At 38.7% G+C, this 72,089-nt stretch overlaps 3 protein-coding genes across 3 annotated transcripts in view; all 3 read right to left on the bottom strand.

Moving 5' to 3' along the window:
• Window positions 1–1,166, bottom strand: part of LOC145490564 (uncharacterized) — a 72,946-nt gene extending 71,780 nt beyond the window's left edge. Inside the window, exons 1-2 of the mRNA XM_081469665.1 lie at window positions 1,138–1,166; window positions 716–1,013 (exon numbers count right to left, since the gene is read on the bottom strand). Coding sequence (XP_081325791.1) covers window positions 716–1,013; window positions 1,138–1,166 — 327 coding nt within the window. The remainder of the gene's footprint in view (window positions 1–715; window positions 1,014–1,137) is intronic.
• An 8,440-nt stretch (window positions 1,167–9,606) lies between these two features.
• Window positions 9,607–42,998, bottom strand: LOC145490565 (uncharacterized). Its single transcript, XM_081469666.1, has 11 exons — window positions 42,840–42,998; window positions 39,440–39,708; window positions 38,539–38,653; window positions 38,102–38,227; window positions 12,474–12,596; window positions 12,117–12,239; window positions 11,467–11,589; window positions 11,172–11,194; window positions 10,389–11,016; window positions 10,296–10,300; window positions 9,607–10,169 (listed from the first exon to the last, which is right to left on the bottom strand). Exons 1-11 carry the CDS (start codon window positions 42,901–42,903, stop codon window positions 9,681–9,683), a joined length of 2,088 nt encoding a protein of 695 aa, XP_081325792.1. The 5' UTR covers window positions 42,904–42,998; the 3' UTR covers window positions 9,607–9,680.
• Window positions 42,999–50,844: 7,846 nt separating this feature from the next.
• Window positions 50,845–72,089, bottom strand: part of LOC145490566 (uncharacterized) — a 23,814-nt gene continuing 2,569 nt past the window's right edge. Inside the window, exons 2-10 of the mRNA XM_081469668.1 lie at window positions 70,208–70,464; window positions 69,724–69,838; window positions 68,934–69,056; window positions 67,953–68,075; window positions 65,364–65,486; window positions 56,158–56,280; window positions 55,731–55,853; window positions 52,135–52,709; window positions 50,845–51,961 (exon numbers count right to left, since the gene is read on the bottom strand). Of these exons, the coding sequence (XP_081325794.1) occupies window positions 51,491–51,961; window positions 52,135–52,709; window positions 55,731–55,853; window positions 56,158–56,280; window positions 65,364–65,486; window positions 67,953–68,075; window positions 68,934–69,056; window positions 69,724–69,838; window positions 70,208–70,464 (2,033 nt within the window). The 3' untranslated portion in view covers window positions 50,845–51,490. The remainder of the gene's footprint in view (window positions 51,962–52,134; window positions 52,710–55,730; window positions 55,854–56,157; window positions 56,281–65,363; window positions 65,487–67,952; window positions 68,076–68,933; window positions 69,057–69,723; window positions 69,839–70,207; window positions 70,465–72,089) is intronic.

Genomic DNA, 72,089 nt, shown 5'->3' on the forward strand with positions numbered 1-72,089 from the left:
GAGATTTATACTAAAACAATTAGATTATGATTTCTATGCATAATAGTTGAGGCCGTCTACGAAATGGCGACGTTTTTGAGTTTCTCCAAAGCTTTAGAGGAACACTTTGATGCGTGAGAAGTCTAAAAGAAGGAGATTTTCGGTTTCTTGACTTAAATTATATTAAATTAAATTATTGAAAAAAAAAATGATGCACGCGAACACAATTGCAATTTCAATTCAATCCGAGTCATCTTTCCAAGGCGCGAAGACGGCGAAGTTTAACAATACGTCGAGAATAATTGCAAATCGTTATTTGTAGTGAATTTCAGTTAGAATTCTACTACAACAAATTAGATTATTCGCTCTCGATTTCTATGAGGTGACAGTTGATTCGGTCATGGGCCTCGTCAACTATCACCTCATAGAAATCTCGAGTTTATAATCTAAGTTATTAAATAGTGGCACGTAAATCCCACTGGGGCAAGAAATGTTTCCCTTAGCAACCTATGTACCTCTGCCCAAGAGCCCTATCCAGGCCTGTTATGTATTTGGTCCCAGTTCTCAAAAAACCTTAGATGCTAAGCTCTAACCCCACCCCCGGCCTCCCCTTTTCAATACAGGATTTTGAACTCTTTTCGAGGTCGTGTCAAAAAATCCTTAAAAAAAAAATCCGTTCAGCATTTTAGATTTCAAACTGAAGTTGTTACCTTCAACTTTTGAATTTCATGCTTACCTCGGCTCCGCGATACACATAATTTTCGTTCTTCGCGAGGTCGCCTGAGTGTTCGTTGTCGTGTTCATAAGTAGCGCTATTCAGATCACACTTGTGTTTTCCATTTCCCTCTTCCTTCTTGTTAAAATTATAACTGACACAGTTTGGCTCCATGTAGCATTGCAACTCGCAGAAATCTTCATCCATGACGCCAATGGTACGAATCACGTGATTATTCAGCCGGTAGCCATGGATTGGAGCACTTGTGAATCTCAAATTGCGACAATGACCTGAAAAAGGTAAATTTGGACATGCCACTCTTACGCTCAAAAGTTACTTTAAGTAAATAGAATAATAAAACAAATTTCAAAAGATGGAGGTGGACGCCCTGACTCGAATTCATGTGCGGCCTCTTAACCATCTGATTCTTGAGCCAGTATTACCGAGCGGGTACATTGTTCAGGAGGTCCATTTAGACTTTTGCTACACACTCATGGACTGTTGGTGAATATAAACTCTAACGAAAGAAGGGAGGCGATCAAGTAACTCTTTAACTCTGTCGGCGTCGTTTTTAGTCCGAACTCCGAAGGACGGAGTACTGTTATGGTTAGAATATTGGAAATGGTATTTTAAGCAAGCGAAATGCCAGTTCCTGATCAAAAACAAGCGCCTCAGATGTCAATTTTTTTGTCAGTTGGACATAATATGACGACATCTGTTAACTTTTTTTGCTAGAGTGTAAACTCCCTCGCAGGGTAGGTGAGGCAAGTCTTTGATAATACAAAGAAACTGCCTCTTTCCCACTCCCTCGGAGGCTTTTGTGGTAATTATTGATCAAAGATCTACCAGAATCGCCGACCTGAACACATGTGAAACAAAACTACGGAACACTGCGCAAAGTTTAAAATTGACTTTCTCGTCCACGGTATAGAACTATCACTAGTTCAACCGAATGTATCGCTTATTAGATTAGCATTCTCTTCTAGAGGAATTGTTTTGGTGTTATAAACTTTTGCTTTCTTAACAGATGGACAACAGCACGCATTTGGATGACACAAATACACTTTTAAGAACGCTTATATCCAAGTCACTATTTTCAGAAACAGCATTACGCAGCGTTATAGATAGATCAACCTTATTGCTGCCGTTAGGTGAAGCGTGATAACTTCGCACTTTCCGTTTGGAAGCGCTCGTTTAACACGTATTAAATAAAACTCTACCACAATACTTGAATTACCTTTCTTTGTCAATTTGACCGCGCCGACAGCGTGATGACTAACTACTTATTAACCGAGAGTGAGGTCTTTATGGAAAAATCTAAGACCGAGACCTTGCCGTATTGACCGAGCGATAGCGAGATTAATACGGCAAAGCTGAGGTTTGAGATTTTCCCATGAAAACAGAACGTTCGAGGTTATCAAGTTGTTTATTATATGGCTTTTTACTTTGTTTTGGGCAGCGGTCAACTAAAAAAAACACCTGACCTCAATGACCTTAAAACTTGAGCCCGCGATATAGTCACGTGATACTGGTCGGTGGATAGCTTGTTTTAACATGTGCCAATTGACCATAACGTGCATGTCCAATATCAAAGATTTACGCTGTAAACCAAGGCTGCATGTCTCAATCAACCTATTAGCTGGAGTATGGCTGCCTTGTTGCGTGACTTTAGTCCTCGTCGTCGTGCGCACGCGCCCACAAGCAATACCGCTAGCCATGATATCCATGAGAATATCCATTTATGGGTTTCCTTTTCTTTCCTATATGAGTATGGAGCTCCGCTTGGGCGGAGTTCCGCCATAAAAGGTGAAATTTGTCTGCTGGAGTCGTTTGAGCTGAGCAAAAGTGTCAAGTCAGTTATTCAAACTTGTCGAGTGGGAGTAGTTTTGTTTGTTGTCTTTTCTGCCAACAAACAAAACCACATACACAAAATATGCCTTCTTGTTGCTAGACTGTTCGCAGCCGGTCTTAGGTTCTCAAGTTCGATGTGGGTTAATTCCCGCGAAAGTGAAACAACAAGGGCGCTGTGGACGAGAATGGGTTGGAGTTAAAAAGATTATTTTCCTCTCGTTTGTGGACCACGCTTTTCTCATCCCAATACCCTCTCGTCATAAAAACCCTCGCTCCTTACTCTATGTCTGATTCACGAATAAAAAAAACGTAAGCAGCTTACCTTGTAGTTTTCTTAGCTATGACATTAATTTCCTTTATATCATCAGTCAAACTTCAAGAAAACGCCAAATCAAATAGCACATTTTGAAAGTCGCAAGCCACGATAAAACGTATTCAGACTACCCACTTCCAAGAAGACAGGTCATTATTTATTTTGTATGCCACTCAATGTAAAAACAAACTCTTATACAAACGTTTTTTTCTCAATTTCGTCTGAATTGGGGAAACACCAAGGATAACAAAGAAAAAAATATACGATAGAATATATCAGCTCGCTTTTTCCGAGATTATAATTTTTTCGACAAATGATAAAAACGTGACGGTATTTTAAGAGATTTGCATAGGCATGACAAGACCACCTGTTCAAGCTAAGTGTAAGTCAAAACCTCCTCTTTGCGGTGTGTTAGCGTTTTAATGCAGTGACTTATTAAGAGCGAATGTGCCCCAAAATCGAACATTTTCAAAATATGGCGGCGACAGCCAAACCATCAATTCAGCTCATATTGTCAGGTTAGGTAGGCCTTAGTTTGAACAAATCACAAATTTTGGCTCAGTTTAGTTTGCCAAACTGTACGAAAAAGCAAAAAGAGCTATAGAAAAAAAAAAAAAAAAAGACTGGTAATTATTTCCCCTTAGTTTTAAATTCAAATTCCAAAGTGTTTTTGCAAATGACGGAAATCAACCCCCAAACCCGACATTTGACTGATTTGGTTACTTAACGTCCCTAAACTGTTATCATTGAGAAAACAGTAGTTTCAGATTTCGCCACCGACTACATCTGCTGCCTTTAAATAGACTTAAACAAAAAATCTCTTTAGGTTTTCGTTAAACTTACACTTCAGTTTGCTTACCATTTAAGTCCTTGTAATATCAGTATTTTTTTTTTTACTCTTTTTAGAGATGAAAAACTGAAAACATTCGCTGGTTAAAAACGATTCGAGCTTCGACTCCTCCAACGCCAGTCTTCGACAGGTGCAATGATAAAAAAATGGTGAAAAGGGATCTGGAATAGAAATGCTATGCAAGACTACAACAGAATAAAATCTGGAAATAAATCTAGGAATTTTGCTGAAAAGAGTGTTATATTGTCCTAGAGGCTAGAGTTATTGCAAAATCTGAAGGTTACCATTGTATCCCAACTTCTCCCTAATACGGTAATTGTATTTGAGTTAACGTGGGAAAAAGGCCGTACACATGCACAGGAATTCTACAGCTTTAGGCCGTTCCAGTTTCACGGTCACGACTTTTAAAATGCCTTGTTTTGGACCCAAATAAGTTGCAAATTTACTAGTAACCCGTGTTTTTGTTTTTCTTGCACGTAGAAAATTTTAAAACAAGTGAATGTTGTGAGCATTCCTAATCTGCGCAAAGCGTTGGCTGATTAATTATCATTCCGACCGCAGCAAGGCTATACATTAATAAAAGTCTCGTCTGGACGCCTTAATTAAGTGGAATTGAGTCAGTGAAGGGTGCTGAAAACTCTCGTTCATCCTTTTGCTACACGGTAATAGCAACAACTAAGATCAGATCGCCGCACATGGGCAGAGAAGTGCAAGATATACCGTTTATACCATCTTATAATATTTTTGACAAATGATAAAAGCATGACAGTATTTTAACAAATTTGAATGGACATGACAAAGCCACCTGTTCAAGTTAAGTGTAAGTTAAAACTTCCTCTCGGTGGTGTGTTGACGTTTTAACGAAGTGACTTATTAAAACAATTTTAATTTACCCCAGACAGTTGATTAACATTTTACCAACAACAAATTTTAGCTCAGTTTAGTTTTCCACACTTTACGAAAAAGCAAAAAAAAAAAATATAGGAAAAGAAAACTGGTAATTATTTCAGCTTAGTTTTAAATTCAAATTCAAAATTGTGTTCGCCAATGACGGAAATCTAACCCAAAATCCGACATTTATTTATTTAAGTTCACCTATTTACAATACTCAACTTACATACAACAAATTTTCATTAGACAGAGAGACCACTACAGCGTAGCCAATTGCCGTGGATCCCAGGGTACTGATAAGAATTAAACTTAAGCTACTCATATATAAACAAGAAGAATCAAAAGGAAACAAAACAAAAGATCAAATTGCTAGAAAAACCCCGACGGCGGGCACAGAAGAGACCTCGCTATGTTGCAACTGGGACATTTCGTTCATTTGGTTACTTAACGTCCTTAAACTGTCGTCATTGAAAAACAGTATCAGTTCAGATTTCGCTACCGACTGCATTTGCTGCCTTCAAATAAATCTTATATAGGAAATCTCTTTAGGTTTTTGTGAAACGCTTGAGTTTACTTACCATTAAATTCTTTGTAATATCAGTTGTTTTTTTTAACTCTTTTGAGAGATGAAAATCTTTGAAACCATTCGCTGGTTAAAACTGTTTAGAGCTTCGACTGCTGCAACTGCCGCCTTCGACAGGTGCAATGATAAAAAAGTGGTGAAAACGGATCTGGAATGGAAATGCTATGAAAGACTACAACAGAGTACTACTATGGATATAAATCTAAGAATTTTGTTGAAAAAGGTGTTCTATTGTCCAAGAAGTAGGCTAGAGTTATTGCAAAGTCTGAAGCTTGTCATTTTGTGCTAGGATTCCAGCTAATTTTTAATGACGGTAATAACATGAAAAAAGCTCACATACATGGTTAGCAACTCTACAGCTTTAGGCCGTTGCAGTTTCACTGTCACGATTTTTAACATGCCTGGCTTTGTACACAAATAAGTTGCAAAATTACTTATAACGTGTTACGATTTTTTAGGAGTTTCTTTTTTTACTTTCTTGCACGTAGAAAATTTTAAAACGGGTGAATGTTGTGAGCATTCATAATCTGCGCAAAGTGTTGGCTGATTAATTATCATTCCGACCGCGGCAAAGTTATACATTAATAAAAGTCTCGGCTGGACGCCTTAATTAAGTGGAATTGAGTCAGTCAAGAATGCTGAAAACTCTCCTTCATCCATTTGCTACACTGTAATAACAACAAAACAAGCTGCACTAAAACAAAAATATTCTCGAACATTGACTGAAGACAACCTTACCTTGCGTCTCTGGGATCAAGGAAGCCAACAAGACGAAAGCAAAGCAAAAAGATACAACGGGCATCTCTTAAGATAGTCTCGTGATAACTTTGTAAAACAGCTTTAAGATATCACATTCCAGCGAGAAGCTAAAACGTCTGGTTCAACTTTGAGTACTATGATGAGCTAAACTTCGACACCTCCATGAGTCAGCAGTTTTAACTCGTTAATCTGTTAAACCACCAGCTCCAGAAATAGCCACACATTAATCATTGGTGGTCACAGCAACAGAAGAGTTCCTCTGAACTGTGGTTGGTGGATGAATCTTTTTTGCATGGTAAACAATGCTATGATGTTGACGTATTCTCATGACATCGTTTGTACTCTAAATAAGAAGGCGATGATGTTGCTGAATGAACGTGATATATATTGTTCTAGCGTTTAACGTGAAAACAAGAAATTTTTTATTCAATTTTAGAAAAATAATGAGACTTGATTAGCGCGGTTACCTGCGTCCGATAAAGTATAAAAAGACCCGAGTCGTCGACACTAGCTGGGCTGTTTGTCGCAATACATCAGTATTTTCATGTCATATGCATATGTCATATGCATATGCACATATGCATATGCACATATGCATATATATTTTCATGTCATATGCATATATGAGAGCGACGCGAATCATGAACTCATTGGTCTCTTTTGTTTTGATTAGTTCGAGAATGACAGAATGACGAATTAAATTCTAATGTAGCTCAAACAAAACAGGGCCGCCTCCATTGCCTAATACGTGCAGTAAAATAATATTTGAACATCGGTATTAACAGCAATCCCGAGATCATAATAGGCCATTTCCCAGATGAGTTTTATCTCTGTGTCAAAATGAGTCTTCGTGCGAAACCATTCATACGAGAATGAGTTCCGCCTGAAGATTCACTTTCATGAAAATTCAATTCATCTTGATATGAAAGGTTTTGCACGAAGACTCGATTTAAAACAGAGGCACAAGGTAACTCGGAAATAGCGCACAGTTGTCACGTAATCTGCATATTTTTGTATGGCTTTGAATGATACTGGAAGGTTTTTAACCAATAAGAAATTGTACGACCAAGCACCACGTATCGCGCGGGAGAATTTAAGATTTCCTCGTGCGGCTTAACAATAATCTCTTCCCTTTGGAAGCGTCATTTTCTGGCCTTTGACTCTTTGTAATGAGCGAGCCGTCTCGTCACTGACCTTTTCTCGTGAACATTTCTCTATGATCTTCACAAAATAATAAAAAATATACCATGAAAACCTTCCACAAATGACAAATAATTTATTAAATACTGTTACTACTGTTAACTTAGTTTTACTGTTGTCAATGGAACAGGTTTTTCCTCACTGAAGCCAACTTTGTCAGATCATCGCACTTGCGCAAAAGAGTGCCGCACGCTGTCTGAAGAAAATTCAATCCGAACCTTTAGATCAGGAGTTCAGAATGCAATAACTAAGAACGCTATCACCCTCAAGTTTGAGCAGGCAAAAAAATACATTAAGAAAACGGTCAAAGGGGAAACAGTCAATTATTGGCGCCATTTAGTTTTCAGTACAGTAATACATATCATTTCAACTTAGAAGTAAGTTGAAAATTTATATTCTCATTGGTTTTCAAATACAGTCGAAGGTCTCCTAAGCGACCACTTCGGGTATTTGAAAAAGTGGTGGTAACTAGTGCTGGTTGCTTACGAAACACTTTAATCTAAATAGAATAAAACTTGCAAAATGTAAATAGGTATTGAAAGTCGAGGAATCACGATTACCACTTTAAATGTTACATCACTGTAAATTTGACCATGAAGTGGTTTTTTTTTTTTTTTTGTCACGGTGTTGACTTACGCGAATCGCACTCAGGCGAATCAGGAAAAGACCAGCTGGTACTTGTCAAAAGTGGTCACGGTCGCTTAGGGAAAGGACGCTTTCGAGATTTTTTCATTCAAGTGTTTGAGTGACAGTTCAAACGTGTTTGTACAACGTAGGTCGTGACCAGAGCTGGTCGCTTAGAGGAGCGGTCGTAAGGAGAGCGTCGATTGTATTGAAGCGACCGAAGTTACAAAAGTCAACCTGAAGTTTCAAAAACAAACGACTGGATAACTGTTTTTATTGACAGCTGCACACAAAGTTTCCAGTACTAGTTATGATGCTGTTACAAGTTAATATATCGTTTACACTGTTTAGCGGGAAAAAGTTTCAACAATTTATTCAAAACTAACAACAAAACTGAAAGCCTAGATCTTATGCAAAGTTAAAAACAAGCTTAGTCTACTTTGGAGCTTACAAGTAACCTTCGTGAACAGATCATTTTTAGTCCAATGACACTTAACAGCTTTTAATCTGGTTTATGTCTGGGTGTAAACGGATTCTTAGATAGATAAATGGAAATAAAGTAAAAAGTAAATCTTATTTATAGAGGTCATGTACTTAGTTATACAAGTACTGAGCTTAGCTAGTTTACAGGCATGCCACTGAAACAAAGGAAACAAATATTGCAAAGAACACAGCGGATAATTCCAAGCGGGCAAGATAGCGCAAACACAGCGAAGGATCTGTTTCATCTTGCCCTAAATCATAAAATTATGATAATGAATAATCTAACATCACACTGAAATTCTACCATCACTCCATAAAATTATGGGCCTGTTTGTTTGATTTGACCGCCGGCTTATTTTTTGTAACTTTCCACTTTTAGTTCTCTTGCTCACTTTTGTCCTTCAGTTTGTAATTTGAAAAGTCTCAAACTCGATCTACAAAACATGAGCACTGAAAGACACCAGTATACAAATTGAGTGTCTTAAGGCCACATATCAACTTCTCTCTACTACTACTGAGAAGTGCACAGGGACCAGTGTGGAGAATTTATTTATTTATATATTATGTGGCTAGGCGCTGTGATTGGCGCTATCTTGCCCGTTCGGAATTACCCACTGTGTCCCGTAAGAAAAAAGAGTTCCTTTTCCATATAATAAATTCTTTAATTACCAAGCTTGTTCGGTCAAGATGGCTGGAGATTGACCTTGTTAATTTTTGCGAGTTTATATATGGACCTCGACTCCTTCTCATTCCATAAACACGCAAAAAGGAACTTGGCCAATATCCAGTCTTGACTTGGTCAATAACCCATATATATTGCTCGACTTCACACTGCATCATTTGTAGAGTTCACTAAGAAGTATTTTCTTATTCGAAGCTGATTTTTGATCCATTTTAAGTTATTGAATATCATATAACTTAAGAAAATCTGCACTTCATTACCGTTAAAAACTGCCAAAACAAAGTCACTAACGTTACTCTAACATCAATCCCAAAACGGCCAGCATAATACCTATGCATGCTGTTTGCAAAGGAAACCTAAAAATTGCTGCTGGCTAGATTGGCACTATTCGGTTCATATTACAAGAGAGGTGTTGCTTTATGCAAAACAAATCATGTAGACTACATGTATTTATGCGTTAGCTAGAACGTGGCATCGACCGACCAGCAAGTATACACGAATTATTTTAAGTATCTCAGCTCCGAGCAGACCAAGTGAACACGGCTTATGTGGACTGGTCATGATCATGGTCATATATATTAATGTACATGTATTAAAAAAACATTGTTAACAGGGAATTTCTTTAACTATCAAATTAAGTAATTATCAATGGTCAAGACGAGTTAAAACGGGCCAGTTAAAACAATCTATAGCAAATATAATTACAGCTGCATAATATTGTTGTTGTGTACGGCTCGTTTTCTATTTTTTCTACAGTAATGTAATGGTTACCCGGCCATGACCAGCTGTATTATAACAGCAATCATTTTGCTGATCTTTTCCAACATTATAAGAACCTCCCCCTCCTCCACAAGAATCATCTACATGTTTCCCACTGCTTCCCCCGGAATACCCTCCACCACCCCCTCCACCGTAACCCCCACCACCACCCCCACCAAAACCACCAGAACCAGAACCGCTTATAGAAGGTGGCACGATAGTCTGTCCACCCACTCCTCCTTGAAGAAATCCTTTACCACCTTCTCCACCCCAAAGCATGTCAGGGAAAGCGCCCGTCTTCATTCCACTTCTTCCACTGGAGTAAAAACCGCCGCCGCCACCACCTGAAAAAATAAAATAAGCTGACTCATTCCCATTCGTGTATTTAACGATTCTGAATTTAGCAGTGCCATGCAATGGAGGTTTGCCTAAAAAGATTATCCGGGTTGTCCACGCACCATAAAGAGGAGGGTTATCAAACTATGTTTTTGTACCTTTCAATAACAAGTGAACAGTTGAGTTTGTTGTTGCTGTCAACTAAATTTTCGACAGTTTCCGACATTTGAAAAGTGTATTTCGACAGCTAAAGTTGAACTGCCGATGAACGAATGCTTTTGCCAAACATGAAGAAAGTTTTGAGATAGATATTCAAAGCCGATGAATCGACTGAGGTCCAATAAAATGTGTGTTATGGGAAACTGACTTGAACGAAGTGAATATAGTCATTCTTATTATTACTCTCACCTGACGGCCTATCACCAATCATTGCACCGAGTCCATTGCTGCCCCCTGACCATGACTTGTACCCAGGATTCCCTGACGTGCTTGTGCTGGCATCACATCCCTCGTGTCTTGATTTTACAGCGCTGAGGCCTCCACCGGCTCCAGCCACTATCAAAGGCGTATTCCTTCCTACGCTCACGACAAATGTTCCTCCACCACCTCCAGAACCCCGGGATCTACTGTGGGTTCTTATTCGTCCCTCTTGACCAACCAGAATTTGAATTATTTCTCCTTGCGAGAGGTTGAAGGTTCCAACCATTCTTGCACCTCTTCCTCTGTATTGTGAACTGTGCTGGTAGGTATCATACCCCCCTGCTGCTCCTACTGCTTCTATTCTGTATTGACCAGTGTACGGCACAGTCCACTGTTGAATACCACCCGACAGTGTAACTTGACCGTCATGATCCTGACCTGTGTAGTGACTACCGAGTGACGTTGGACCAACTTTTCCACTAGTTCCGAGACTCGTAAGGGTAGCATTGAATCCTGGGTAATTAAGAAACATCAACAGTCCGAAGTTCAGGACTGGTAACAAATTATGTACCTAAAACCTGTAGCTCTGGCGCCAAATTGCCATCTAACGATAGAAATTTGGCAAAACACAAAATTTGTTGCAAGTAAAGAAAAAAAATAACATCTTAATTGCGCACTTGCCAATAGGGCTTTTCAGGGATAGTTGGGTTATTTAAAAGGCATAACCGAGGTACCGAGACCAAGCCCAGCTTATGGAAAGGAAGTTTCAGTATAAATAAGCACAGTTATTATTAACTTCTAAAGAAAGGTCAGTGTGAATGGAGACGCTTATAGCTATAAAGCAGCTTGAAGTTGATAAAGCCGGTAAATAAACCACTGTAGACAGTTTGTGCAGCTAACGTTTATCCGAGCATTAGTCCTTCGTCAGAGCAAAGACGAGGCGTAGTACGGAGTTGCGCTATTGGTGTAAGACGGCAACAGAACTCGAACACAAGAACTAAACTGTGTTACAGATAGTTACCAGTGCAGTTTATTCCATCTCCATGAAATCCATCTTTGCAAGTGCAGTCATGGGATCCCTGGGTGTTGTTACACACAGCATTAACACTACAGTTGTGTGTCCCGCTGGTACATTCGTCTTCATCTAAAACAACAAAAAGAATTTGAACTTAAAAACATACAAATGCCATTATAAATTGTCACCGTTTTTAGCTTCTAAAGAAACTCTTCTGCTGTGTCGGTGGTCAAGTGAGACACTCGGCTATTTATCAAATGGAAGTCCTGATTAAGGTAAGGTAAGTAAGGTACCGTGCAACTGTACTCTGAAAGCACGCTGTTTCAGCCAATCAGAGTGCGTGATTTGTTTAATTACAGAGCATGTATGGAAGTTTGTTACAGAGATTACGTGGGTACGTAGACGACTTTCCACTAAATATCAGAACAAAAAGTCTCTAATATATTCGAGCAGTGTACGAATTATTTAATTATTTAATTATATTTACTGTATATTTTGTTTGTGTGATTATTATTAATTGCGAGCCAAACGCATGCAGATCAATAACCCGCTCATATTATTTGTGTCTATCACTTATAGTGGGTCGTGTGTGTTGTCCCGTTTATAAGTTTGTCATTACTCACTGTCGGAAAATTAAAACACATAGCAATAGCTACCAGTGCAGTTCAATCCATCTCCATGAAATCCATCTTTGCAAGTGCAGTTATAGGATCCCCGGGTGTTGTTACAAACAGCATTAACACTACAGTTGTGTGTTCCGTTAGTACATTCATCGATATCTAAAGCTACAAAACGAATCTAATTGCAAAACGTTTCATTGAAATGGTGTGCTTACCAAACGTTTCGCCCTGATATAGTGTGTTATCGCCGGCTCACATATACTGAGTTATTGCATAGTTATTTCCTCACATGCATATGTACGATATAACGTAACTTACCAATGTCTGATAAAATTACTCGCATTTGAATAATAGTTTCAACTAGATGCACGAGATTGTGTTACAGATAGTTACCAGTGCAGTTTATTCCATTTCCATAAAATCCATCTTTGCAAGTGCAGTTATAGGATCGCGGTGTATTGTTACAGACAGCATAAACGCCACAGCTGTGTGTTCCGTCGGTACACTCGTCAATATCTAACACAATAAAAAGATTCCTGTGGAATATCTGTATCGTAACGACAATTGCTATTTAATTATCTTGTATTATTTTTCTTATATTCTGTGTGATCTCCTAGCATGAACTGCCTAATAAAAGTTTTAAAAGCAGGATCCGACAACGGCAGCAGTAGTAACTGCAACAACAACAATAATGATAGCAGCAACAGAAAGCCAACTTTTATAGTTGCAACTCCCTGTTTTAAGTTCTCATTCTTGGTATTTAAGCCCCTCAAAATTCTTATTGCTAAGTTGAGTAAGACCACTAATAACAAAAGAATGTGTGTTGTACCGTGTTCACAGTCATGGCCAGTAAGTCCGGGAATACACAAACACTGGTAATCTCTGTCTGTAAAACCGGCTTGGCAGGTTGCGTTGTTCTTGCAAGGTTTCTTTGCACAAGCATTCTTCAAAGAAAAGAACAAAAACAGCCGTTACAACAGTGACATGGTAACGACATTTAACATTTAAAATGATAATAGTGATGATAATAATGATAATAATAATAATAATAAGAAGAAGAAGAAGAAGAAGAAATGGGGGTCACTGAGTTTGTTTTGATATTTTAGTAGTCAAACTAAAGCGTATTTTAGCAAGTCATACTGTTGCTATGGTAACTTATTTTATCATGAAAATGATTACAATGTGTTTACTAATGATTTGACAGGTTTTTTTTGTACCATGATTGTAGCAACTGATAAAGAGTGGTTATAATGACCCATCAAAATCTAAGTCTTGGAAAGTGTTGGAAACTGTTGACAGCCACCTTCTGTTATTATCTTCATGATTACCTCGGCTTCGCGATACACATAACTTTCGTTCTTCGCGAGGTCGTCTGAGTGTTCATAAGTAGCGTTATTCAGATCACATTTGTGTCGTCTATTTGCCTCTTCCTTCTTGTTAAAATTATAACTGACGCAGTTTGGCTCCAGAAGGCATTTCAGTCGGCAGGTATGCTCATTGATGACGTCGGTAGTTCGTATCACGTGATTTTCCAGCCGTTGACCATGGATTGGATCAATGGTGAATCGCAATTTACGAAAGTCACCTGAAGAATGAAAATTTTGACATACCTTTATGTTATCATTTGAAATAATTACTAGCGAAGTCAGTAACATGAAAGATAAAGACAATAACAATGAGATGAAAAGTGAGGCCATAAATCTCTTTTTCTGTTTGAGTCAATTTAGATGTTTCTATTATTTCAAATAACGAGTTATTCCTTGCAAAGAAACTTCAACTATTTTAAGCACATTTAGGGCGCGAAGCTCGACTTAGGTTTTTGGCCTCATAAAGCTATTACATGGAATGGCGCTATAAACGAGAGGCAAAAACTCGAAATAAAATATCAAGGCTCGAAGGTCGGCTCGAAGTACAGAGAAGAAGAAAGAAAGGAGGAAAAAAGAAAAAAGAAGAAAATAGAGAAAAACATTGCTCGGGTTGCTTTTAACCAATAATAGATTTTACAAGGCAAACAAGAAAAGCAAGGCTTCTGTTTTGGTGATGCGAGAGTTAAGGAGACTAGTTGGACATTTCTTGTAATTTATCGCTACCTAAATCCTAAGTGTCAAAACCATCTGTACACATCTTCCTATACGTAGTAATACTTTGATGTTAAATATAATCGCTCCCTACATGAGAAATGTTTTACCCCTCTATCGATTTTTTTGGATAAATAATCAATGGGCTTTTACAGCCCTTATTACGGATGCGCTACAGGTTTTTAAAAATACGGTTCATGCCTTAATTCAAGTTATCACTGAGTCTTTTTAAAATATTAAAATATACGCGCCAACTACCGCGGACAAAACCAGCTGGTTGAACATTTTTACATTTTTTTTGTTTTTTAGCTCGTCCAAATTGTACCAAAAAAACAAGAAAATTATCTGTAATAAAGACAATTAACTTCTATTTTTCGCCTTAGTATGTATATAGAGAGACTTTTTTGCGTGTCACGTTGTCTAATTCGTATAACCATTTCTTTGACCTACAGCAATATTATAAAACAAAACTCAAGCTTCATCTGTTTGGAAAGTTTCAATAACCATTCATTCTGTCTAGGGACAAAATATTGATTATTCTTTTGTAAATATATTTTTTTGTTATTCTTTACTCGATCTATTCATCAATCATCAATCAAAGTCTGAATATCATATTTTTTGTAGACTAGAAACTCAATCAAGGGAAAGAAAGCAGACGAGTAAGTAGTTGTTTCTTCAATTCGTATCGGCTCAATTCAGTCGATTGTCTTTGAATGTTGACTCCGTTGCAGAAAAAAAACTTTAAATGACGTCCTTCGTCTGCAGACACCGCACGGATTATTCTGTTTTAAGAATCGAAGATAATTAGGTGAGACTCATGCGGAGTTCTACCGGCGCTACGGTATAACTTCAGAGGCAAAAACTTCCAAACTTTATAGAGCTTCAGATTTAAATATTTCGACAACGCCAATATTGAGGCATCTCGAGACGGTGCAGCTAAAGACAAAATTGGAAAACAGCGAGAATGTGCTGGTTTGGACGGTTTGAGTTAAACCAGCATAAACAGGCAGCTATACGATCGAATAAGCCAAGCTTGTTATCTGAAATTATCTTCTGCGGAACGAAATAATGTCGGCCAAGCTAATAACTGAAAGTTGAGACTCGGAAACCTCGAGCAGGTGATCAATATCATACAAAAGAAAACACTTATTAAACATTCTGGTAAATGTAACTTGACTTTACATGCGAAATGTTTTTCAGTTTTGATATCTTTTATTGAGGACGAGTCTGAAGTTTTTAATTTTGTTTTGACAAGGTGAGACTAATACGAAAGTTGTTCAACAAATTTGCATGTGTATGTCAAAGCTAATTGTGTACTGAATTAAACTCAAGTTAAGTTTAAAAAAAGCTTCGTCTTAGTGGTGTATTTAATGTGACTTATTACATGTAATGTGGTCGGTCTACTTCTACACAAACCATTTAGTTTTTTGTTTTTTTGTTTTTTTTTAAAGAAAGTGTTTGGAAAAAACAACAAAGGAATCCTATGAAAATAACTAGTTGTTACTTCAACTCAGTTTCAAGCAATATCATCTGCGTACTAATTCATCAATTTTTCATTTTGGGCAAATTTGAGAGTAATTTGCAGAGTAGTTTTGGCAAATGACAGTTCAATATCTCAGGTAAAAATACCACATTTAATTTCTCTGTTCTCGTTTTATTTTTGAAAAACAGAATCGGCCATTAAACAGACCTCCAAATTGTGATTATTGAGAAACGACAATCATTTCAAGTTTCGCTTCTTCATGAGCCTTCATTCAGGTTGTTAAAAACATTATCAAAACAGTCTTGCTTTCCGTTTAGCGCGCACCATTATATTTCCCGGCACAAGATACACATTCTTTTCTCTTTTGAACAAAATCCGAATTGATGTTTAGTCAGAAGGAAACTTTTGATTTCGAAACTTTCTTTTCGTAAGAAGAGACCTTTTACGTTCTTAAGTTACCTTATCTATATCCCGATTTTTTTTCCTGAAGCCACTCATCAGTAATTTGCAGAGTATATTTTTGCAAATGACAGTTACGCTGAAAAAATGCCACATTGTCATTTCTCGGTTCGCGTTTTATTTTTGAACAACCGGATCGGCCATAGCAGCAGTCATTTCAAGTTCGCTTCTTCACGAACCTTCCTTCAGGTTGTCAAAAACATTAACAAAATAGTCTTGCCTCCCGTTTAGTGTGCACCACTATATTTCCTGGCGCAACATAACGATTATTTTCTCTTGGATTTTAAAAGATTCATGAAAAATCCGACTAAATGTTAGTTCAGATGAAAACTTTTGTTTTCGGTAGGAAAAACCTTTTATGTTTTTAGGTCATCTTAGTTATACTACACTTTTTTCCTCAAGCCACTTACATCTATGACCAGAACTTTATAACTATATAAACCCAAAACTTATTTAGCTTCAGTTTTAAATTTTTGGAAAACATCGGTATTAATATATTGAGGCAGCTCGAGTAGCCCATGAAGCTAGAAACAAAATTGGAAAAAAGAGAAACAGAAAAATTGTGCTGGTATGGACAGTTTGAGTTAACCAAACGTGTGCTGAAATTCTCTCTGAAATCGAGCATAATTGCCAACCCAGCTGAAGACATCTACACAATGCCATTGATTTAAGCAGCGATACGATCGAATAAGCCAACCTTGTTATCTGAAATTAAAATTGGAATTTTCTCAGAGCGAAATAACTTTGGCCAGGCTAATAGCTGAAAGTTGAGACACGAGAACGTTGGGTAGGTGACAAATTTATATAGAAATCAAAACACTTTATCTTTTATAGAAATCATCCTGCTTAAACTTAAATTTTTGGCTTTAAATGAGAAATGATTGTTAGTTTTATTTTTAATCTTCTTTGATTAAGGATAAGTCTGAAGCTTTTAATCTTGTTTTAACATAGTGAGAAAAGTACGAAAGTTGTCAAACAAATTTACATGTGCATGTCAAAGCCGCCTGTTTAAATTAGGTGAAAGTTAAGTTATAAAACTTCTTCTCAGCGATGTATTTAATGTGACTTATTACATGTAATGTGGTCGATCTAACTCTACGCAAACCGTTCAGCTTAATTTTCTCCATATTGCAGCCAAGTTTCCGTGACGAAACTTTAAGAAAACCAAAACAAAGAGTTATAAATTCAGAGGCCAAAACTTCGAAAAAGTATTAAACTTAGTTTTACGCTTTTGGAAAACGCCGGTATTGAGACATCTCGAGTAGGTGCATAAGGTACCTATGAAATTAGAAGCAAAATTGGAAAAACAGAAAAACAAATGTGCTGGTTTGGACAGTTTGAATTAACCAAACGTGTCCTCAATTCCTCTTTATAGTCGAGCATAATTATGTGATTTTGCTGTATTTAAATGCAGAATTAATCGAGGTTTTCGTTCATATTTTTATTAAACTCGGAGTTGGGCTGTTGTACTTTAAAACATTTCAAAACGAAATGTTTTGAAATGCGTTTACTATGCTCGAAACTTAGACAATTAGCAAAGCGTTTTGAAAACTTTATTTTTATTGCTATATCTTTAAGTTCTCAACCAAACTTCCATCGTTGTAGTTTTTCCGACCTTGGCTTGACTTGCAAGGAAAAACAGGCGCAACTGATGACCGAGCTACAGTGCAACTGAATCAAGCAGCTATACGATCGAATACGCCAAGCTTTTTCTCTTTTTCAGAACGAAATAATGTTGGCCAGGCTAATAACTGAAATTTGAGACACGGAAACCTCGGGTGGGTGATCAATTTAATTCCAAAACAAAACACTTCAGAAAAATTCTGTTTGATGTTAATGTACTGGCTTTAAATGCGAAATGCTTTTCAGTTTTATTTTCAGTCCTCGTTCGATGAGGATAAGTCACACGAAGGTTTTAATTTTGTTTTGTTATATTAAGACAAGTATGAAAGTTGTTTAAACAAGTTTTTATGTTCACGTCAAAGCCACCTGTCTAAATTAGGTGTGAGTTAAGTTATAAAACTTCCTCTCAGCGATGTATTTAATGTGACCTATTACACAAAATGTGGTCGGTCTAATTCTACGCAAGCCGTTGAGTTCGCGTTTTAAAAACCTTCTCCAAATTTGAGCGAAGTTTCCTCAAGGAACCTTAAAGAAAACAAGGAAAAAAAAAGAGTTACATAGAGTTATAACTCCAGAGGCCAAAACTTCGAAAAATTATTTAGCTTAGTTTTACATTTTTGGAAAACGCCGGTTTGGAGACATCTCGAGAGGGTGCATGTGACACAGCTGAAAATAGAAAAAAAAAATGGAAAAACAGAGAGAACGTGTCATTTGAACGGTTTGAGTTAACCAAATGTCTGCTGAAATTCACTTTGAACCCGAGCTTAATTGTGTGAATTTACTGTATAATGTGACAAAGTAATCGGGTCTTTCGTTCATACTTTTATTAAACTCGGAGTCGGTCTAGATCTGTAACTTTAAAATGTTTCAAAACAAACGTTTTTTGAAGTGTGTTAACTCGATATACCTAAAATTTATATTTCTTGTCGAAAAAAAGCCCAACAGAAGACATATATAAAGTGCCACTGAATTAAGCAGCTATACGATAGACTAAGCCACGTAACAAATTTGCATGTTCATGTCAAAGCCACCTGTTTAATTAGATGTTTGTTAGTTTAAAACTTCCTCTCAGCGTGTATTTAATGTAAGCTATTACATGTAATGTGGACGATCTGTAGTTCTACGCAACTATTGAGTTCGCCTTTTAGGAGCTTTCTCCAAATTGCAGCCATGTTTCCGTAACGAAATTTTACGAAAACAAAAGAAAAGTTATATGAAACTAAACCAGTTGTTTCTTCAACTTAGTTTAAAGAAAGATCATTCGCCCACTTCTGTAACTCGGAAATTCTAGAGTAATTTGAAGAGTTTTTTTTTTTTTGCAAATGACAGTTTTTAACAGAGTCGGCCATTAAACAAACCCGCAAACTATGATCATTTAGAAATAGCAGCCATTTCAAGTTTCGCTTCACATTTGCTATTACTAGGAAGCAGCAGTCATTTCAAGTTTCAGCTTCTTCACGAACCTTACTTCAGTTTACTAAAACATCGACAAAATATCCTGGCCTGCTTCCCGTTGAGTCCGCACCATTATATTTTCCGAAGCAATGTAAGGATTCTTTTCTCTTTTTTATATTTTTGAACAACAGGATCGGCCATTAAACAGACCCGCAAATTGTGATTATTATGAAGCAGCAGTTATCTCAAGTCTCGCTTCTTCACGAACCTTCCTTCAGGTTGTTAAAACCATTAACCAAACAGTCTTGCCTCCCGTGTACCATTTCCCGGCGCAACATGAGGATTCTTAATTCTCTTTAGTTTTAAAAGATTCATGAAAAATCGGAATAAACGTCTGTTCAGATAAAAACTTTTTATTTGGACCCTTTGTTTTCATAAAGAAAGAACTTAAAACGTTTTTAAGTTATCTAATTCATATCACATTTTTTCTGGAGCCATGCACCTCTTCAGAACTTTACAACCATACAACTTCAGAGGCCAAAACTTTGAAAAGCTGCTTAGCTTATATTAGTTTTGCATTTTTGGAAAACTCCGGTATTGAGACATCTCGAGTAGGTGCGTGGGACACTTGTGAAGTTAGAAACAAAATTGGAAAAACAGGAAGAATGTGCTGGTTTGGACGCTTTGAGTTAACCAAACGTGTCCTGAAATTCTCTTTGAACTCGAGCACAATTGCATGAACTTACTTTCAGTGTAAGGCTTTTTTGACTGAGGATAAGTCATGAAGTTTGTAACTTTGTTTTGAGAAAATGAGTCTCGTACGACAATTGCTAAACACATTTGCATTTGCATGTGAAAGCCACCTGTTTGAATTAGGTGTAAGTTAAGTTATAAAACTTCCTCTAGGCGATGTATTACATGTGACTTATTACATATAATGTGTTCGGGCTAATTCTACGCAAAACATTGAGTGTTTTTTTTCTTAAGAAATTGTTTAGGAAAACTAAACAGAGTTCTATGAAATGAACTAGTTGTTACTTCAAGTTAGTTTTCAGAAAACAAATTCGCGCACTAACTCATTAAGTTTTCATTTTTCTTAAATTCTAGAGCAATTTGCAAAGTTTTTTGAAATTGAAAGCCATCTCAAAAAAACAACTCCACGTATATTTCATTTCTCCGATCGCGATTTTCTTAGAACAACATAATTTATGATTATTAAGAAACAGCAGTCATTTCAACTGAAGTTTCGCTTCTTAACGAACTTTTTTCAGGTTGATAAAAGAAAACATTGACAAATTGTTTTTGACACCCAAACTTTACATGCATGTACATTCATTCAAGACTGTAATTTATAGTTTTTTGGGAAGTGACAATTTCTTTTTCGATCAAAAAAATGTTGTAACAAAAATACATACTGGTTATCGCAGTTACTTTTCACCAGCATACTATTAATTTTTTGATCAACCTTGAAAGCAGGCGAAGGACTCATTAGTTTAGCTGATTCACGATCATGTACCTACAGTTCAGAGATGAACGCCAAAATATAGCGACTCTTGTGAAAAGAATTATTTACGTTATTTAATTATATAAACAACGGCACTAAAAATATTGCTGATCCATCTTTCAAAAAGTGCTATACGTGGGCAGAAATCGTGATAAAAACAATAAAGGTAGAATATTTTCTAACAGTGAATGAGGAAAACTTTACCTTGTGCATCCGGGAACAGGGAAGCGAACAAGACGAAAACAAGGCCGGAAAATGCAAACAGCATTTTTACGACAAATTTTCGAAAACTTTGTAAAAATGGTTTGGCAGTGTTACATTCCAGCGAGAAGCTTTGGTCAGTGGTTCAATGATGATATGAGTCATGAGCTATGCTGCGACATCTGAAGTAAGTTTAAACTTGTCCCGTATTCAAATATGCCAGCTCCATGGAGTTACACTTATTAATTATTACTGACTGCTACAACTAAAGTGGTCCCCTGTATTGTAGTTGGAGCAGTAAATTGGTTTTTTTATTAATACGTACATGTAAAATGAATGCTAGCTATTGTCTTGACAGACTGTTAATTGTCTTTATCAACGCTAATAAAAGAAAGATGTTGCTGTGGTTACGTGGTTTTCCATAGTTATGAAAACAAATTGAGTTAAGTACGTTTTTCAGCCGCAATTACCTTTTAGGCCTTACGATAAAACAAAAGGAAAGAGTGCGTACACAAAACGCTTTAAAGAAGCCAGAAATTTGAAAGGGAGGCTTCTAATTTATTCGTCCTGTGAACCTTGGACATTACATTTGTTAAACATGAAGCCTTCTAAAATGACAACGTAACGCCATCAGTCAAATCCATTCCATCGCTGCTGTTGTTAGAAATTAAATATTTACTCGTGTATCCTGAGTCACTGCATTAGAACTTTATATGTAAAGCAACCGTGTTAAAGTGGCCAACAGCGCCTGCGCTAATCACGGTTTCCCCAGTTACGAAGAGCATTAAATGAAAGGGGTCACTGGATTTGATATACAAGGCCTTTCTACCGTTAATGTTTTGTTCTTTTTTTTTCTGAACCAAGGCTACCATGACGAATACAGTTGTTTATTATCAAAACATTTTCACGATACTAAAGATTGGTATATGCAAGCGTTTTGAAGACTTCCTAAGCGACCAGTTATGTGATGACAAAAATAAAATTGTTGCTAGACCCTTAGAATGTATTATCATAATTATTTTGCACGAAATAATTCTAGTGCAACGCTCCTTACCGTATCCACCCAAAAGAATTGTCTGGAAGTTATTCTTAGCCAATCACAGCGCGCGAGATTTTGTTTGTAGTCACGCCTCCTTGAACAGTTTTTAGCACGGTGATGGGTTTGTTGGCGGCTTATGTAATCATTTTTAATGAAACATTTCGGGAAGAATATCAAACGCAATTGAGAAAAATTAAATGGTCAGGAGAAATTTCCAACTTTTATTCCTCAACATTCATTAACAATTCCCTCTTATTATTTGTTTTTACCGCAACTGATAATAGTGTTGCAGCAGAACAAAAACAATCTGTAAAAACAACACCGAACAACTTAACGCTTACAAATTGTTATTTTACCTACTTACAGTGCGTCATATTGCTTGCTTACTTACTACATACGACATTAACTACTTACAAGACGTTGCGTATAATTACTGAATTACTTGCATTATGCTCAATTACTTGCGTACATCACTTACAATACATCACATTATTTCAATTGCAATCTATTATGTTATATTACTTACTTACAATACGTTATATTTCTTACTTAAACGAACCACTTGCACTAGGTGGTGACATAATGACAATAGCACGGTTATCATTACATTCTCTAAAGAAACACGCATGCACGCACACAGTACAGATACATGTACACGACTAAAGCAAAGCAGCCCACGTTTCTTTAAATTGATCAAATTCTTTAAGGTCTAGATAGCAGCAGACATGTACATATTTTAAGGAAAACGAACAATTTTTTAAGTTTGCAAGACATGTTTCGACAGAGCTTCTGTCATCTTCAGTTGAATGAATGATTACAAAGCAAGTTGAATAATAAGTAGGCAAAAATGCTAATTAAGACAAATAGTAACAACAGAACGTGAAAAGGTGTAAGTTAAAAGGATAATTTTAGATTTACATGGTGTAATTGCTGATTGAGGGAAGGTAGTTCTTTTTTAATATGAATAGCCTCCTTTATCTTGAGTTGAAAGCTGGTAGTGGCGTGAACTAAAATATGAAAGCAGTCTATTGAACACAATGAGCGACAACGTTCAGAATTCTGAAGATGTTTGAAGATGTGAGAGGCCCTATCAACGGCTAAGTGCTCACGTACGCGTGTGGAAAAATGTCGGGAGGTTTCGCCGACATAACAGGCATTACAGCCCGCACATGTAAACTTATAAACCACACGTGAACGAAGCCCGTCGGGGATAGGGTCTTTCACACCAAAAAGGTTACCTATCTTGAAGGAAGAAAAAACTAATTTGATGTCTAAATCATTACAATAGCGCTTGATTAAGTGTCGAATCTTCTTCTGAGTGATGACAGAAAAATGGCCTATGTATGGCAGCTTAAAGTAAAACGTGGGCGAGGTGGTAAGGGGGTAGCCCCGGGGACAATGATTGCTATCGGTCCCAGTGATGTAACGGTTAACCACTTTTTCAATTAAATGGGCAGGGAAAAGGTTCTTTTTGAGAATTTCAGTAAGCTTGGTTATATCCTCGTGTAACCCCAACCAAGTGTTGTTGATCTTGTAGGCCCTGTCAACAAGAGTCCTAATGAGGCCTACTTTGTATGAGTACGAGGTGAAGCTAAAATAATTAGTTAATAACCCAGTAAAGGTTTTCTTACGGTAAACCCTAGTTAGGAAGGAATTAGTGTCACTATTATCAATAAGAACATCTAGAAAGGGTAATTTGCGATTAAGTTCTTTTTCCATAGTAAACCTTATGTTGGGGTGCCTAGAGTTAATGTAGTCAAAAAATATAACAGCATCGTGCTCCGAGTGAAATAAACAAAAAGTGTCGTCAACATACCTACGATAAAATAAAATTTTAGAGCATTGAAAATTTTCCAACCATAGTTTTTCATGATGCCCCATAAAAAGATTGGCTAATACGGGAGCAAGGGGAGACCCCATGGCCACACCATCAATTTGGTCATAGAAAGAACCGTTAAATAAGAAATGGGTCTGGGCGGTGGCTACAGTGAAAAGGCTTCTAAGTTCAGGTTTACTTAACTTAAAGTCAGGATTGCCCTCGGAAATGTAATTGACCGCCAGGTCAATACATTCCTCAAGAGGTATGTTAGTAAAGAGACTTTCCACATCGAAGGAAACCATAAATTTACCAAACATAGATGAAGATTGAATGTCCTGTACAAAAGTAAAAGTGTCTGTAGCACAGTGTTCAGTTGGGATGTGCGGCGCCAAAAGATTGCATAGATATTTGGCCAGGTTATAATTGTAAGTTCCAATATTTGTCTTAATTAGCATTTTTGCCTACTTATTATTCAACTTGCTTTGTAATCATTCATTCAACTGAAGATGACAGAAGCTCTGTCGAAACATGTCTTGCAAACTTAAAAAATTGGTCGTTTTCCTTAAAATATTTACATGTCTGCTGCTATCTAGACCTTTTGGAAACATCATCAACGACATAGCAGAAAGGTATGATCACATCAACATTGCTGATCTACGAAAATTTGAGAAGATCTCGATCAAGTCTCGCAAAGCCGAGTTGGATTTAAACTTCCTACGCAACTGTTAGTCCTTCAATGTTTTTCCCAAGTTTCTCAGCTTCAATCTTCCTAACACCAATCGACACGACGCTATTACCATCCGAAAACAGCTTTTGAGAAGTGCCATCGCTAAACGTTCAAGGGAACATCGGAAATTGATCCACACAAGAGACCAGCTAAGTAATCGTGTTCAAAGTATCCTGAACAGTGTAGATTTCTACATTCTCAAACGCACAGTACATCACCAAGTTACGAAAGCAACCGCTCAATTTATCAAGACACACCAGAAGAAACTCAAAAATCTCACACGTAACACTTCTCTTCCTTTTAGCTCCAATGAGACTGTCACTAACATTTCCTCTCATAGTCTCACGTCAGAACAACTCGACATTCTCAAATTTGGATTAACACATTCCATCCGTCCACCAAAGATAAACGAGTCAGATGTCTTCACATGCTTTGAGCTTATCAATCACACCATGGCAAAGAACTTGAGGGACACCAAGCAAGCAGGAAAACTTGTTGCAGACCTTTCTCATTTAGCCCATTCTTATGTCTCTTCATACCGTCCAACGACTGCTGACCTCAAGAAACTCAGAGTTCTTAAGGAGCTAAAGAAGAACAAAAACATTGTCATTTTAAAACCAGACAAAGGGAATGGTGTGGTCGTCTTGGACCGAACAGATTACGACCAAGGTATTCTTAAAATCATCAATGACACTTCCAAATTCCGGCCCATCAAGGAAGATCCAACTTTACTGAGAGAAGGTAGACTGCAGCGACTTCTCCGAAAGTTGAAGAAAGATGGTCACCTTGCCAACGAAGTGTACGAAAACATCTATCCCAAAGGCTCTCAACCAGCAAGAATTTATGGCCTCCCCAAAATGCACAAGGATTTTGGGCCTAACTCAACTCCGCCATTTCGCCCCATCGTGTCTTCTATTGGAACTTACAATTATAACCTGGCCAAATATCTATGCAATCTTTTGGCGCCGCACATCCCAACTGAACACTGTGCTACAGACACTTTTACTTTTGTACAGGACATTCAATCTTCATCTATGTTTGGTAAATTTATGGTTTCCTTCGATGTGGAAAGTCTCTTTACTAACATACCTCTTGAGGAATGTATTGACCTGGCGGTCAATTACATTTCCGAGGGCAATCCTGACTTTAAGTTAAGTAAACCTGAACTTAGAAGCCTTTTCACTGTAGCCACCGCCCAGACCCATTTCTTATTTAACGGTTCTTTCTATGACCAAATTGATGGTGTGGCCATGGGGTCTCCCCTTGCTCCCGTATTAGCCAATCTTTTTATGGGGCATCATGAAAAACTATGGTTGGAAAATTTTCAATGCTCTAAAATTTTATTTTATCGTAGGTATGTTGACGACACTTTTTGTTTATTTCACTCGGAGCACGATGCTGTTATATTTTTTGACTACATTAACTCTAGGCACCCCAACATAAGGTTTACTATGGAAAAAGAACTTAATCGCAAATTACCCTTTCTAGATGTTCTTATTGATAATAGTGACACTAATTCCTTCCTAACTAGGGTTTACCGTAAGAAAACCTTTACTGGGTTATTAACTAATTATTTTAGCTTCACCTCGTACTCATACAAAGTAGGCCTCATTAGGACTCTTGTTGACAGGGCCTACAAGATCAACAACACTTGGTTGGGGTTACACGAGGATATAACCAAGCTTACTGAAATTCTCAAAAAGAACCTTTTCCCTGCCCATTTAATTGAAAAAGTGGTTAACCGTTACATCACTGGGACCGATAGCAATCATTGTCCCCGGGGCTACCCCCTTACCACCTCGCCCACGTTTTACTTTAAGCTGCCATACATAGGCCATTTTTCTGTCATCACTCAGAAGAAGATTCGACACTTAATCAAGCGCTATTGTAATGATTTAGACATCAAATTAGTTTTTTCTTCCTTCAAGATAGGTAACCTTTTTGGTGTGAAAGACCCTATCCCCGACGGGCTTCGTTCACGTGTGGTTTATAAGTTTACATGTGCGGGCTGTAATGCCTGTTATGTCGGCGAAACCTCCCGACATTTTTCCACACGCGTACGTGAGCACTTAGCCGTTGATAGGGCCTCTCACATCTTCAAACATCTTCAGAATTCTGAACGTTGTCGCTCATTGTGTTCAATAGACTGCTTTCATATTTTAGTTCACGCCACTACCAGCTTTCAACTCAAGATAAAGGAGGCTATTCATATTAAAAAAGAACTACCTTCCCTCAATCAGCAATTACACCATGTAAATCTAAAATTATCCTTTTAACTTACACCTTTTCACGTTCTGTTGTTACTATTTGTCTTAATTAGCATTTTTGCCTACTTATTATTCAACTTGCTTTGTAATCATTCATTCAACTGAAGATGACAGAAGTTCTGTCGAAACATGTCTTGCAAACTTAAAAAAATTGGTCGTTTTCCTTAAAATATCAAATTCTTTGTTTTTAACAGCCAAAGTGCGAAGGATACAGAGTACAAGGCGCACAAGAATGCTATCAACGAGAGACTACAGAAGGGAAATGTTTGTTTGCCACTTAATGAAGGTCGTCATAAAGACCTAACTGAATTCAAAAGCCACGTTATATCCTTTACAGACATAAAAACGCCGCACAGAAAAGGTTTTTGCAAGCTTTGACACAAATATTGCCTGTATATTAGAGCATGGCAAAGGTTCGTATACAAGATCTCTGCCAACTTAGCCTGTGAACAGGCTCCCGATTGTGTTATAGGGGAAGGAAAAAACAGGCGGGCAGAGATAGCCGATAGTGGTCTGGAGAGGGAAAAATCCCACCCCACCAGGCTCGCTTCGCTCGCCCTTTTTTTATTTTTTTTCGCGCCCTTCGGGAGCCTATTCACTTAGAGACGGTGAAAACTCTCCCTGCGTCATGGATACAGACTGAATCTCCCGGTCTCCAGTACAGGTCACCACTTTTATTTTCGAGTGAAAATTATTGGAATAATTAATACTACGATCAGTGGTGTCAAAAGCTTTAGCTTAGTCGAGAAAAACAATGGATGTGGCAAGACCATTATCGATGTTGGAGTACCGCTGATTGGTAGCGTCAAGCAAAGCTGTGGCGGCTGAATGTAACTATCGAAAGCCTGATTGCTATTTGTTTAGCAATTTGTTTTCCGAAAGGTATAAACAGAGTTGGTTGTAAACACGCCTTTCCATAATTTTAGAAATAGGAGATAGAATGGAAATTGAACCATTATTGTTAAGATTTGTGTTACTATTGCTCTTGTGCAGTGGAAAAACCTTCGCAATTTTTTTCAATCTCTAGGAATATAACCAATAGCGATATAATTGTTAAAAAGTAAACAAAGGGGCTCGGCAATAATATCCGCTGCGACCTTGAGTTACTTGTTTGGAATGCGATCGAGACCTGCAGATGTATAGTCTCCTTCGCAGCCGTTTTTTGGGATAGCAGATATATTAGTGACCAAGTTTTTGAGGAGATTCAACACATCACTCGGATTAATACATGTTAATTGAAAAAGCGGATGAAGCTGGGGTTATGAAAAGATTAAAAGCCTTGGAGCTGGGAAGTTTTGAGGCTAGATGAGGCCCGATATTCGTGAAGTGTTAATTTAGGAAATCAGCAATTTCGCCGTCTTGATTATTGATACAATGTGTTCCATCGACATTGATTTCGTTAATAACAGAGTCCTTTTGTGATCTACCTGTAACTGAATTTATTGTTTTCCAAATTTCTTTGGGATTACTTGAGCTTTCAGAGAATTTAGCATTGTAGAAGCCTTTTTTTGAATTTTTAATCTCTCTGTCAATTTGGTTCCTAAGCGATTTGTATTCTGACCAATGTTTGGAGTCATTACTTTTTTGAGCGTTTAATGAGGGTCGTACAGGGAGGTCTCTGGCACGGTTCACAAGCGAGGGGGTTCACCCTCTTTAATTTAGCTCTGTTTCTCTTGACAATAAGTGTCTTGATGTTACGCGTGAGCCAAGGAGAAGCCTTCTGACGAACTCGCTTTGTTTTTGGCGGAGCGTGTTGGTCTGCTACAGAAAGAAACATATTTTTCCAGGTATTCCACAAATTTTCGGGATCATCGTAATGTTTCAGAGTTTCTCAAAGGAGCTTGGATAATGGTTTCTGAAACTAGTGTGGAGAACCCCAGAGCAGGCAATTCTGTTAGGGCCGGTTAGTTAATATATATCAGGTGAATTAAGCCGGCTTGGTTCCACATGAACAGATAGCAACTGATTTAATGAGAAATGGTTGCAGAACCGGGTTATCATTATTAGCTCATTCAAGAGACTGGTCATATACCCTGGTATTCGGTAATAAAAATGTTTAACAAAACGAGCGGCTAGTCGTTGTACACCTTAGATCTGGATGTCATGAATTTCCTTTTGGGTATGCGAATCACATACCCTGGTATTCGATAATAAATTGTATACCCAAGATCTGGATTTCATGAATTTCCTTTTGGGTATGTGAATCCCACACAGATGATCTCTTACTAATGAATAACAAGAATTTTTCTTAAATGTGTTCCAGGTTCCTTCTGATAAATCCGGTAGTAAAAGTAAATAAAGTAAAACTTTATTTAGCCGCCGGGCCAGCCGTGATAATGCCAGTAATATATAACGAATATTAAACTTGATCGAGGTCCTTAAAGATTTTCACTCCTAAGTATTTAATTTGTTTACGGTGTTTATTTATGGTGCATTTCGCCTTTGCACAAGACCTCCTCCGATTTTTTCCTCTTTGGACTCATTGAAGAACGCCGTCTGATGATTGACTTCACTGGGAGCCTAGGAAGCTTAGGCCCGGTCGTCCACACTACACTGGAGGAATTTAAAAACGCAATAATCACCAGTCGTTTTATATTCTTGTTTGAGGAAATCTCGGCCAGGGACTCCTGATCCTATCGTGTTCGGAAAGGTCCGTTTTAAAATGTTTTCCGTCCACAGGAAACCTCAAAGCCGGCGTTTTCAAATTCCTCGGGTTTAAAGAGCGTTTTCGAAAAGCTCCGTTTTCGTGACGGTTACTCTGGACCGTAGGCCTGACCGTAGAAATAAAGTTGTATGTGTTTTTAAATTACTCCAGCGTAGTGTGGACGGACTCTTGAGCAAACCACGACGTCAATAAGCACCACCAAACAAAAGCTTTCCTGAGCAAAACAAAGGATGTAAAAGTGTGTTCAGTAAACCTTTGTACATTTCGTAGCCGACCTCTGCAAAACAACAACGCAAAATGACCGCGAACGCGAACGATGACCCGAACTGCTAATTTTTCGTATTTCCATTTAGAATTGAACGCTGTCATTACATATTTAGCCTGAAAGAGGTTTTAGAGCCATAGGCATCCTGGACAAATTCAATTTTACAAGGCGTTGTCCTCGGCGTCTCAGTCGTCATTATTAAGATCCCCATATTTGCATTTCGGATGCTGGAAGGTCGATCCGCTTCTTTAACGACTGGCGTCTGTCATCCTAAGTGGCTTTTTTGTGCTTTGCTCATGTTTTATCCCAAGACCAGTTGAACGCAGATGAGAGTATCGTGTAAAAACCGTAAAAAAATCATAAATTGCAGCTCTTTGACAAGGTTCCTTTTAATTCAGCGATTAAGCTGTCGAGCGTTTTGGTAGGAAGTTTTTCCCTCTTCCTGAAACAATCTCGTTTACGTTACTTCGCCCGTGCAATACCTTTTCATCTTCCTAATTACTACATGGCAATCGTTTGCATCTTCTTCTTCAGTATAGCTTAAGGCTTTGAAAACTTAAAGGCCATCGTCATCAATAACGTCCTTGAACATGGCGAGTTGATACTCGGGGCTTTCCCGCTTCAAACCAAGTAATTATTACAGTATTTCTCTTTCCGTAGCTTCCAGTTCTTCTCGCTACTTAATTGACCTCAAATCGAAATGTTGCGGAGACAATGATATCTGGTGGAATACAACACTGAAAATTGTAATGCTTTAGGCGGCGAGGCACCGGCAGCTGTTTTCGCTCGTAGGCATTCGTAGAGGATGGACGTTGTCGACGAACTTGAACTACCCTTTCGCTGCAACATGTAAAATTAGGTGGCACAGAGAACCTTAAACGAACGTCATCAATCAAGGCTTAATCTGGATACTCTAACTCGATATACACAAGATGAACGCGTATTGTTAATTTATAACTGTATGAATAGCATAAATTACAAAGCAGTTACAGAACATAGGCGTGCATATAAAGAATGTTTGGCAAATTAGCATATTATAACCTTAAATTAAGGTATGTCCGCCATTTTGAATAATCAAACCCAGCCGGTGTCAGAAACTCGTCTCTCCACTTTGGCTATGACGTCAGTGCTTCCCCATTGGCTCACAGCCAAGCTTTTTGTTCTTTTGCTTTATAAGTGCGGCCCCGCCCGGATGGTTGGGCAGCCAGTTAACTCCACCGCAATACACAAATCTCTCTTAATCTCTCTTAAAACACATACATCTACACATCCTACATCTCATTAATCCCCTACATATACCTATACAGCCTACATCTCATTAATCCCCCACATGTACCTACACATCCTACATCTCATTATTCCTAAACATATACCTACAGAGCCTATATCTCATTAATCCCCCATTTTCACCTACACATCCTACATCTCGATAACCCCCAACATATAATTACGCATCCTACATCTCTACATCTCATTTATCCCCCACATATACCTACACATCCTACATCTAATTTTTCCCCACATATACCTACACAGCTTTCATCGTATCAATTCCCAACACATACCTACACAGCAATACATCTCATTAATCCCCTACATAGACCTACACAGCCTACATCTCTTTTGTTCCCAACATATACTACCATATACCTTCACAGCTTTCATTGTATTAATTCCCAACATATATCTAGCCCACATCTCATGAATCTCTAACATTTGCCTTCACAGGTTGCATTTCATTGAATCATTTCTAGAGTCATTACTCATTATATTGAGTGGTTATCAACTCATGTAGAATTAAGTGGTCTTAAGATATCTCGGAACAAGTAAATTAACTATCGCTTTTCAAATTATCCGTTCGCTTGTAGCCTGGGAACAGGCTCCCGGTTGGGTTAATTGGTTCAGTGCGAACTAGCCAAATGTGGGTTAGGGCGAGCGGGGAGAGCCGAGAGCGGAATGTTGACGAGGGGGAGCGCAATTCGCGGAATTCTTTTTTTCGCGCTTAACGGCTCGCTTCCCTCTCTTAATTTATTTTTTCCGCCCCCGCCGGATTTTTTTACACCCTCGCTGGGAGCCTGTTCGCAGGCTAGTTCACTCGCCGTGCGCGGTTCAGCCGTTCGAACGGATACTGTAAGGAACGTTTTCGCGTGAAAGGTCACATATTTGCCGATGCGTTTTTGTGGTTCAATCGGTAAAGTTCTTCTTTTAACGACGCTTTTGGGGTCGAGAAAGTAAAATTGGCGATGTACTTACTTCTTTTTACGTGACGCGTGATTGGTGGAAAAGATTCTCCGTCGTGCGTGATTTAATAGAAAAATTCAGCGTGATGCGTGATTGGTACCCCACTTTTGCCATCCTCTATATCATTTGTAATCTATTCTTGCCCTGCATTCATTTCCTCAGTGCCAGCTAGGCATTTTTTCGTTCGCGCCGCATATTACAAAAGAGATGTTACTTTATGCCAAACAAATAATTAAGATTACATGTATTCTTGTATTAGCTATAGAACCTCTGACCAGCAGGGCGGTACATGTATTATGTCGAGATTCTCCGATCAATTCAACATGTTTTATAGTGTTTATTGTGTGGACCACGTAATAAACACTATAAACCGTGTTGACTTGGTCTACTCGAACAATCTTCCTGGTCAAAACAGAACGACCTATTTTAATTCTTGTAGAACTTTGAAATTGTCGAAAACTCTATGGCTGTTAATAATCTATATACAAATTCTATGCACAAAACGGAGAAAAGGTGTTTTACTCTCAGACTTACATATATGGGAAAAGCCGGCATTTCGCCTGTAGCGAGTAATCCTAGTACAAACGACTACTTTTGGTTAAACTAATGGCAACAAAGTGCGCCAACACAAATTAAAATATATCAAAAAAAAAAAAAAAAAAACACGGTTAAAAACGAATTTATTATCAAAATAGATAATCATCAACGGTTAGGCCGCAGGAGTTATAGCCACAGGCAAAATATCTATAGCCGATTAAACCGCAGCTGCATAATGTTGTTGTGTGTGACGCCGGGGTCTTTTTTTCTACCGTAATGTAATGGTTACCAGGCCATGACCAGCTGTATTATAACAACAATCTCTTTGCTGATCTTTCCCAACATTATAAGAACCTCCTCCTCCTCCACAAGCATCATCTACAAATTTCCCACCGCTCCCCCGGAATACCCCCCACCACGCCACCACCACCACCACCAAAACCACCAGGACCAACGTGATTAAGAAAGCCCACGAAAAAAAACTTTGGTGAGAATATGTTCGGTGTTCGTCATTTTCGGAAAGAATTTAATTTAATTCAAATACATCTGAATCAACTATGGCATAACATAGGAAACAATCTGCTCGAGTCACATTTGGTAATCGGGTACCATTGTGTGAAGGAGGAGAGACAGTCAGAAACTCTCTATGATAATTTCGTAGAGATTGGTTAGACGTGTTTACGACGCACAGCTCCGATAGACCCAGCTGTCGGCATGGGCTACCGACAGGATCCTCTAGGAACAATGACAAGGTTTCAAATTATATTACAGTTAGACTTACCAGTCGGAAATAATTAAAGTGAATTAGAATTGATAAGCTTTGGAGGATAAAAGAACCGCTATATCCTTCCACTAATGTGAGGTAAAATCTTTGAAACTTTTTCGTCGGCTAAAGCATTTTCCTGGAAGCCTGCCATGTCCGTTTTCTCCAGACGTCTTGTTAATTTTCGCTCTTCTGCAACTACTTTGGGATTGCGTTACATCAACTTCTGAGCACCCTATGGTTAGTTAATGTATTTTATTGGACAGTGGTCAGTATCATGTTCAAAAAAAGACTTAAATTAGGCTTGCATCTCAAGAGTATCTCACAAAGGTGTCCTAAAACGCACCAGATGGCGTTAGACCGTGTCTAGAATTTCAATCCTTTCCGGGGGGAAGATGCCCCAGACCTCACCCCCACCCCCTACAAGGATTGATCTCAGACCCATCAGTACATGTTACCAGCCCTTGAACCCATTCACCGGCTGGTACATTTGTTCCTACGGGACTTGTGTTAAAGGATATGCGGAACAATCGGCTGATGGAAAAGAATAGCTGAGCAAAAGCCACTTGCAGGGTTTTTTCTGCCGTCGCAGTGACCAGGGAAATACAAGACTCTACAGAAACCGAGGTTAAACCCTAGAGACTTGTTGCTGGAGGAAGAAGAAGTTGAGACAGCACTTTATAGGAGACTGAGATCACAACAGATATTTCATCGAAGTGGAATGAATTCTAGTCAGTCAGTATAAGCAGTTCGATATATTCCTATATTCGTTTCATAGATAATTGTAGCATCAAATCAAAGTTTGGCACATACCGCGAGGAAATAAATACAGGTAAAAAGAATAACAGACATCTCACCCAACGAAGCCTACATGCCCACCAACAATCCCTCCCCTGCTCCAATTGAATTGACTCGACTCGGTCCACTGACAAAGGAACTGCCTTAATTTTAATTAAAGAATTAAACTAAGTATTTCAAAGGCTAGCTTCATGATGATTACGAGGCAACTTTTTTGAAAACCCGTACTCTTCCAATAACGCTGTAAACGGCCCAACTCCAACATCAACCACAGACGATAAACTCCCCCCGCCCCCCGGGCACATCACCTAGCCAAATACCCTTGGTATCCCCGGGAGGACGATGTTAATGTTTCTGTCAAAATCAAATCAAATCAAAACTTTATTTATCGAGGGTGACACGTAATAGTTTATCAACTAATAAATTTGTGGCCCTCTTAAATGTACTAAAAGTTAAAAATCTACTATAAACAATAATTAAAGATTATCACTAAAATATGGCAATCAAAAAATTGTTATTTAAAAAAGGAGTAAAAATCTTATTCTTGAGCTGACTTGATTTAAAATGTGTGTACAAAGCGTTCTTAAGGATATTTACAGATGAAGAGGCGCGCAGCTTAAGGGGAAGGTGATTCCAACATGTAATAGTCGTTGCAGAAAACGTGCGACCTCCCTCTTTCGCTCTATTAAATCTTGTCGGTAAAATGGTAAAATTAGCGCCCCTTGTATTCCTATTGTGCTGGCTGTTATTTAGTTTTAATAAATCGTTTATGTATAACGGGCAAGCACCCATGATCCTTTTATGAGCTATTGTACATCTTTTTATATCATTCTCGATGTAATATGGTACCCATCCTAAGGTATTAAATAGATCTACAGTGCTATGGCGTTGTTGGGCGTCAAGGATGATACGAGCGCGGCGTTTTTGCAGCCTGAATATCTTACTTATGTTGTCGCGGCTGCAGCAGCTTGTCCATGTTACGCTGCAATATAATATCAATGGCTTAATTAAAGAATTATAATAAAGTATACGCTCTGCTCTTGGAAGATAAGCCTTGATTCTGTTGGGTATACCGATGCGCTTCTGTTTGATCGATAAATTAAAGAGCATTAACCCTACCCATTTCACCAAGTCACCAAGCAGTATATTAAAATAGATGGAAAGAGACGTTTATGAACTGATGTCTGGCGGGATGACAAGTATACCCCGGCATGAAATCAAGTCAAGTCAAGTCATTTTTCTTTAGGCAGGGTAGCCCCATCAGCCATTGGCTGGTATCAGAAAGGGCCCTGCGTAAAATGAAGACTACGTGATAAAAAATTCAGAGTTTAAAAATTATCACAACGTTATGTGCAAGGAATTTAAAAATTGAATAAAAAGGAAATTACATATCTATGAAGTACAATTTTTCTAGATCAATACAATAAAAGAGAACAATCAAAGTATATATCTAAGTATTATATTGATAGAAAACTAATCGCTAAAATGAAAACTAAGAGAGTTCTTAAAAATGGAGAGCGACGTGGCATCTCTTACTGATGTGGGTAAATCATTAAAAAGAACCGCGCCTGAAAATCTAAATGTGTTACACCCTAGCGTTAACTTGGGTTCGGTAGGTAAATGTCGTTCCTTTGTCTTGTCTTGTAAGCGTGAATAGTGCGATTTTTAATAAAATAATCCGATAAATATGGAGGAAGCAAGTCATTAGAAAGGGGACTTGCGTAAAATTAAGTCTACATGATAACAAATTCAGAATTTAAAAATTACCGCAAAGTTATGTGCAAGGAGTTTAAAAATTGAATAAAAAGGAAATTACATATCTATGAAGTACAATTTTTCTAGATCAATACAATAAAAGAGAACAATCAAAGTATATCTAAATATTATATTGGTAGAAAACTAATGGCTAAAATGAAAACTAAGAGAGTTCTTAAAAATGAAAAGCGATGTGGCTTCTCTTACTGATGTGGGTAAATCATTAAAAAGAACCGCGCCTGAAAATCTAAATATGTTACACCCTAGTGTTAACTTAGGGTTCGGTAGGTAAATGTCGTTCCTTTGTCTTGTCTTGTAAGTGTGAATAGTGAGATTTCTAATAACATTATCCGATAAATACGACGGAACTAAGCCATTTAGACATTTAAAAACTAAGATACATTTGTGGGCTTTCCTTTGTGTTTCCAAATCAGCCCACCCTAACATTTTGAAAGCTTCTTCGGTCGTTGCCCTCCTTTGTATTATGTGTGCTGCCCTGTTTTGTAGAGGTTGCAAGATGTTACTGCATCCGATTGACAGCCCACCCTATACCGTATCAGTGTAATCAAACATCGGCTTTATTAAATTATACACGCATTTAACAGCTTTTAGGGTGAGGAAAGGTCGTATGCGGGACGCCTGCTCACTTTGTTACAAAGTGAGCAAGCGGGACACTTGCTCACTTTGTTACAAACCAATTCTACATGCTCGTTCCATGAGAGATTCTCATCTAGTGTAACCCCTAAGTAACAAAAGCTTGATACTCTTTCAATTTCTTTTCCATGGAGTTGTAATCTATGGTCTGGACAATGTTCTAGTTTTTGCCTAGTACCAAAGAGCATCCATTGAGTCTTGTTGTTTTCTAACCATTTTTTGACATTGTTTAGATCGTTTTGTAGAACCTGCTTGATGATATCTGCGCTGGAGTCAGAATAGTACATAACCGTATCGTCAGCGTACATGCCTATTGAAGACTTTAGCAGACTTTGCGAGAGATCGTTGAGGTATACCACAAACAAAATCGGGCCCAGTATAGATCCTTGGGGGACTCCATAGCCGATAGTTAAACTGGATGACACGTCTTCGAAATGAGCAGCTAAATTCTTGAACAACCACAGCACTGTGTCAATCCTGATGTGGTCTTGGAAAAGATCCTGAGAAATCTCCCAACACGGGTATTTCTAGTAGGTCACTCACCCAAGTACTAGTCCCTCCGATCACGGCTTAACTTTGGGGATCCAAAGAGACAGGGTGCTTTACTTGCAACAACGTAGCAATGGTAATTTCATTCACTCTTGTATATTTTACAGAAGAGAAAAAGAAGAGAATAAAAAGAAAAAAGTACAATATGAGTCTGCAGACTAAAATAAACTACAAAAAAATTTAAATGTTTAGTTTTATCTCCACTATTCCAGGCATGTGTATTTGACTTGCAGATATTTGTATATTCCCCTACACGGCTTCCCAAACACTGAGTTTGTCGCAAGCAGCTGACATTGGGTTTTGCCGTTACACATGTCCTGCACGATTTGGAGAGAATTGCTGGCACGACAGTTAATGTTGCTCATGGCCGCAGGTAAACACGTATCCCGATCCAGCCTGCCATAGTTCGCGTCTAGTATGCTGATTTTTCTTCCGTTTTGGCAGGTTATTTCTCCCGTTTTCCATTGACAAATGACAAGAACCTGTGGCTTCTCTGCAGAAAATAAAAGAAAAAGTAAGAGGAGGAGAAAGAGACATATGCAAGAAAGGAAATCTTGAATTGTTGTGTCCCTCTAACTAGTCTCACGCGTCTCAAAGACTCGGTATGAGATTTCCTTCAGTACACGTACTGACGAGGTACATCACCATCTAGTAATTTGTGACTGACTTCTTGTACATACAATCACGGGAGGAGAAGATGTCTTTTTATAGAAGAAACTGCGAGAACCCAAGCACGTCAAACTCTAGCTACGGCTATGAATTGAAAGAGAATTTACGATTGATTAACTGAATCATTATCCGAAATGAGCTGAGATTTTTTTTCCATAACATCGAAGAAGTGTCACCGGAAAACTTTTTTTATTGAAAGGGTGTGGTCTCTGACATAGTGTGCCTCATTCTGAAGCCTCGTATGTAAGCTTACCTAGATTTGATGAAATGCATTAAACCAAACTGTGTTACAGATAGTTACCAGGATGATAAAATCCTTTAATCAATTTAAAAGCAAAGTTAGACACGGCATTCATGGAAAACAGGATTAGTTTAATATTTAACTTAGCATTTACTACTTCAATTTTTATCAATTAGTATTTAGCATGGAGTGTTTATTAGTAGTTTATGAGTATTAATTTTAAATATTAGTATTACCTGATGATTTTTAACCGTGTATAAAGAAATGTTAAATAAATAAATGAATAAACCAGTGCAGTTTATTCCATCTCCATAAAATCCATCTTTGCACGTGCAGTTATAGGATCCCCGGATGTTGTTACACACAGCGCCTTTGACATCACATTTGTGTGTTCCGTCGGTACACTCGTCAATATCTAACACAAAAATATTCCTGTGGAATATCTGTATCGTAACGACAATTGTTATTAAATTATCTCACCGGAGATAATTGTTATCATATTCCGTGTGATCTCCCAGCATGAACTGCCTGTTAAACTTTTAAGCAAGATTCGACAACAGCAGCAGTAATAATAGCAACCACAACAACAACAACAATGATAGCAGCGACAGAGAGCCAACTTTCATAGTTGCAACTCCCTGCTATAACTTCTCATTCTGGTATATAACCCCTAAAACCTCTCACCACCAAGTTAAGTGCACTCATTACAACAGAATGTATTAGTACCGTTTTCACAGTCATGGCCAGTAAATCCGGGAATGTACAAACACTGGTAATCTCTGTCCGTAAAACCGGCCTGACAGGTTGCGTTTTTCTGGCAAGGTTTCTTTGCACAAGCATTCTTCAAGGAAAAGAACAAAAATAGCCATAACAACAGCGATATCCATTGACGATATTTAACAGTTAATTAGTTGTTTATAACTGCATCTGACAAGCGCAAATTAGGGACATGGTCTAAGAGCGGTGTTTAATGACAATACATTAAGTTACGAGAATTTGTTAAAGAAAGCATACGTATCGACCGCATCAGAAGCATATCACCTTACAAAGGTGACTGCAAGATTTGGCAACTCTGATGTGCAGGGTGAAAAATGGAATGTCTCCAGAATATATATTTCTTCAATCTTATCCTTAGCCCACTCACTGGTAAAATATTATCTAAATTTTTAAAAACTTCCCCTATTGGAAAAAAAAAAACAGAAAGAAAATGCTTCTTATATTGACGTCATCTATGCGTCTGTCCTCTAATAGACCATAGGTGAGAACCAATCAAAATGCGCGGGTAATTTGACTTATTATATAACACCTCAAAGAAATCTGGAGCTCATAATCTAATTGTTAAATACTGGCACGTGAATCCCACTGGGGCAAGGAATGTTTCCCTTGGCAACCATCTGTAGCTATCTGTGTCCCTCTGCCCGAGAGCCTAATCCAAGCCTGCTATGTAAAAAAAAAAGTCTTAGATGCTTAGCACTAACCCCAACTCCACTCCCGAGTGCAATACATTATTTTGAATTCTTAAAAGATCCTATACAAAGTTTCGAGGTCGTGACAAAAAATCCCCCCAAAAATCTGTTCAACGTTTTAGATTTCAAACTGAAGTTACTACCTTCAATTTTATGCTTACCTCGGCTCCACGATACACATAATTTTCGTTCTTCGCGAGGTCGCCTGAGTGTTCGTTGTCGTGTTCATAAGTAGCGTTATTCAGATCACACTTGTGTTTTCCATTTGTATCTTCCTGCTCGTCAAAATTATAACTGACACAGTTTGGCTCCATGTAGCATTGCAGCTCGCAGAAATCTTCATTCATGACGCCAATGGTACGTATCACGTGATTATTCAGCCGGTAGCCATGGATTGGAGCACTTGTAAATCTCAAATTTCGACATTGACCTGAAAACCGTAAAATTGGACGGAGCACTATTAGGATTAGAATAATGGAAATGGTACCTCAAGCAGGCGAAATGCTAATTCCTGATCAAAAACATGCGCCTCAGATGTCCATTTTTTTTTTCAGTTGGACAAAATATGACGACATCTCTCAACTTTTTTTTCCTAGAGTGTGAACTCCCTTGCAGGGTAGGTGAGGCAAGTCTTTGATAATACTAAGAAACTGCCTCTTTGTCATTTTGTGGTAATTGTTGATCGAACATCTATCCGAATCGCTGGCCTGAACACATGTGAAACAAAACCACGCTATGGAACACTGCGGACAAGTTTAAAAGGGACTTTCTCGTCTACGGTATGGAAATATCACTGGTTCAACCTTATGTAACGCTTATTACATTAACATTATCTCCTTCTCAACAGATGAACAACAACACGCATTTGGATGACACAAATATACTTTTGAGAACACTTATATCCGAGTCACTATTTTACATAAACACGATCTTTATGTCGTTCACCAATTTATTATTACGCAGCTCTATAGATATATTAACCTTATTGCTGCCGTTAGGTGAAGCATGGTAACTTCGCACTTTCCATTCGGAATCGTTCGTTAAACAACGTACTTAATAAAACTCTACCATAATACTTGAATTAACGTTTTTGGTCAATCTGACAGAGTTGACAGCGTGATAACTGACTACTTATTAACCGAGAGTTAGGTCTTTACGGGAAAATCTCAGAGCGAGACCTTGCCGTATTGACCGAGCCCATAACCTATAAGCGCCGAACGTTCGAGGTTAATAAGTTGTTTATTATATGGCTTTCTGCTTTGTTTTGGGCAGCGGTCAACTTGAAAAAAAAACCTGACCTCAATTACCTCAAAACTTGAGCCCGCAGTGGTCACGTGATACTGCTGGGCGGATCCTTTGTTTTGACAGGTGTCAATGACCATAACATCCATGTTCAATACCAAAGATTTACGCTGTAAACCAAGGCTGCGTGTCTCCATCAACCTATTAGCTGGAGTATGGCCGCCTTGTTGCGTGACTTTAGTCCTCGTCGTCGTGCGCACGCGCTCATGAGCAAAACCGTTAGCTATGATATCCATGAGGATATCCATTCATGGGTTTTCTTTTCTTTCCTATATGAGTATGGAGCTCCGCTCGAGGGGAGTTCCGCAATAAAAAAATGAAATTTGTCGGCTGGGGTCGTTTGAGCTGAGCAAAAGTGTCAAGTCAGTTATTCAAACTTGTTGAGGAGTAGTAGAGTAATTGTTGTCTTTTCTGCCAACAAACAAAACCTTATACACAAAATATGCCTTCTTGTTGCTAGACTGTTCGCAGCCGGTCTTAGGTTCTCAGGTTCGATGTGGGTTAATTCCCGCGAAAGTGAAACAACAAGGGCGCTATGGACGAGAATGGGTTGGAGTTAAAAAGGTTATTTTCCTCTCGTTTGCGGACTATCCTTGTGTCATCCCAATACCCTTTCGTCTTAAAAACCCTCGCTCCTTACTCCATGTCTGATTCACGAATAAAAACACCGTAAGCAGACTACCTTGTTGTTTTCTTAGCCATGACATTAATTTCCTTTATATCATCAATCTAACTTCGAGAAAACCCCAAATTAAATAGCACATTTCGAAAGTCGCAAGCCACATAACACTTATTCAGACTAACCAGTTCCAAGAAGACAGGTCATTATTTATTTTGCATGCCACTCAATATGAAAACAAACTCTTTCACAAACGTTTTTTTCTCAATTTCGTCTGAATTGGGGAAACACCAAGGATAACAAACAAAAAAATAGACGATAGAATATGTCAGCTCGCTTTTTCCGAGATTATAATTTTTTTCCGCAAATGATAAAAACATGACGAAATTTTAAGAAATTTGCATGGGCATGACAAAACCACCTGTTCAAGCTAAGTGTAACTTAAAACCTCCTCTTTGCGGTGTGTTAACGTTTTAATGCAGTGACTTTTTAAGAACGAATGTGCCCAAAAATCGAACATTTTCAAAATATGGCGGCGAAATCAATTTGGCTCATATTCTCAGGTTAGGTAGGCCTTAGTGTGAAACAAATCACAAATTTTGGCTCAGTTTAGTTTGCCAAACTCTACGAAAAAACAAGAAGAGCTATAGAAAAAGAAAACTGGTAATTCTTTCTCCCTAGTTAAAAATTCAAATTCCAAAGTATCTTTGCAAATGACGGAAATCAAGCCCAAAACCCGACATTTGACTGATTTGGTTACTTAACGTCCCTAAACTGTTATCATTGAGAAAACAGTATTTTCAGATTTCGCCACCGACTACATCTGCTGCCTTCAAATAAACCTTAAATAAAAAATATCTTTAGGTGTTCGTTAAACGCTTGAGTTTGCCTACCATTAAAGTCTATGTAATATCAGTTTTTTTTTTTTTTACTTTTTTCAGAGATGAAAACTTTGAAAACATTCGCTGCTTAAAATTGTTTAGAGCTTCGACTCCGGCAACGCCAGTCTTCGACAGGTACAATGATAAAAAAGCGGTGAAAAGGGATCTGGAATAGAAATGCTATGCAAGACTACAACAGAATAAAATTATGGAAGTAAATCTAGGAATTTTGTTGAAAAGAGTGTTACATTGTCCTAGAGGCTAGAATTATTGCAAAATCTGAAGGTTACCATTGTATGCCATGCAACTTCTCTAATACGGTAATTGTCTTTGACCTAACGTGGGAAAAAGGCCGTACACATGCACAGGAATTCTACAGCTTTAGGCCGTTGCAGTTTCACGATCACGATTTTTAACATGCCTTGTTTTGTACCCAAATAAGTTGCAAATTTACTTGTAACGTTTTAGGTTTTTTGGGGGTGTTTTTTTTTTTCTTGCACGTAGACAATTTTAAAACAGGTGAATGTTGTAAGCATTCGTAATCTGCGCAAAGTGTTGGCTCATTAATTATAATTCCGACCGCGGCAAAGCCATATACTAATAAAAGTCTCGTCTGGACGCCTTACTAAGTGGAATTGAGTCAGTCAAGGGTGGCTGAAAACTCTCGTTCATCCTTTTTGCTACACGGTAATAGTAAAAACTTGAAACAAGCTGCACTAAAACAAAAATATTTCGAACATTGACTGAAGACAACCTTACCTTGCGTCTCCGGGATCAAGGAAGCCAAAGAGACGAAAACAAAGTAAAACGATACAACGAGCATCTCTAAGACGGTCTTGTGAAAATCTTGTAAAACGGCTTCAAAATATCACATTCCAGCGAGAAGTTTAAACGTCCGGTTCAACTCTGGGTGCTATGCTGAGCTAAACTTCGACACCGGCATGGGTCATCAGTATTAACTTGCTAATCTATTAAACCACCAGCTACAGAAGTAAGCCACACATTGGTGGTCACAGCAACAAAAGAACTCTTCTGTCCTTGAACTGTGGTTGCTGGATGAATCTTAACAATGCTATGATGTTGACGTATTGTCATGACCTCGTTAGCACTCTAAAAAGAAAGCGATGATGTTGCTGAATTAACGTGATATACTTTGTTCTAGCGTTTAACGTGAAAACACGAAATTATTTTTTCAAATATGTGAAAAGATTTAGAAAAGGAGACTTGATTAGCGCTGTTACCTGTGTCCGATGAAATATAAAAAAGCGCGCTATCTCGGAGTCGTCGACACTAGCTGGGCTGTTTGTCGTACTGCGTCAGTATTTTCATGTCATATGCAGGGTTTTGAGAGTGACGCGAATCATGAACTCATTGGTCTCTTTTGTTTTGATTGGTTGGAGAATAACAGAATGACAAATTAAATTCTAATGTAGCTCAAACAAAACATTGCCGCCTCCATTGCCTAATACGTGCAGTAAAATAATATTTGAACATCAGTATTAACAGCAATCCCGAGGTCATAATAGGCCATTTCCCAGTTGAGTTTTGCCTCTGTGTCAAAACAAGTCTTCGTGCGAAACCATTCATTCGAAAATGAGTTCCGCCTGAAGATTCACTTTCATGAAAATTCAATTCATCTTCATATGAAAGGTTTTGCACGAAGACTCGTTTTAAAACAAAGGCACAAGGTAACTCGGAAATGACGCACACTTGTCACGTAATCTGCATGTACGGCTTTGAATGACACTGGAAGGTTTTTAACCAAAAGAAATTGTACGACTCAGAACCTCGTATAGTGCGGGACAATTTGTGTTTTCTGAGTGCGGCTTTATAATAATCTTTTCTGTTTGGAAACCTCGTTGTCCTACCTTTCACTCTTTGTATGGAACGCGTCGTTTCGTACACCTTCCTCGTGGAAATTTCACTGTGATCTTTCTCAAAAAATACAAAATATGCTGGGTAAACCCTTCACAAATGGTGGTTAATTTATTAAATTATTGGATACCGTTACTACAATTAACTGTCAGTATTCTCACATCAATGGATAAATAGAACAGAATTTTCCTCACTGAAGCCAACTTTGAAAATTGAACCGTCGGTTATGATCAGATCGCCGCACATGGGCAGAGAAGTCCAAGATATACCGTTTATACCATCTTATAATATTTTTGACAAATGATAAAAGCATGACAGTATTTTAAAAAATTTGAACGGACATGACAAAGCCACCTGTTCAAGTTAAGTCTAAGTTAAAACTTCCTCTCGGTGGCGTGTTAACGTTTTAATGAAGTGACTTATTAAAACAATTTTATGTTACCGCAGACAGTTGATTAACATTTTACCAACAACAAATTTTGGCTCAGTTTAGTTTTCCACACTGTACGAAAAAGCAAAAAGAGCTATAGGAAAAAAAAACTGGTAATTATTTCAGCTTAGTTTTAAATTCAAATTCAAAATTGTTTTCGCCAATGACGGAAATCTACGCCAATATTGGACAATTATTTATTTAACATCGCCTAACTAAAATACGCCAAAATTCATTAGGCAGCGAGAACACTACAGCGTAGCCAATTACAGGATCCCAGGGTTCTGATAAGAATTAAATTTAAACTACTCATATATAAACAAGAAGAATCAAAAGGAAACAAACTAAAACATCAAATTGCAAGAAACAGCCCGACGGTGGGCACAGAAGAGACCTCGCTATGTTGCAATTGGGACATTTCGTTCATTTGGTTACTTAACCTCCCTAAACTGTTATCATTGAAAAACGGTATTTTCAGATTTCGCCACCGACTGCATTTGCCGCCCACAAATAAACCTTATATAAAAAAAATCTCTTTAGCTGTTCGTTAAACGCTTGAGTTTGCTTACCATTAAATTCTTTGTAATATCAGGCAGGTTTTTTTTACTCTTTTAAGAGATGAAAAACTTTGAAACTATTCACTGGTTAAAAATGTTTAGAGCTTCGACTCCTGCAACTGCCGCCTTCGACAGATGCAATAATAAAAAAGTGGTGAAAACGGATCTGGAATAGAAATGCTATAAAAGACTACAACAGAGTAATACTATGGATATAAATCTAAGAATTTTGTTGAAAAAAGTGTTCTATTGTCCTAGAAGTAGGCTAGAGTTATTGCAAAGTCTGAAGCTTATCATTTTGTGCTAGGATTCCAGCTATTTTCTAACGACGGTAATAACATGAAAAAAGCTCATATCCATGGTTAGCAACTCTACAGCTTTAGGCCGTTGCAGTTTCACTGTCACGATTTTAAACATGTCTTGCTTTGCACCCAAACAAGTTGCAAAATTACTTGTAACGTTTTAGGATTTTTTTTAGGTGTTTTTTCTTTCGTGCACGTAGAAAATTTTAAAACAGGTGAATGTTGTGAGCATTCATAATCTGCGCAAAGTGTTGGCTGATTAATTATCATTCCGACCGCGGCAAAGCTATATATTAATAAAAGTTTCGTCTGGACGCCTTAATTAAGTGGAATTGAGTCAGTCAAGGATGCTGAAAACTTTTGTTCATCCTGTTGCTACACGGTAATAACAACAAAACAAGCTGCACTGAAAGGAAAGTATGTTCGAGCATTGACTGCAGATAAACTTACCTTGCGCCTCTGGGATCAAGTAAGCCAACAAGACGCGGAAAACAAAGCAAAAAGATACAACGAGCATCTCTAAGACGGTCTCTTGGAAACCTTGTAAAACGGCTTCAAAATATCACATCATGTTTCAGCGAGAAGCTAAAAAGTCCGGTTCAACTTTGGGTACTATTATGAGCTAAACTTCGACACCCGCATGATTCATCAGTTTTACCTCGTTAATCTGTTAAACCACCAGCTCCAGAAATAAGCCACACATTAATCATTGGTGGTCACAGCAACAAAAGAGTTACTCTGAACTGTGGTTGGTGGATGAATCTTAACAATTCTATGATGATGACGTATTCTTATGACATCGTTTGCACTCTAAAAAAGAAAGCGATGATGTCGCTGAATTAACGTGATATATATTGTTCTATCGTTTAACGTGAAAAACGAAATTCTCTATTAAAAAATGTGAGATTTTTAGAAAAGGAGACTTGATTAGCGCTGTTATCTGTGTCCGATGAAATATAAAAAAAGCGCGCTATCCCCGAGATGTCGCACTGCATCAGTATTTTCATGTCATATGCAGGGTTTTGAGAGTGACGCGAATCATGAACTCATTGGTCTCTTTTGTTTTGATTGGTTGGAGAATTACAGATTAACGAATTCAATTCTAATGTAGCTGAAACAAAACAATGCCGCCTCCACTGCCTAATACGTGCAGTAAAATAATATTTGAACATCAGTATTAACAGCAATCCCGAGATCATAATAGTCTATTTCCCAGTTGAGTTTTGCCTCTGTGTCAAAACGAGTCTTCGCGCGAAACCATTCATACGAAAATGAGTTCCGCCTGAAGATTCACTTTCGTGAAAATTCAATTCCTCTTCATGTGACAGGTTTTGCACGAAGACTCGTCTTAAAACAAAGGCACGAGGTAACTCGGAAATGGCGCACACTTGTCACGTAATCTGCATGTACGGCTTTGAATGACACTGACCTTTTCGTCGCTGACCTTTTCTCGTGAACATTTCTGTATGATCTTCCCAAAATAATATAAAATATACTGTGAAAACCCTCCACAAATGACAACTAATTTATTGAATACCGTTACTAGAGTTAACTTTTACTGTTGTCAGTGTAACAGGATTTCTCTCACTGAAGCCAGCTTTGTCAAATCATCGCACATGCGCAGGAGAGTGCCGCACACTGTCTAAAGAAAACTGAATCCGTACCTTCAGATCAGGAGTTCAGTGCAATAACATAAGGCCGCTACCACACTCAAGTATGAACAGGCAAAAAATACAACAAGAAAACAGTCAAAGGGAAAACAGTTAACTTCAATTGTTGGAGCCTTTTAGTTTTCAGTACAGTAATAGTTCGTATAGTGTGATCGTCCGGGTGAGGGTAGTTGTGAAAAGAACTGTTGCTGGTGACTGGCTTTTCGACAACCTGAGCGGAAGTCATCTTCAGAGCCAAGTGAATAGTTTTGTCAGTCAATGATGTTATAAGTCCGGTTCGTTGAACATGATTGGTCAGTCCAGCCATGATGGCATTGGCTGAAAGACACGTGTAAAGTTTGTCATCAGTCACTGGTGGGTCTCGATCCGTCTATTGTCAGTCAAATTGGTCGGTTTTTGGTTCGTTTATTGTTAGTCAAATTAAGTCGGTCTGTTTGAAGTCCATTTGTCGGTTTCGTTTCCGTCATGGATTAGTCGTTTGTAAGGCGCCGGTAGTTGTTGACATCTGTTAAGAGGCGTTTGTTCTAGGTTAGTGTACCAACTTTCCAGAGTCAGTCGTTGAAAATAGTTTGTACTGTAGGTTAAGCACTGAGCAGAGTCCCAGTCAATGTTGTGCGTGGTTTGTCAGTTGATAATGTACAGCAATGCGATTGTTGACATCACCATTTCTCGTGGCTCGTTTGTGTTCAGTCAGGCGTTGGGTTCCTGTTCGTAGCGTCAGCTTCAGTAGTTCGGTAAATGTTTCGTCTAATAAAGTCAGCGTTATAGTTGTTTTTGTGAAAAACACGTTCAAGGTATCTGTTTTCGTCAAGTAAGCTGTCTGGTGTGTTACAAACTAGTTGCGCTCGTCTCGTCAAAGTCTTGATAGCCGTGGCTTTGTGTGAAGTCGGGTTGTAGGATGATTCGTCAAGTTAAAGTCTGTCGGTATGCGTCTACACTGTCGTTCGTAGTTCGTTGTTGTCGCGGCTTACCAAACAGTCTAGAAAAGGAAGTTTTCCATCTTCTTCGATCTCTTTAGTAAACTGGATATCGACGTTCTGTTCGTTTAGGCGGTCGTGAAAATCGTCAATTCCGTTTTTCTGAACGGCGGTAAAGCTGTCGTCGACGTAGCGTAACCAAAGCGGTATCGTTTGTCGGCAAGTTGTAAGGTCGCGTTCCTCCACGTGTTGCATCACAATTTCTGCGACAACAACAGAAACAGCCGACCCCATGGCTGTTCCATGCAACTGTTTGTAGTGTTTACTGTTATACTGAAAGTAAGTCGATGTAAGGCAAAGGTTCAGTAAGTCCATGATGTCTTCTGTCGGTAACGGTAGTTTAAACAGTAGATTGTTGTATAGTGGTCTCGGTACACTGTAATGCCAATTGAAGTGGAATACTGGTGAACAGTGATTTCACATCAAAGGACACAAGTTTGTAGTCGTCAGGTATCTGTACTGTCTTAATAGCGTCAATAAAGTTCTCCGTGGATTGTAGTTTGCGTCTTGATTTGTCAGTTAGGGGTTGCAGTATTGTCGTCAAGTACTTAGACAATTGATACGTAGGGGACCCAGGGAATGACACTGATGGGTCGCATCGGTATACCAGGTTTGTGTAGTTTCGGTAGTCCGTAAAGTTTCGGTGGTTGAGGTACTGAGCACCTCAGTCGATAGTAGCGTTGAGTGTCAATAGCGTCAGTCTTTTTAAGCGTAAGTATTTCGCTGTTAAGTTTACGTTGAAGTGCTGGCGTCGGGTCGCGTTTAAGTTCTTCGTAAGTTTGTTTGTCGTTAACAGGTGCGTCCATTTTGTCAAAGTAGTTAGTCTTGTCGGCTGGTAGTATAACCATGTTGTTGTCGTTTTTCAGTCGTTTCAGTGCTTGTTGTTCGTCTTTTGTCAAGTTTTTGTCAGGCATAGGGGCTGATTGTACCGTGGAAGCAATTCTGCTTCTGATGTTATCCTTGTTAGATTCTGATAAGTCTCGCTGACGAGACAGAACCGCCTCAACGCTAGATACACTGACAAAACCATTCACTTGACTCTGAAGATGACTTCCGCTCAGGTTGTCGAAACGTCAGTCTCCAACCGACAACAGTTCTTTTCACGACTACCCTCACCCGGACGATCACGCTAGACGAACTACTGATACTCCTGGGTTCAAACCATTTACTATAGTACGGTAATACATACCATTTCAACTTAGAAGTAAGTTGAAATTTTCTAATCCCATTGGTTTTCAAATACAGTCGATGCTCTCGTAAGCGACCACTTTGGGTATTTGAAAAAGTGGTGGTAACTAGTACTGGTCGCTTAAGAGAACTTTCATGGAATCTAAATAGGTTAAAACTTGCAAAATGTAAACAGTTATTAAAAGTCAAGGAATCTCGATTACCACTTTATATGTTACATCACTGTAAATTTGACCACGAAGTGTTTCTTTGTTGTTGTTTTTTTTTTATCACGGTATTGACTTACGCGAATAAGACTAGCAGGCGAATCAGGAAAAGAGCAGTTGGTAATTGCCAAAAGTGGTCGCGTCGCTTAGGGAAATGTCGCTTTCGAGATTTTTTCATTAAAGTGTTTGAGTGACAGTTCAAACGGGTTTTTACGACGTAGATCGTGACCACAGCTGGTCGCTCACGAGAGCGGTCCTAACGAGAGCGTCGATTGTATTGAAGTGACCAAAGTTACAAAAGTCACACTGAAATTAAAAAAAAAAAAAGACTGGATAACTGTTTTTATTGACAGCTGTACACAAAGTTTCCAGTACTAGCTATGATACTGTTACAAGTTAATATCTCGTTTACACTGTTTAGCGGAAAAAATTTCAACAATTTATTCAAAACTAACAACAAAACTGAAAGCCTAGATCTTATGCAAAGTTAAAACCAAGCTCAGTCTACTTTGGAACTTACAAGTAACCATCATGAACAGATCATTTTTAGTCCAATGACACTTAACAGGTTTTAATCTTGTTCATCCCTGGGTGTAAACGGATTCTTAGATAAATAAATAAAAGTAGAGTAAAAAGTAAATCTTATTTATAGTGGTCATGCAGTTAGCTATACAAGCACTACGTTTAGCTAGTTTACAGGCATGCCACTCAAACCGGCAAAGGAAACAAATAATTCAAAGAGCACAGCGGGTAATTCCAAGCGGGCAAGATAGCGTCAATCACAACGCAGGATCCGTTTCATCTTGTCCTAAATCATTATAAATTATGATAATGAATAATCTAACATCACAATGAAATTCTCTCATCACTCCATAAAGTTCTGGGCCTGTTTGTTTGATTTGCTTATATTTTGTAACTTTCCACTTTAAGTTCTCTCGCTCACTTTCGTCCTTCAGTTTGTACTTTGAAAAGTCTCAAACTCGATCTACAAAACATGAGCACTGAAAGACTCCTGTATACAAAATGAATGTCTTAAGGCCACATATCAACTTCTCCCTACTACTACTGAGAAGTGCACAGGGACCAGTGAGGAGAGTTTATGTATTTATATGGCTGGGCGCTGTGATTGGCGCTATCTTGCCCGCTCGGAATTACCCGCTGTGTCCCGTAAGAAAATAGTGCTCTTTTTCCATATAATAAATCATTTATTGACCAAGCTTGTTCGGTCAAGATGGCTGGATATTGAGCTCGTTCCTTTTTGCGTGTTTATATATGGACCTCGACTCCGCCTCGTTCCATAAACACGCAGAAAGGAACTTGGCCAATATCCAGCCATCTTGACCTCACGCTTGGCCAATAACCCATGTATATTGCTCGATTTCACACTGCATCATTTTTAGAGTTCACTACAAAGAATTTCCAAATTCGAACCTGATTTTTGATCCATTTTAAGTTATTGAATATTGTATCTTAAGAAAATCTGCACTTCATTATCGTTACCAACTGCCAAAACGCATACTAACGTTACTCTAACATCAATCCCAAAAGAGCCAGCGTAATACCTATGCATGCTGTTTGCAAAGGAAACCTAAAAAGTGCTTGCTAGCTAGATTGGCACTATTCCGTTGATATTATAAGAGAGATGTTACTTTATGCAAAACAAATCATGAAGGCTACACGCATTTATGCGTTAGTTAAAACGTGGCATCAACCGACCAGCAAGTCTACACGAATTATTTCAGTTAAGTATCTCCGACCAGACCAAGTAAACACGGCTTGTGTGCACTGGTCAAAAGAAAACGACCCATTTAGTTTTTTGGAGAACGTTGAAACTGTCGAAAACTCCGCGGCTAGAAATAATCTATACAAAAATTAAACGCAAAAAACGGAGATATGCCAAAGTACCTTACTCTCAGACTTAATGGGAAAAGTATTTTACCTGCAGCGTGTAATCCCCTTTGGATCATATGCCTAGTAGATCCTGGTACAAACGGTGATTTTTGATTAAACTGATTGCAACTAAGTGCGCTAACACAAAATATATATACAGAAAAAACATTGTTAACAGGGAATTTAATTCATTATCAAATTAAGTAATTATCAATGGTGAGGACGAGTTAAAGTCGGCCAGTTAAAACAATCTATAGCTAATATAATTACAGCTGCATAATATTGTTGTTGTGTACGGCTCGTTTTCCATTTTTTCTACAGTAATGTAATGGTTACCAGGCCATGACCAGCTGTATTATAACAGCAATCATTTTGCTGATCTTTTCCAACGTTATAAGAACCTCCCCCTCCTCCACAAGAATCATCTTCACATTTCCCACCGCTTCCCCCGGAATATCCTCCACCGCCACCTCCACCGCAACCCGCACCACCACCCCCACCAAAACCACCAGAACCAGAATCGTCATTAAGAGATGGCACGAAACTCTGTCCACCCACTCCTCCTTGAAGAAATCCTTTACCCCCTTCTCCACCATTGCCCGGAGTCGTTCTATGACTCCCGCTGGAGTAAAAGCCGCCGCCGTCACCACCTGAAAAAATAAAATAAGCTGACTCATTCCCATACGTATATTTAACGATTCCAAATTTACCTCTGTCATGCAATGGAGGTTTGCCTAAAAATATTATGAGTTGCCCACGCACAATTAAAAAAGGAGGGTTACAAAACTATATTTACTGTGCCTTTCAATAACAAGTGAACAGTTGCGTTTGTTGTTGCTGTCAACCAAATTTTCGGCAGCTTCCGGAAATTGAAAAGAGTATTTCGACAGCAACATCTACATAGAGAAAGCCGATGAATCGACTGCTGTCTAATCAAATGGGTCTTGTCGGCAACTGACTTTGGTGAAATGAATATAATCATTCTCGTCACTCTCACCTGAAGGACGGCCATTAGAACCAGTCTCTGTACCGTGTCCATTGCTGCCTCCTGACCTTGAGTTGTACCCAGGATTCTCTGACGTGTTTGTGCTAGCATCACATCCCTGATGTCTCGATGTTACAGCTCTGAGGCCTCCACCGCCTCCGGCCACTATCAAAGACGTATTGCTTCCTCTTACTACACATGTTCCTCCACCACCTCCACCAGCTCCACCAACTCCAGAACTCACGTCGGGTCTTATTCCTCCCTCTTGACCAACCAGAATTTGAATCATTTCTCCTTGCGAGAGGTTGAAGGTTCCAACCATTCTTGCACCTCTTCCTCTGCATTGGGCACTGCTCTGGTAGTTATCATACCCCCCTGCTGCTCCTACTGCTTCTATTCTGTATTGACCAGTGTACGGCACAGTCCACTGTTGAATACCGCCGGACAGTGTAACTTGACCGTCATGATCCTGACCTGTGTAGTGACTACCGAGTGACATTGGACCATCTTTTCCACTCGCTCCAAGACTCGTAAAGGTAGCATTGAATCCTGGGAAATTAAGAAACATCAACAGTCTGAAGTTCAGGTAACAAATTATGTACCTAAAAACTGTAGCTCTGGCGCCAAATTGCCATCTAACGATAGAAATGTGGCAAAACCCATAATTTGTTGCAAGTAAAGAAAACAAATAACATCTTAACTGAGCATTTACCAATAGGGCTTTTCAGGGATAGCTGGGTTATTTAAAAGGCATAACTGAGGTACCGAGACCAAGCCCAGCTTGGAAAGGGAGATGACTTTGGACACGGGAACAACTGATAATTAAGACCAGCGCCACAAACAATGAGTCGGTCAGACTGCCTCAGTAGTAATGAAAAGTGAAAAAAAAGTGTGCTGGCATTTTGTACCAATTTACAGTCGCTATTTTTGCCCACGTGTGCCAAAATAGATCTTTACCGTATTCCAATCAAGCAGTTAGGTTAGGTTTTGTAATGTTCTCATTTTAGTTATAGGGCCAACCAGGTGTTACAATATGGTCCAAAATGGCAGCGCCCTAGAAAGATCCCAAAGTGATTTGAAATTGTCAAATATATTTAAACATTTCTAATGCACAAATATATCTTCAACAATTTGGTGGATAATTTGTTCCAACAGTGCAGATTTTTTGTAAGTTGTAGTTTTAAAAGTCTAACTTTAATGGTTAATACAACTAAAACGTAACACTATCGGAATTAATTTTGGAGACGGAAACCTTGTTAGAGGGGAAGGCGCCCGATATGAATCAAGTGAAGAACGAGGTTTACGTCTCAAATTTATCGGTCTATTGTGTCGTCTTACCAACGGGAAAATCCGACTCGTTATTGACGGAAACGATCCAGAATACAAAAAAAAAAAAAAGCCTGTAGCTATTGGCTATTTCCGAGTTACCTTACGGATCCTTACGCCTCTGTTTCAAAACGAGTCCTCGTTCAAAAACTTTCATATGAAAATGAGTTTGATTGGCTTGAAGATAGTGGCCCAGATCCAAGCCAAGTCTCGTTATGATACAGAGGCAACGGGTAGCTCGGGGTGCTTTTCCATTCAACCAAAAACAGCTTTTTGAATTTCCGGAGATTTTCGGTGACGAAAGGAATAACATTTTCCGGAATTCCCGGAAAGAGGACGAACTCGCGTTATATATCCAAATCTTAGAAAATTTGTCAATGAGAATTTTCCTTCCACTTAATTTTTCTTCTGAAATTTCCTGAATTTTCGGCTGAATGGTTCGCATGCCTGAAAGGGTGTCAGTAAAACGCGGACTCGGTATCGGGGTCAGGACCGGGGCCGGGGTCTCTTTTATACATTTTTTTTTCCTTTTTACCATAAGTTTCCTTTTCAATGTCTTTTTTTCTTTTCTTTTCTTTTTTTATCCTAATTTCCAACTTTTCATTGCTATATTTTGCACACAAAGGAAATGAAATACAGTGGAGTTCATTTGTTAGGTACATCACCGCAAACAACCCGCGTCACATTTAAGTCAAGACAGTCAAATATAGAAGATGCACGCAGTTCTCTCCTAGTTCATGAGTTAATCGAGAATTAAGGGATCCACTATCTAAGCCTATAAAAATAAGTCTCGAAAGCTTAGTATAGATGGTTTTCACGTGACGTCAAAAAGTTCTGAGATTCAAAACTAAACAGCCACCAGAGTCTTTATCCTCATCAGGCATAAGAGGTACAAAATGTATATTGATGACAACGTTTCAGCTCAACGGCGAAACCAGTGCATTTTGAACTTCAGGTTTATGGCAGTGCCTGACATAGAGCTACGATCGCGTTTGTCGAGAAATATATACTTACTTCGTGATTTTTAGCCATTTGTGAAGTAAAAGTATTAGGAAAAGTTTTTTTTGTGAATTATTTATCTTTTATAAGATCGCATTTTCTTGACTTCATCCATCGAATGGTTTTCGATTTATTTTTTTCATTGCGCGACAGTCAAAACGATCTATAGCAATCTCGTTCCCAGGGTCTCGTGGTAGGCGGCGGGGGTGTTTCTGGTAAGTTTTGCCTATTCTAGTTCACGAAATTGTTAGTTCAAGGTAAACAAACCTGTTTTTTCCTCGCTTCTTGTCTTGCGAGAGTATGACGTAGTCAATTCACGGAACTGCCAGAATAGAGCTGCAACGAGTGTAAGTACTAAGCTTTCGAAACGAATTATTTTTAGAGACTTTGAAAAATCCTTATTTGACCTGACGGTGAATCACTTAATGCTCCACTAACTCGACTAACTCATTGACTTTCTTGCAGAAATCAGCGCGCTGAATTAGAAAATACATTTGTGCAGCTTCTATATTCGACTGTCTTGACTGAAATGTGACGCGGATTGTTTGAGATGATGTGAAAAAATGAGATCCACCGCATCTTATTTTCATTAGATGCGCAAATATTGCAATGATGCACTGCTGATGTAAATCGCGAGAAATCGGAATTTGGGTTTAAAAAAAGGAAAGAAAAAGGACATTAAAAAGGAAAATTAAAGAAAGGGAAAAAAAAAGTTAAATATACAAAAGAGACCCCGACCCCGAGTCCGCGTTTTACTAACATCCTGCCTGAAATTCAAAAATATTTGCATTTTTCTGAAACTTTCTATAGAAATTTCCGTACCGTCATTACCCGTTTGGAAAGTTCCCGATTTTTTGATTGAATAGAAAGTGCCCCACTTTTGCGATAGAGTGTAACTTGGCCTCCACTCGCCTAGTCATCGTCCCCAATTACAGCGGGCATCAATACGCATGCACCATAATCTGAACATGACGTAGCGCCATGATCCACGCTGATAAACAGACTCGGCCGCATAGATAAAGAGCTAATTATTTCAAACATCAAAACCGGTAACTGATCTGCCATATCTGGTTTTTACAGGTAGCAACAACGGCTCGCCTCCAGCTCGCACTTGTAAATATCCATTCAAATCGGGCAGTCAAGTTGTATTTGTCAATTGTAGTGCGTCTTGTGTATTGTCCAATTTCCAAGCTTGTAATTATTCGCTGTGGTTAATTAAAAAACATTACATATAGCAATAGTTACCAGTGCAGTTTATTCCATCTCCATGAAATCTATCTTTGCACGAGCAGTTATAGGATCCTCGGGTGTTGTTACACACAGCATTAGCACTACAGTTGTGGGTTCCGTTGGTACATTCATCTATATCTAAAACAACAAAGAAGGAAATTTTAAAAAACAAAGAAGGAAATAAGTGTCATTATGAATAAGCACAATTGTTATTAGCTTCTGAAGAAAGGTCAGTGTGAATGGAGACGCTTATAGCTATTAAGAAGCTTGAAGTTGAGAAAGCCGGTAAATAAACCGCTGTAGACAGCTTGTGCAGCTGGCGTTTATCCGAGCATTAGTCCTTCGTCAGAGCAAAGACGAGGCGGAGTACGGAGTTGCGCTATTGGAGGATGACGGCAACAGAACTTGAACACAAGAATTAAACTGTGTTACAGATAGTTACCAGTGCAGTTTATTCCATCTCCATAAAATCCATCTTTGCACGTGCAGTTATAGGATCCTTGGGTGTTATTACACATAGCATTAACACTACAGCTGTGTGTCCCGCTAGTACATTCGTCTTCATCTAAAACAACAAAAAGAATTTGAACTTTAAAACATGCAGATGCCATTGTAAATTGGCACCGTTTTTGGTTTCTAAAGAAACGTTTGTACTGTGTAGGGGATCAGGTGAGACACTCAGCCATTTATCAAATGGAAGTCCTGAAGGACAATTAAGGTCAGTTAACCGCCTCTTCAAGATGTAAAGCCCATGTTTCGAGCATCAGACCTTCGTCAGAGCAAAGTACAGGATGTTTATAAATGTTACCGGTGCAGTCGCTTATTCCATCTCCATTAAATCCATCTTTGCACGTGCAGTTGAAGGATCCCGAGGTATTGTTGCAAACAGCATTTACATGACACTTGTGTGTTCCGTTGGTACACCCGTCTATATCTAAAAGAAAAGAGGCGAGTATGAGCGTGAATTAATCAACATGACACGAGCGTGGGACAAAGAAAAATTCTGAGTCCCCGACAGGAATCGAACCCATGACCCCCCGAACACCGGGCGGGCGCTCTATCCACTGAGCTACGAGAACTCATGGAGAGCAAGATTATTTGATTGAGTCATATATGACAGGTGTCCCGCATACTGCTAGGATCAACGCTATCGAATTCATCGCGAGTAGTGATAAGTTAATAATGATAGTGAATTGGTGATGGTGAATAATGATGGTCATTTGTTCGATTCCTGTCGGGGACTCAGAATCTTTTTTTTGTCCCACGCTCGTGTCATGTTGATTAATTCACCTTCACATTTCATTACCGAGCTTAAAATTCACCATCATTATTAACTTATCAAGAGACGAATAGTTCAATTTGAAACTATAATGAAATGTTTCCATGTAAGAAGATCAATAAATTAGTGTGGGTTATCGTATGAATGCGAATGCAATTAAGGATTTACACTACGCGTTTTTCGATCGACGCAACATAAAGGTGATATTCACTACTCCAAATTAAGAACATGACTCAGTAAATCTTAGAAACGTTAAATCAAGTAGAATCATGTTCCCTGGCCAAAACTGGCGACAACAGCGCAAATGATTTTTTATGAGCTGCCTAGGGATTTAACACTAAGCAACGTTTCCTGCAGCGCGTGTCATAACAGCATTGGCGAGCGAAGGTCATGAAACATTGCCTCTTGTAGGAGCAGTGTGACGCAGTGTGACGCTTATTGTTCCTTTGTGTTTCTCACAAATTATAACGGACCGTGACTTCACTGCAGAAAATAAGAGAGGCAAGAGAAAGGGAAAAAGAAGGCATTTAAGTGTCATATCTTGGAAATATCACATCCCTTATTCAGCTCTGGTATTTCATCAAATATCGGTGTCATTTTAAAACAAAGGCATATCTTTCTATTAGTCAACTTAAGCAAGTTTACTAAAACCTAGTCTACCCTTATCTATCATATTCTATAATAGCTTGGGGAAGTGCTTACAAAATGCACCTGAAAAAGTTGCAATCCAAACAAAACACGGTCCAAAGATTAATGCTTTTTCCGGCTACGTCTGGAGCTTACACAGAAAGTACTTTCCATTTCACACAATACAAGGTATGCATTGAAGCCAAATTTCTGTAAACCACGTCTTCGCACTAACATTGGAAAACAAATTTTGTCCTGTCTGGAGTGATATCCCACATTAGTATAATTTCCAGAGGCGAGTATAAGAATTGGAAATTCTGATTGGTCGAAAAGCTCATCATACGACGCTATATTCACCCCAGTAGAGCTTGGTTACTAAGCTCGCCACCTTTGCTATCTCGGCAAGTAAACATGGTGGACAGTTGCTGAATGAAATTTTCATTTATTCGAAAGACATTGTTTCTACAAGTAGACAGCATTGTACCACAAGAAGAAAATAACCGTTGAAAGTCATTCTTCCTTATATATACATCATAACGAGGCTAGCGTGCACCCTAGTACCGAGGCTACCTAGGCCACTATACATAACATCCTTTTCCTTGTAAAAAAAAACTAATAAACAGACAGAAAAAAACTGTTCCAGTAACAGACCACATATCGTATCTCTCTCTCCGTATGGAAGTCCTTCAAGTACTGTGGCCTCTTCACAACTCGCCCTGAGCGTGTCGTCTTTGGGTACTCAGACACTGCAATTGGCTGGCCCGGCTTAACTCAGACTATCCCTGGAGAGTGACGGGGTCACGGCACGCCCCTTGTTGCTCAGACACCACAGGAGCTACAGCTTCTTGTTGCTCAGACACCACAGAAGCTACAGCAGCCCTTTCTGCCTACTTGAACGGCGACGCTGTTTGCCTTGTGCCCTGCTGGTTGAAGGGTTCTGTCAGATTTAAATTACGCGTCAATGTGCTTCTGTTTTAAGACTCTCTTATCTTCCTTAAATGACGACGATTCTGTCGATATCTGGCACCATCTTTAGTAATCACTTCGTACGACCGAGTTCCCACAGATTTGTCCACCCTCGCTTTGACGGCCTCGTTAGTCAGACTTCGAGGGGAAATTAAACGCACCATATCTCCTCTTCTCAGCTCTGCAAGATCTTTGGCTCCCTTGTTGTAATTAATCGCTTGACGTTCTTCGTCAGTTAGCAGCTTGTCGTGCACGTTATGATCAACGACTGGTTTGAGGAGCCGCGTCTGCTCATGAGTCCTACCACTGGGCTGCTATCCATTCCTTGACTGGGCGTGTTCCTGTATTAGAGCAGCGCAAGATAAGAATCTGTCTTGGCCTTTCTAGATATCTTCATAACTGTCTTTGCTGACTTGAAGGCTGCCTCAACTTTCCCGTTACGCTGAGTGTCAGTGTCGGGGAGCTTGTCACGTGAGCGAAACTCTAATGACGACTGAACTCCTTAAATTCATCTGAAATAAATTGTGAGCCGTTGCCTGACACCCACGGTTTTGGAATACCGTGCCTAGCGGATTGGGCCCTCAACTTCCGGATCACTGTTGCTGACCGTGTGTCCTCAAGAAGATCAAGCTCCCAAAACGAGGAGTAGTAATCCACACAGATGAGGTAGTTACAACTCCTGTAACTAAACAGGTCAATTCAAACTTTGGCCCAAGGCCTATCTGGGACTTCGTGTGAGATCAGGGTCTCTTTAAGCTGTCTCTTGTCGTAGGATCTGCAAACATCACACGACTCAATGAACTGCTGGATCTCACTACTCATGCCCGGCCAGTAGATGCATTCTCTTGCTGCTGACAACACCGGAATGCCCATAACGAAGGCGAAGGATGGAGAATTTTCAAGATGAATGCTGTCGCCCCCGGACCAGAAATCTTTCCAAGAATTCGTATTCAAGGCATTCAAGAATCGTAAACGCATTGGTTACGTTGATCGATCGATTGACCAAAATTTATTTTCCTTCAAGCTAAAGCTACTCATTTTTAGACGATGACGGCAGTTGTGAATGAAGTCAACAACGATAAAACAAAGGTACCGGATAAATTTATTTTTCGTAGTGTTTCGCCCGTTTGTTTTACTGCCGAACTCGATGAGTAAATTGATTCACAATACTTGCCCATGTAAGCTTCTCATTAAAAAAAAAAAAAAAAACTTCGGCTGCATACGTGTATTGCGTCTGCGTTTTATGTTTTAGTCGGTTATTTTGTAGTCCTTGATATTCACCTCTGAAAATTATACTAAGACAATTATTCGCCTCAGGCTCAGTGAACATTGGTGAATATTCATCTCCACCTCGTCTCGGTGAATATTCACCAATGTTCATCTCGCCCTCGCCGAATAATTGTTAATTACCTGGAAGCTAAGCGTCCATCTGTACTCTGATAAAGAGCGCTAAAATAAGCCAATAAAATAATTTGATCGGCTTACGAGACAACTATCAATCGCCAACTGGACTTGAATAAACTAAACTTTCGGTTTAGAGTGCCGGAACGATCGCTTCCAAGTTCGCTTTTTCAGTAGTTTAATATAAAAATTATAAGGATCTAAAAGTTTATAGTCCAGAGCAATCCAGCCCCATTGTGGTTCATGAAAACGTACACTTTTCCTAAGGAAATTAAAAAAAAAAAAAACAGAGCTCAAAGCTTGCGGATGAAAATGCGAAATGCTATGCTGTATTTTAAAGGAGCTACAGTTATTTACGGCTACTTAGCAGCAAGTGTCCGAACTAACGTCAAAGTTCGAAAGACTAAACATCTACCACTGGTTCTACTCCCGAGTACAGGATAGAATATCAGGGCAAGCTTTGAACTGATGACTCATCGGGTGAGCGTTGTAATTGTTGACGTTCACTTCGCTGAGATGACCGGAGATTGTTGTTTAGCGATAAAAAGTTACTACACTCCAGGTAAGTGTTGTTTGAGCATTTTTACAAAAATAAAGCTTCTCATCATAAGCAGAGACAGCTCAATTAGTGTTTTCTGTCATTATTTTACATCTATAAAGTATAATTTCTGCCTTTATAACAAATATAATTCGATACAATGTCTTTTATCAAAGCATTCGCTAGGCTGAGAACTCGTTTACTTCGTTACGCAAAACTCGTTATTTTAACAAAACTCGTTATTTTAGCAAAACTTGTTATTTTAGCAAAACTCGTTATTTTAGCAAAACTCGTTATTTTAGGTACAGTTTTAACACATCTGTTGTCAACAATCCACTCTCTGCAGTTATGTTTACTGCAGACCATTGCGTTTGTCTGAGTCAAAGGGAACGTTATTTGGGTCAAATTTGTCAAAGTTCCGAATCAAAAATTTGAAATCCAGCTTACCGTGCTTCTGTACTCTGATTAAGCACGCTGATTTAGCCAATCAGAGTGTGTACGTAATTTGTTTAATTACAGAGCATGTACGAGAACGTTATTACAGAGAATGTATCGGCACGTTGTACGTAATTGATGATTTTTTCGGTTAAATTTGCAGTTTTAATAACAGCCACGACGACTTTCCACTAAATATCGAGCAGTGTACAAATTAAGAGTGTGTCCACTGAACGCACTCTTAATTTGTACACTGCTCGAATATATTAGAGACCCATTCTCATATTTAGTGGAAAGTCGTCTCATGATGAGAAAATCACGCAGAACCAGGCAGGAGGTGATACAGCTCAAATCACCGATTTCGGTCAAACTTGGCATAAACGTTGGGTTTGGTGAGTAAATGATGATGGCAAAAAAATAGGTCAAAATATTTATTCCCTTCAAGTAAGGAGGACCCCTCCACAAATGGTTGTTTGTCACTAATTTATGCATATTTAATCAGCTGTCTCTGGTTTAGTATTTCTACAACAAAAAAGACCATGTGAAAATGAAATCCACTGAATTACTTTCTGCTATTATCAGTCTCAAAGCACAGACATTCATTTGAACTAGATCATTTGATTTCTCTCCATGGCTCCATCTTAAGGAGGGAGACATTAGGATTTGCGGTGTTGCGGTGTTGATGTTTTTTTTAATGCGGTGATGCGGTGAATAAAATCTCAACTCTCGGTGTTGCGATGATCTCAAACCCTACGGTGTGCGATGTTTGTGCTTTTCACGCTGCGGTGCTCGGTGAAATGAAATTGTTTGCGGTGCTGGGGGTTTTTGATTTACCATTCTCAAACCTAAATTTGACCTACATTTAGCACGTAAACTTCGTTAATCCATGCTAATTTATGACAAACACGTACCATTGAGGTTAATAATTTGTAACAAAATACAGACCATCACTTTCTAGTCAATCTTCAACATGCTTCGCCTGCCAATCCGAAGCTGTTTTTATTTATACATAACTTGACAAGTAACTCGACCTCTGCCACCCGGAGCTCAGTGTTCGGTAGACACGTGGAGGAGCGAGGACAGAAACAATCCTGGAAATTCTGGAAACGCCAAGGCCGAATATAATGTATTATTAACTGCGCAGCTTTTTCCTACGCAAAAAAGGAAAACGTGGCGAAAACTGCCGGCGACAAAATATATTCAGATGTCGCGTCGGCAGGGGAGAAAGAAGGCTTTCTAAGCTAAGGAAGCTTTGTAAATTACACACGTTTACTATTTTTTTTCCTTTTGCTATTCGGCTTCGTCTAGAGGTCATTCTGATACCGGGCTATACCCACTCCCAGGTCCTGCGACTTTCTTGACCTTCTATTTTTTCAAACGATTATCGATATCGAACGCAAACGCACCTAGCTCCGGAAAGCACTACTTCCAGTCAAGATAGGGCTTCAGTCTGTGGGTTTATACACCAAGAAAAGTGAGCGAAGTACATGTAAAAGAAGAGAGGGATCTGGGGTAAAGGCCATCTCTCGAGGCTCCTCTCTTTTTTCTTCGTCCGCTTCCTAGCTTCCCGCAAGGTTTCTTCACAAGAGCAAGAAAACTGATTTACAGGCATCAGCAGTATCGACACTTGCGCAATGAAAAGGGTTGTGATATGTTTATTTTGTGGAAAATTGTTGAGGTATAAAAGTATTGTTTTAAGTGTAGATGAACGAATCTTGGCGCTTAAAATACGAGTTGCGGCGACGGTGTTTCGTTGACTTTTCTTGCTATGATGCAGTGTTCGTTATTTTTTTTTTTTTTGCGGTGTTGCAGTGTTCAGAACCCCCCATGTCCCCCTCCTTAAGTAAGGTGCATATTTCGTAGTGTTGTGAATAGCCTTCAACTGATGGCAAATATCTGCACTGAGCAACAGCAAAAGCACATTATTTTAACATGAATAGTGAGAGAAATCACTAAAGTTCTCAAAAAAGCCATAAAATGTTTAGAGACTTCAATAGCTTTTCTGTGCTGGCGTACTGTTTGCATAGAACTTAACGATTTTTGGCCATTCCGTGAACGTCCACTAAAACACAAAAGCCATTTTTCTGTCTTAACCTAACTCCAAATTAACAAGAAATATCCACCTAAGTATGTTCCTATCAATTATAAATACGGTGAAAAGAAGCACTTGAGACATTTCTTTCAAATATTTTTTTCAAAAAAAAAATCTTATTTCCTCTACATTTTGTGACAGTCTCACGACATCGAAAAATTGCGGCAGAAGAAGCTTCAACCCATAAGTTCCCTCAACTTATGTTTTCAGGTGTAAAATAGAATGAGAGCAAGAAAAAACAACTACATACAAGTTCTTCTTGTATATCTTGTTTGTTTAATTATGACCAATGGCGAGCCAAAGGCATACAGATCAATGAGCCGCTCATGTTGTTTAACAAATAAAGAAGCCTCGACTGTGCTCTGTTCTGTTGTAAAGCACGCAGGAAGCGGTAGAGCACGAAAGAGGTGTAGGGGTAAACACGAGACAAAGTCGAGTGTTTTTCCCCACTTCTTGAGTGCTCTACTGCTTCCTAAGTGCTTTACAACAGGACAGAGCACATGCGAGGCTTCTTTATTTGTTTTATGATAAAGAATCTAATAATTTCTCCACGCATTCGGCTGAATTTTCAAACCAAACTTTATTTTCCAAACAAGTAAAAGTGGCTTCAGCCGTGCTCTGTTCTCCGATAAAGCACGCTAAAATAAGCCAATCACAATCCTTGTTAGAATTGTTCAAATAATTTGATTGGCTAACGAAGCGACAGCTATCAATCACAAACTGGACTTCAGCGAAGCTTTCAGTTTCGAGTAGTTTCGAGCGGCTTTCTAGAGAAGAACGATGCTTTCAAAGTTCCGTCGCTTTTTAGTTAATTTTCAAATATGAATCTAAAGGCAGGTAATGGTTTGTAGTCCAGAGGAATTCGGCCGTATTGTGGCTCATGAAAGCGTGCACTTTTTCAATGGAAATTACGAAACCAGGAGCCGCTTGCGGATGAAAATGCGAAATGCTGAGTTGAATTTGAAAGGAGCTACAGTTATTTACGGTTTGCAGCCGCTTGCAGCAAGATTGCCCGAACTAGCATAAAAGTTAGAAAGACTAAACTGCTCCCACTGGTTCTACTCCGAGCACAGAGGAGAAATATCTAGAGCAAGCTTTGAGCTGACCACTCGTCGGTTCACTTCGCTGAGATGACCAGAAAATGAGCGTCACTACACTGCATGTAAGTGTTGTTTTGAGCAATTGAGCATTTTTGCGAAAATAAAGCTTCTCATCATAAACAGAGACAGCTCAATTGTTTTTTTCTGTCGTTGTTTTACTTCTTTAGTATAATTTCCGCCTTCGTAACAAATGTAATGTCTTTTATCGAAGCACTGGTCAGGTTGAGAATTTGTTTATTTCGCTACGTGTTTTGTCGGCGGGAATCTAACAAAACTTGTTATTTTAGTACAGTTTTCACACTTCTGTTGCCAACGATGGCCTCCGTGAGCCATATTTACTGTAGAAATAGAGCTCGTTTCCATTGCGTTTGTCTGAATCACAGGGGATGTTTAATTTGGGTCAAATTTGTCAAAATTCCGAGGCAAATATTTGAAAGCCAGTTTACTGTCATTAACCCGCGCTCTGTTCTGTGATAAAGCACGTTTTTTCAGCCAATCAGAGCGTGTGTTATGTGGAAACTTTATTATAATTGTCTTTCACTTATAGTGGGTCGTGTGTGTTGTCCAGTTTATAAGTTTGTCATTACTCACTGTCATAAAATTAAAAGACATAGAAATAGTTACCAGTGCAGTTTATTCCATCTCCATAAAATCCATCTTTGCACGTGCAGTTATAGGATCCCCGGGTGTTGTTACACACAGCTTTATCACTACAGTTTTGTGTTCCGTTGGCACACTCGTTAATATCTGAAACAACAAAAGGAAAACGTTTAATTGAAATGCTGTGCTTACAAAATTTTTCGCTCTGACATAGAGTGTCTCATTTGTTACTATTTTATTTCCTCACGTATAAGTCACATCAAGTAACTTTCGATAACTTAGGCCCGTTCCGAACGCCGCTCCATTCATGCGCCGAACCTAACTGATGAGTTAAGCACGGCAGAAGAGCGGTATTTGAATCAGTTTGGTTCGGCAGGTTAGGATTGGTGCGGCAAACAACATAACTCGCTTTTGAATATTAGTTTCAACTAGATGCACGAGATGCATTAACCCAAACTGCGTTACAGTGACATACGTCAGTGCAGCTGACGTATATCCGAGCATAGTCCTTCGTCAGAGCAAAGACGAGGCGGAGTACGGAGTTGCGCTATTGGATTAAGACGGTAACAGAACATGCACACAGGAATTAAACTGTGTTACAGATAGTTACCAGTGCAGTTTATTCCATCTCCATGAAATCCATCTTTGCAAGTGCAGTTATAGGACCCCGGTGTATTGTTACACACAGCATTAACACTACAGTTGTGTGTCCCGCTAGTACATTCGTCTTCATCTAAAACAACAAAAAGAATTTGAACTTAAAAACATACAAATGCCATTATAAATTGGCACCGTTTTTAGCTTCTAAAGAAACTCTTCTGCTGTGTCGGTGGTCAAGTGAGACACTCAGCTATTTATCAAATGGAAGTCCTAATTAAGGTAAGGTAAGTAAGGTACCGTGCATCTGTACTCTGATAACCCACGCTGTTTCAGCCAATCAGAGTGCGTGATTTGTTTAATTACAGAGCATGTATGGAACGTTTTTACAGAGATTATGGAAATTACTTCATATCTTCCTCACGGGAAGATATGAACTCAATAAATTGACCTCGCTCCCAATGTGTGGCTTCATAGCTCAGTTGGTAGAGCATCGCACCGGTATCGCGAAGGTCATGGGTTCGAATCCCGTTGAAGCCCTGATTTTTTTTCAGGCTTCTTCTTTCCAATTGCTTAAATTGGAAGATTTACTCTGATGATCATTCTTCACTTTCATCTACAACCCCAGTTCATATATGAATTATTTCATATAAACTTCACATCACTCAGCTATTTATCAAATGGAAGTTTTGAAAGACGATTGAAGTAATTTAACCGCCTCTTGAAGATGTAAAGCCCACGTTTCGAGTGTGAGACCCTAGTCAGAGCAAAGCAGAGCATGATTTTAAATGTTACCAGTGCAGTAGTTTATTCCATCTCCATGAAACCCATCTTTGCACGTGCAGTTGAAGGATCCCGCGGTATTGTTACAAACAGCATTCATATGACACTTGTGTGTTCCGTTGGTACACTCGTCTATATCTAAAAAACAAGACGACTAGTTCAATTTGGAACTATAAAGAAATGTTTCGATGTAGGAAGATCAATAAGTTAGTGTAGGTAATCGTATGAATGCGAATGCAATTAAGCACACTACGCGTTTTTAGATCGACGCAACATAAAGGTGATGTTCACTCCAAATTAAGAACATGCCTCAGTAAATCTTGGAGGAAACGTTAAATTGTACGTTTGAACGAAACATTTGTGGTTATTAAACAAGGGCAATATTCGCCGCTTACTCAAATGCATAACAGAATTCGAATGCCTCACTTACATATACCTCAGTGCATATTGCAGACAGCTGTAATTGTTACCCAGATATTTCAATTGTTTACGTGGCTCACCTAATACTGAGTTACCCACCAGTCCCCCCAGTCTCGCGACGTTTTTGTTGCAACGAACGCAGTTGCACGAAGTAGAATCGTGTTCCATAGCCAAAGCTTGCGGCAACAGCTCAAATGATTTTTTTTTATGAAGGATTTAACACTAAGCAACGTTTCCTGCGTGTGTGTTATAACAGTATTGGCGAGCCAAGGTCATGAAACATTGCCTACTGTAAGAGCAGTGTGACGCATAATTCAGACGCGTTTTATCTTTTTCTCACTTACCTAAATTGATATTTTCCAAGCATCTGTATTTGACTTCCAGATATTTGTACGTTCCACGACATGGATCGTCACCGAACAAGTCTTTATTTGCAAGTAACTCACAACTGGTTTCGCGGTTACACTTATCCTGCACGCGTTTTAGAGAATTGCTGGAACGATAGTTTATGTCGTTCATGGCAGTATGTTTGAAACACGTATGCTGCAGTGTTTCCTACAACGTGTGTCGTAACAGCATTGGTGAGCCTAGTTGCACAAAACACTGCCTACTATGAGCAGTGTGACGCATAATTCAAACCGCACTTTTTTGCGTTTTCTCGCTTACCGAAATTGATACATTCCAGACATCTGTATTTGACTTCCAGATATTTGTATGTTCCCCCACATGGCTCGCCACCGAACAAGTCGTTATTTACATGTAACTCACAACTGGTTTTGCCGTTACACTTATCCTGCACGCGTTTTAGAGAGTTGCTGGAACGACAGTTTGTGCTTTTTATACGTGTATTCGAACATGTTTCCCGGTTCAGCCTGCCATAGTTCGCGTTCAGCGCGTCGATTTTTTTTCCATTTGGGCAGCCTATTATTCCTTTCTTGGCCATTTTGGGCCATTTCATGAACATCCACTAAAACACAAAAGCCATTTTTCTGTCCTAACCTAACTCCAATTAACAAGAAATATCTGCTTAAGTATTTCCTATCAATTTGCAGTGTAAATGTAGCGACAAGAAGCACTTGGGGCATTTCTTTCAAATATTTTCAGAGCTACATTTTGTGACATTCTCACGATATCGAAAAAACGCGGCAGAAGAAGATTCAACGCATAAGTTCCCCCAACTTATGTTTTAGAATGGGAACAAGAAATAACAACTACATACCAGTTCTTCTTGTAGATCTTGTTTTTTGTAATTGTTATTGATGGCGAGCCGAAAGGCATACAGATCAATAAGCCGCTCATATTGTTCGTGTCTATCAGTTACAGTGGGTCGTGTGTGTTGTCCAGTTTATAATTTTGTCATTATTACTTTCATAAAATTAAAACACATAGAAATAGTTACCAGTGCAGTTCATTCCATCCCCATGAAATCCATCTTTGCACGTGCAGTTATAGGATCCCCGGGTGTTGTTACAAACAGCATTAACACTACAGTTGTGTGTTCCGTTACTACACTCATCGATATCTAAAGCAACAAAAGGAATCTAATTGCAAAATGTTTCATTGAAATGGTGTGCTTACCAAACTTTTCGCCCTGACATAGAGTGTTATTACCGGCTCACATATAAATTATTGCATACTTATTTCCTCACATACACGATATAAAGTAGCTTACCAATGTCTGATCAGTAAAATTACTCGCTTTTAAGGTTTCAACTTGATGCACGAGATTGTGTTACAGATAGTTACCGGTGCAGTTTATTCCATCTCCATTAAATCCATCTTTGCAAGTGCAGTTATAGGATCCCCGGGTGTTGTTACACACAGCGTTAACACTACGGTTGTCTGTTCCGTTGGTAAACTCATCGGTATCTAAAGCAACAAAAGGAATCTAATTGTGAAACGTTTCATTGAAATGGTGTGCTTACCAAACTTTTCGCCCTGACATTAACTACTCATTAACCGAGAGTGATGTCTTTACGGAAAAATTTCAGACCGAGCCCTTGCCGTATTGACCGAGCGATAACAATACAGCAAGGCCAAGGTTTGAGTTTTTTTCCGTTAAGATCGAACGTTCGAGGTTAACAAGTTGTTCATATTATATGGCTTTTTGTATTGTTTTTTCAAGCCCGTGATCAGTCCGAGGGCATTACGGGAGTATAATGCCCTACAATTAGCCAATCATAGCGCGCGTTATATTGACTACATGAACAAGCCATATAATAAAGTGTGTTATTTCCGGCTCACATATAGGTTATTGCATAGTTATTTGCTCACTTATACCTACGATATAAAGTAACTTACCAATGTCTCATAAAATAACTCGCTTTTGAATAATACTGAGTTTCAACAAGATGCACGAGATTGTGTTACAGATAGTTACCAATGCACTTTATTCCATCTCCATAAAATCCATCTTTGCAAGTGCAGTTATAGGATCCCCGGGTGTTGTTACAAACAGCATTAACACTACAGTTGTGTGTTCCGTTGGTACACTCATCGATATCTAAAGCAACAAAAGGAATCTAAATGCAAAACGTTTCATTGAAATGGTGTGCTTAGCAAACTTTTCGCCCTGACATAGTGTGTTATTGCCGGCTCACATAGAAGTTATTGCAAAGTTATTTCCTCACACACGTACGATATAAATTAACTTACCAATGTCTGATAAAATAACTCGCTTTTAAATAATACTGAGTTTCAACTAGATGCACGAGATTGTGTGACAGATAGTTACCAGTGCACTTTACTTCATCTCCATAAAATCCATCTTTGCACGTGCAGTTGTAGGATCCCGGTGTATTGTTACATACGGCATAAACACCACAGCTGTGTGTTCCGTCGGTACACTCGTCAATATCTACCACAATAAAAAGATTCCTGTGAGATATATGTTTCGTAACGACAATTGTTATTAAATTATCCTGTATTATTGTTCTTATATTCCGTGTGATCTCCTAGCATGAGCTGCCTGCTAAACGTTTTAAAAGCAGAATCCGACAACGGCAGCAGTAGTAATTGCAACAACAACAATAGTGATAGCAGCAACAGCAAGCTAACTTTTATAGTTGCAACTCCCTGTTTTAAGTTCTCCTTCTTGGTGTTTAAGCCCCTAAAAATTCTTATTGCTAAGTTGAGTAAGACCACTAATAACAAAAGAATGTGTGTAGTACCGTGTTCACAGTCATGGCCAATAAATCCGGGAATACACAAACACTGGTAATATCTGTCTGTAAAACCGGCTTGGCAGGTTGCGTTGTTCTTGCAAGGTTTCTTTGCACAAGCATTCTTCAAAGAAAAGAACAAAAACAGCCGTTACATTGACATGGTAACGACACTTAAAAGTTAAAATGATAATAGTGATAATAATAATAATAATAATAATAACAACAATAATAATAATAATAATAAATGGAGGTCACTGAGTTTGATGGATATTTTACTAAAGGGTATTTTAGTAGGTCATACTGTTGTTGTGGTAACTTATTTTATCATGAAAATGATTACAATGTGTTTACTAATGATTTGACAGTTTTTTTTTTGTACCATGATTGTAGCAACTGATAAAGAGTAATTATAATGACTCATCAAAATCTAAGTCTTGGAAACTGTTGGAAACTGTTGCCAGCCACCTTCAGTTATTATCTTCATGATTACCTGGGCTTCGCGATACATATAACTTTCGTTCTTCGCGAGGTCGTCTAAGTGTTCATAAGTAGCGTTATTCAGATCACATTTGTGTCGTCCATTTGCCTCTTCCTTCTTGTTAAAATTATAACTGACACAGTTTGGCTCCAGATGGCATTTCAGTCGGCAGGTATGCTCATTGATGACGTCAGTAGTTCGTATCACGTGGTTTTCCAGCCGTTGACCATGGATTGGATCAATGGTGAATCGCAATTTACGACAGTGACCTGAAGAATGAAAATTTTGATATACCTTTATGTTAACATCTAAAATAATTTCTAGCGAAGTCAGTAAAATGAAAGATAAAGACAATAACAATGAGATGAAAAGTGAGTTCATAAATCTCTTTTTCTGTTTGAGTCAATTTAGATGTTTATATTATTTTAAATAACGAGTTATTCCTTGCAAAGGAACTTTAACTTTTTTAAGCATATTTAGGGCGTGAGGCTGCTCTTAGGTTTTCGGGTTAATAAAGCTATTACATGGAATGGTGCTATAAACGAGAGGCAAAAACTCGAAATAAAATATCAAGGCTCGAAGTTTACAGAAGAAGAGAGAAAGGAAGAAAGAAGAAGAAAGAAGAAAATAGAGAAAAATATTGCTCGGGTGGATTTTAACCAAAAACAGATTTTACAAGAGAAACATGAAAACGCGCGGCTTCTGTTTTGGCGATGCGAGAGTTACGGAGACTAGTTCGAAAATTCTTGTAATTTATCGCTACCGAAAACTTAAGTGTCAAAACCACCTGTACACATCTTCCTATACATAGTAATACTTTGATGTTACATACAGTTGCTACCTAAATGAGAAATGTTTCACCACTCTATCGTTTTATTGGATGAATAACCATTGGGCTTTTCCAGCCCTCATTGCGGACGCGCTACAGTTAAAAATATGGTTCATGCCTTAAGGACGTTCGCGCGAAAATTTTCCAGTCGATAGATTTTTTTAAAAATTTTTACGGCAGTCAGATAATGAGTTACTTGTGACAGAAATGCAAATAAAATTGGGGGTCACCGACTTCGTTTTAGAGATAAAGCGTGTCGAACACTACCCTGATTTTCAAAAATTGGCGCAAATAATTCAGCATGGTCCAGAGGGGTTTGTAGTTAAAAACATCAAAGGTGAGTCAACGGGGGCAAACGATCTCAGTCATATTTTGTAGAAATGGGTCTGTTGCGTAAATAAATCCAAATTTTGCCAATTTTTTCACAAAACTTAACCAGGTGAATATTGTGAGCATTTATAATCTGCACAAAGTGTTGGCTGATTAATTATCATTCCGACCGCGGCAAAGCTATACGGTATATTAATAAAAGTCTCGTCTGGACGCCTTAATTAAGCGGAATTGAGTCAGTCAAGGGTGCTGAAAACTCTCCTTCATCCTTTTGCTACACGGTAATGGCAACAACAAAACAAGCTGCACTAAAACAAAAATATTCTCGAACATTGACTGCAGACAACTTTACCTTGCGTCTCCGAGATCAAGGAAGCCATCAAGACGCAAACAGAGCGAAAAGATACAACGAGCATCTCTAAGAGGGTCTCGTGAAAACCTTGTAAAACAGCTTCAAAATATCACATTCCAGCGAGAAGCTAAAACGTCCGGTTTAACTTTGGGTACTATGATGAGCTAAATTCAAACTCCTGCATGAGTCAATGATCAGTTTTAACTTGTTAATCTGTTTAACCACCAGCTCCAGAAATAAGCTACAGATTAATCACTGGTGGTCACAGCAACAAAAGAGCTCCTCTGAACTGTGGTTGGTGGATGAATCTTTTTTGCATGGTAAACAATGCTATGATGTTGACGTATTGTCATGACATCGTTTGTACTCTAAATAAGAAGGCG

Source organism: Orbicella franksi, chromosome 6 (assembly GCF_964199315.1).
Source record: "Orbicella franksi chromosome 6, jaOrbFran1.1, whole genome shotgun sequence".
Taxonomy (NCBI): domain Eukaryota; kingdom Metazoa; phylum Cnidaria; class Anthozoa; order Scleractinia; family Merulinidae; genus Orbicella; species Orbicella franksi.

Coding starts and splice junctions, on each gene's coding strand:
- LOC145490565 (XM_081469666.1), bottom strand. CDS start 42,903: ATGCTCGTTGTATCGTTTTACTTTGTTTTCGTCTCTTTGGCTTCCTTG. Junction 39,709..42,839: donor CTTGATCCCGGAGACGCAAG/GTAAGGTTGTCT, acceptor TACGGTTTTCAG/GTCAATGTCGAAATTTGAGA. Junction 11,195..11,466: donor AGATGGAATAAACTGCACTG/GTAACTATCTGT, acceptor CCTTTCCATAAG/CTGGGCTTGGTCTCGGTACC.